At 40.9% G+C, this 72,089-nt stretch overlaps 1 long non-coding RNA gene across 2 annotated transcripts; it reads left to right on the top strand.

The window, feature by feature from the left end:
• The first annotated feature begins 6,165 nt into the window (after window positions 1–6,165).
• Window positions 6,166–57,953, top strand: LOC135987509 (uncharacterized). 2 transcript variants are annotated; one of them, XR_010606018.1, is made up of 7 exons: window positions 6,175–6,255; window positions 11,017–11,086; window positions 53,416–53,529; window positions 54,127–54,211; window positions 54,376–54,519; window positions 56,036–56,137; window positions 56,985–57,953. It is a non-coding gene; the product is annotated as an uncharacterized LOC135987509 (long non-coding RNA). The 2 variants fall into 2 exon arrangements; XR_010606019.1 differs by lacking the exon at window positions 11,017–11,086 and having other exon boundaries at window positions 6,166–6,255.
• The last annotated feature ends 14,136 nt before the right edge of the window (window positions 57,954–72,089 follow it).

Below are 72,089 nucleotides of genomic sequence, written 5' to 3' on the forward strand. Positions count from 1 at the left end.
TGCTGCAGCTTAGACGTGTCTATAGGCGCTGAGCCCAGCACCTGGGGAGCTCAGTGCTGGGGTGTGGGGACAGGGGCCTCGGAAAATCCAATTCTATTTTAGGATCCAGCTGTACCTTGCGTTTCGTTTCAGCCAGGGTTTTTTGATCCGTCCTTGGTGCTGCCCAGTTCGAACGGCAGTTCCTAAAAGCAGATCTACAGGCAGAGTCATCGGAGTTGTCTTTTACTAGTTCGATCAGTTTATAGACATCTACCTGCTCTACTGATATAAATTAACTGGTTTCTGGACACGCAGGGAAGTATCAATAGCTGATAAATGGGAGGAAAAACCAAGGAACCTCATGGGAAGCTTATTTAAGTATAGAAGATCAGCAGATGTGTGTGATGCATTTTTGTTTGCTTTCACCCCTTCCGCAGAGGGAGAATCTCACCAACAATAAAAGTGACCTTCAGTTGCAAGGGGGAGGAACATGACATTTTCTGTCAATTTCTTAGATGGCTGTTTCTCTTCTTTCTGAGCCATGGCAATCCTTAATTTTCTCTAATGAAAGCTTTTCTTCAAATATTTTCTCAGATATTCGTGTTAGTTTGAAATAATATTCATCACCAGGTCCAACTGAAAATTCCCCTTTCTCACTCGGCAGTGGTCTTTGTGGTACAGTGATCTCACCTAAAAATCTCTTTCCAAAACTAAGAAAGTAAAGATTCCCTATAAATAAATATTAACTTTTTTTTTTCCTTCCTGGCTAACAGCCAATACTTCTGCCTGTTTTCATATAATGCCTCCATACATGATAAGGAACAGAAAATGTTCTTCTCTAGGGCTGATCATATGCAAGTGATTTATTTAAGGCCACACAGTGGATTGCTTGCAAGAGTGGGATGATTCTTTCTACCAGCCACCTGGTTAAAGCTCAGCCTAAATACGCTTGGATATTTGCAGGTGGTTCAGAAGAACATCTGGAGGTGCCCCCTTTTCCTGAAATGTCTGTTTTGATTGATTAGGGAAAGGAAGAGGTCTTTTGTATTCAGCTGGTAGACATTTCTTGGCCTCAAAATTCAGGAATAATCCCTGTTTTCAGCTGTAGGTTCCCTACCTTCTCCCTCCTTCAATACAAACGCAAGCTTACATTCTTTTAAGTGTGGAAAGTGGACCCCAGTGACCCCGGCCCAGCATCGCTGACACAGTTTGACATCCTCACCTGAAGCCTGGATTTATTCTCTTAAAGATTCTCACTAGGTAAACCCCATGGCAAAACTAACCCTTGACAGCTCTTGCTGTTTTGAGCATCACCTTTTACAGCCAAGTGTGATGATGTGGAGATTAGGAGGGGCAGTCCTCTTGTTTGTCCTAGAGACAGCCCTGCTGTTTGTTTTTTTATTTTGTCCTGAAGTGATGCATTTTCAGAAGCTGTATCACACAACCAGGAAGCAAAAGTGACTCTGTGGTTATTCAGACAGATGCAGAAACACACTTTGTGCCGCAAAGCAAGCGGCGTAGGCTGATTTTTGCAGTAAGTGTTGCCAGAGATAGCACTGACAAGAATGAAAAATACTGCACCCTTTTTTGTGCTTGCTTGGAATAGTTGCAAGGGAACACAAGTATATCTCAGCCAACAGTGACAGCCCTGTAGTTTCCAGTGGTGAGCAGTCCTGGTGGAATTATGTACTGTGCTCTGCTGTTTAAAGTGTGAAGGCTCTTTCACAGGTATGTTCCCTGGGATTTAACCAAAATAGATCTTATTGAACCGAAATGATCCTATTTAACTGAAATAGATTCTTAACAAGGGATGAGGTTTTAGTGTGTCCCAGTACAGATTCAGTGGTCTATTGTTTGCCCGTATGTTTGAAAATTCTGCCCCTGACTTTTTTTATCTAAGTCAAGAAACCATACTTCCATTTGGCTGTGTGTTTTCTGTGCTCAAATAATGCTTGGCCTACCCGCATAGATTTAATTGACTGGGAATAAGGGTTGTACGTAGTTATCATACGCATTGACAGAAGTGATTGAAACCAGTTTTTATGCCAGTGTAAAGGGTAGAAACGCTACTTAAGAGGAAATACATTCCCACACTGTTAAGGATTCATTTGCATGCCTTTGAGATGCAGGAGGTACAGGAAGCAAGGGGCTTAGGCGAGGGTGAGCAAAATAATTCCTGGAGTATCACAATAGGGAAACAAAGAGAATGGTTAGATGCTGTTAGATTAGATTAGTGCAGATTTATTTGGCAAGTGGTGTTTACTTTGCTATTAATCATATAGAGGTATTTAAAGCATGCAGAAAAAGTCTAAAAGTTTTATTCCACAAATCAGGATGAAGAGTGGTTTAGAATGGTTAGTTTGGTTTGTGTGTAGTTGGTTTTTTGTTTGTTTGTTTTGTTGTTTTTTTGTTTGTTTTTTTGTTTTTAATAACCCATAGGAACATATTACAATTTTTTTCTTTTCAAAGATAAAAAGGCTAGACTAGAACTAGAAAATGAAAGATGGTAGTCAGGTATGCTAAATTGCTCTGCTGTCATGCTTGTCCCTAAGAAGGATTTTTATTCATCTTTTGTATTAGTGATATTTTTCTTTGTGCTTTTGTCCTTGTTGTTATAATTTTAAATGTGGTGAAATATGCTGACTTGTACCAAGTTTTATGTTTCAGCAAAGGAGAAACTACAAATAGAACGAACAAATGAATTCATAGTTGGACAGATCTAATTTTGTGTAGTTACTAGCTTACATCATGGATTTCTCTGCCAATTAGCTGTTTGAAAGCAAAATAGGAGGCACGGCATGGCCTGAAACTGAGGGAGAGGTTGGAGTTTCAGAGGGACAGCCTCTTTATGCCATTGCCAAATCACCTCTCATTTACTTTGCATTCGTAGGCATAAAATAGAGCACAAGTCTGATGGCTGTAAACAATCCTCTTCAGTATTTGCGGTGTACCTTCAAAGCTTTTACACATTGTAAATATTTTTGCCTTGAAATTTGCTGTGAGGAAGAAAGCCGGTGTAAGACATGGCCATTGAGCATCACAGAATTTGACAAAATGTCCTGTGCTGAGGCGTCGCCACCTTTCCAGTGCCCCCACAGCTGCTCGCAGTGCTCCCCGGAAGATCCTGGCTCAACGCAGCCACCCTGCATGTAGGTGGTGATGCCTGTAGCCAGTGAGAACCTTCTCAGTGGCATGTTCTTGGACTAAGCAACCCCTGCTCCACACCCCTCACCATCTTCCCCTATTCCCTTCTGGTACCACTCTTCTATTCTTTTTTTCTGGTTTAGCTACTTTCTCCTCTCTGAAGACTACAGAGATGCACAATTCCATCTTGCTTACAATCCCTCTTAATCCTGCTGTGAGGGAGGGCTTCTTCCCTTATCTTTGCTCCCTTGTAATGCAACTAAAGCCACCATCAGCATCATCTAAAGGGAGATGGTTTGTCATTAGAGCTTCTCCTGACCTCCAGCCCCCTCCTGCCCTTGTCCTCTGTCAGGTACCTCTCTTTAACCTGCAGCTTTAGTAGATAAGCAGTTAAGAGGCTCCTGCATTTTTCGGTGCAGGTCTTTCCTGCTGGTAAAGGGCCTATATGATCTTTGGCCAACACATGTGTTTACCACTACATAATTTTATTAAAATATTCTTTTCCAGAGTCCCAGATGATGTGGCCCATTTATCCACATTGGGTGACTGTTCTGTTTTCTCTCTATTGGTTTCTAAACCAGATTTGAGCTACCTATTAAGTACTACAAAAACTATGTGTGAACTAGTACTTTCTGGTTTAAGTAAAACTGCAGGATGGATTTGTATTTTTCAGCGTTTCCTTTGACCCACTTTGCTGAATTAGTTTCCAGTTTCCCTGAAAAAAATAATGTTTGGTCTCCTTTCTGGTTTTGCTGTTTCCTTTTGTTGGCTGAAATAAATAAATAAAAGGTTGCAGCAAGCAAAAGCCAAATACAAAAGTGTAAGTAGAGGAAATTTCATTGGCTGAACAATACAGGTCAAATTTCATGACCTTCATTTTTAAATGTATTCAAAGATCTTCCTCAATTCTTAATAAAATTGTTAAGATTTTTTTTCTATGTTTGATTGAACTACTCACACGAGGCAAGCTGAAGAGAAATCCTTTTCTTGTTCAGTTTTTACTTTCTTTATTCTTGTGTTGATTTCACTGTATTTTCTCTTTGGCCATCCACAGAGTGTTTCATAGTAGACACATTGCCTGGTAATAAACCAGTGGACATCTTCTCTCTGTTTGATTTTGATTTTTTGAGAGCAGAAATGGCATCCTTCATGTCTTCATTGTGCACCCTAAGTTATTTTAAAGAAGGAAGACGGGAAAACAGATTAATACTCTCCCTGCCCGTTCATACTCATATTTTAAACATGTGGTACCATGCTTGGAAACAGTGAGTAATCCTTTACCTTCGCAGCTCTGCCAGCCTGAGTGTTTGAGGTGAGAAACAAAGTGTTTGCTGACACAGGGCCCTGCTTACTCCAGTGGGTTTCTCTTTGTGCCTTTTGAGATGCCAGAAAATCTATTGCATAGGTCACGCCAAGGGAAATTAGTTTGGTGCCATCTCGTTTCTGTTCCCGCTTATCCTTATCGTGTGCCCGTGCCCTCCTGGGCGGGTTGGCAGAGGCTCTGCAGACTGACGGTGACAGGAATAGCAGGGATTGCTGCCTGGGGACAAGGGGGGTGGCTCCCCTGCCTTTGGGGAGCTGGCTGGCTCCATGCCTGCCCTTGCCACCTGTTCCTCAAACCAGCAACATCACACTCCCTCTCCTCCTCTCTCCTACTCAGAGGCTTTCTGGATCATTTAAATCAGATAGTCCTGAAAACAGCGTGGCAGTTGTAGAGGCTGACTTTGGGCAGGGTTTACCCGTTAGACACCAGATCCTGCTTGTCTCTGTACAGGTACACCTGCTCTGAACGTACCCGAGCTACAGGGAAGGTCTCAGAGTTACCAGCTTGGTGTGTTGTTTGGAAAGGTGGCATGAGAGGGATGCCTGGGTTGGTTCTGTCAGGGTTTGATTTCTTGGGGTTAGCTGGAGCCACATCAGTGCAAACCACACACAGGACGCTAGGACAAGTGCAGTGAAAGCCACATCTCGACACAATGCACCTATACCAGGACTTTGTGGTATTGCAGCTACGTAAGTGCGGTTCAAGCATTGTAAAACAACACCATTCCAGATATCACAAATTATTGTCCTTTTGAAGGTTCTTCACTGTTTCAGTCTCCCCCCACCTCCCAGCCTCAAACGCCTTAGCATCACACTGTAGATTAAGCATAATAAATTTTGCCCTCATTTTTTAACATTTAATTTCTCTTGTTGCACACAATCCCCGCACTATGGAGACCACGGCAATCTTTTTGTATTATTTTCCTTCTTTCAAGGTATGCCTACTGTTTAGCACTCTCCTCATTCACACTGTTATTCAAAACCAACATCTTTCTCTGTTTTGTGTGAATTTGACAATGTGAAATGTGCACACAAGAAGCTTAACTGTAAACACCTGCTGTTTTCTCTATAGGTACCAGTAAGCAAATCCACGATAAGTATTTGTATCTCCACTTTGGATGCCAAAGAGACATTGATAGCTTTTGAGCCAATCATCTGTTGGGCTGACCCAAAAAATAACCTGACTGGAGTAGGAACCTTATCCTTCCCTCATCTTCCTACTGTTTGATAATTCATATTGTAGGTATGATAGTTTGGATATTGCAACATTGTTGGAGCCCTATGGAGATAACCAAATTGGTCCTCATCCTAGGTTTGGAAATCGCTTAATTTCTTATAGTTAGCAGATACAGCTATTTTTGAACATACTTAAAGTCTACACATACCTGCATAAACTTTAGCAGACCTTTCTTAGCTCTTATTTTAGCAGTGTATTTCAATGGTTATGCTAGTGACCTTTTTCGTTACGAGTGTTCATGTTAATTCATGGCAAGCCAGAATGTTATTATAAACCTCTTGACTGTTCCGTTTTTCAGGGCTTTGAAATGTAATCAAAGGTAGATTTATCTGATACAAGAGATGAAACAGTTACCAGTCTTACGTTTCCTCCCTTTTATTTTTCTAGGAGGTTACTGCCAGAGTAAACTGAAATTGGAGGTGGTTTATGTTAATGCCGCAGCCTGTAGACTGCACTTGCTCAGGAGTTTATCCAGGAGGATCAGCTGATCCCGCTGCAGGATGGTGACCTCTGGCAGAGACACAGGACAGAGACAGCTGCTTCAGCTCTCCCAGATAAACCTGCTTAAGGCGGTGAGTGGGAGTTGTTAATACCATTATTTGTTTAATTGTAAGGCTAATAGACCTTTTTTTTTTTTTTTGTGCGTGTGTGCTTTATTGCAATAGAACACATGAAATAAAAGCAGAGGAAAAATTGAGTGTGGTACTTAGGACGTGTTTCCCAATTATTATTCCTTTTTATTAATGAGAGTCTAAAATGAAAAGTAACCAGAATACTTGGCCTTAAACTTTCCAGTTGTATAAAAGGGCAGGTCACCCGGAAATGTCTGGTGCCATGGGGGTGTGCGCTGCTTTTAGGAATACAGGGCAAGGGTGAATTTTTAATTAGCTTAGTCTTCTTATTTTCCTCCAAATATAGACAGGCACTTCTTAGCTTTCTCAACTTTAATACTTGAGAATAGGCAGCCAAGTGTGCTATGGGAACCATTTGCTAGGGAAATCTGTTAGAAAAATGAGAATCCAAAAGTTATTGCTATTTTAATAAAGAGAGGGTAAAGTTTTTAATGATGATAGCTTTATGGAAATGCAACCTTTTGCCTTCCCCTACCTCTCCGTCCATAATTCTCTTTATAAACAAAACAAAGATAAATGAAATACTTGCTTCACAGGCTACTGCAGGGATCACACTGGCATTGTGTGCTGGCTTGTGAAGTGGTGCATCCTTATTTCAGCATGCCCAAGCCCTGAAACTCCTAGGGACACACACGTGTGCTGTGGGAGCTACCTCCTATGCTCAGGCTCACTGCAAATCTGCAAGTAATGGTCCTTTCGGGAAAGAAGCTGAGGGCGCTTGACAGTGGAAAGTATCTTGCCCATACAGGAGATGGTGACAGAATTGGCAATGAGGAGGTGACTAGTCATTCTGCAAGGCCTGGTCTGGGGCCAGTTTTCATTTTTGTCTTGTTCTCTTTCTGTTTTTCTTTCTCTCTTGCTTTTGTTATTTATACCAATGAGCAAATGCTGCTTATTTTTAGCAGCCTTTCCATTTTGCTCAAGCGCTGATCCTAAGTAATGGAATGCCTGTGGCCCTCCCCAGGGCACTATCCCCACCTCTAATAAGAGCAGACAAATGCAAGCTTTGGTGTAGGGGTTATTGATTTGCTTCGAGGCAAGTAGGTGTGTGCGATATGTGTAAAAGGTGCCCATGCATACCATATATTAGCACTCCAACATCTTAGCAAATGACCTTTGCCTGATCTGCCTTGGGCTGTTGGTGAGAAATTATTCCTTCATGTTGTGTAGCTCCATAAAGCAAGCAGCCTTTCAGCTTGCTTATTTTAGAGTGTATAAAACCAACACTAAAAAAACAAACACACCCAAATACACATACCCCTTTCCACAAACAGAGCAAAAGCAAAGTCCTTTCTTGAATGCAGACAGTTTTAGTCCTGGGAGGAGCAAAGTAGATGGATCAATTCATGGAAGCAGATGTAAGAGTTACATAGACAGGAGTATGTGATGCGAGTGCCATGTTTTTCCTTTTCTCTTCTGGATCTTGTGTCGCTGGGTTATTGCAGAGTTGCTAACACAGGGGACAGTAGAATCCTGAGGGAGGAGGGAGAACTTCCACTGAGGTGTGGGTGTCCAGGGACCCCTGCCTCACAGATTAGCAGCTGACCAGCAGCATCTTCCACTGAGTACCCTAGCAGCTTTGTGTCTACCTTCCTACTTTGGGAGACAAATGTGTGACCTTAGGCACTGCCTCTCTTCTAAACCATTTTAGGCTGGAAATAAAATGTGAGAGTGTATCCAACCTGAGACAACATAGTTTATCCTTTCCTATCCTTACCCGAAGTTTATCCAAAAGAACTTCGGAACCAAGCAGAAGTAGCTACATACTTAAACTGCAGGGTAGGAGATGAAGACTTTTATGCCTCACTCATCCATGCCAGTCTTGCATCCCCCTGAGGTACAAGGGTTTTGCTGGGAGAACAAGTGACCTTGGTCACTACCACCTACTTTGCATCAACAGCCCTTCGCTCCTAGACACCAATATTTGTATTGCTGTTGGTGAGGTGCTTTCTGGCTTATGCCTCTTGCCTCAGCTGGAAGGAAAGTAAGTGAGAAGATGGTCCCACACCCTCAATGTCACTGGGATCCCACCCAGCCTGCAGGCATAGGTGCACAACTGCTTGGTTCTCTCAGTAGGGTCTGGCTTAGTTTAAGCACTTTTTGTAGGTTTTTGCCTTCCCCATTTTCAGGCTTGACTTATTTTGATAGGGTTAGGGACTTATTACACGCGTGCTTAGGCTGGCAGAGAAATTTGCTGCTGGTGGAGGAAGACAGGAGGTTAGAGGGATGTTACTCAGGTGCAGCCAGAGCAGCTGATGGTCCAGTGCTTAATCTGCTAATGCCATGTCTGCCCAAGTGTTCTCACTTCTGCCACTGCTAGGGAATTACCACTGATTGCAATTGAAACATATTGGAGACAGAGAAGGAGAAGAAACCTTGTCTAGGCAACAAAGTTATGCTGCCTTTGAGAGAGACCTAAATACCTTTTCTACCATAGATCTTTGTAATCCTTTCACCTTTTGCCTTGCTACAGTTGCTGCTGATTTTATCCTTACTCTGGCAGATCTCTGAGATGAAGCAAGTCTTCTCTGTGCCAAGTCCCTGTCTTGTTACTGTCATTCGAGATCCAACTCTTATTAACTATCTGAAACCCAGTGGAAGAGGAGAAGGTGTCTATTCTGAAGCTGCTCTTTGAAATTCAGCCCTATTTGTATTCTATGATCTGCATGCCTCTCTGCCCCCAAATGACTAAAATTGCAGCACAGTTGTCCAAGGCTTATTTTTTAGTAAATGACACTTATAACTGGCATTCAGATTAACTACCATCTTAGTCTGCAATGCGGCAAGACATTTAGCATGTGTGGGATATGATATTGATCTCAAATAAATACAACACTGCATCAGTAGATGAGTTCATATTTTCAGGTAAGCAGGCTGATGCTGGGGAAAAAGGTTAGTCTATTAACACCTCAGCTCAAAGCGAGCCAACTTCCTTTCTACACAGAATAATTATTTTTTCACATAAGCCCTGTAGTGCCTCTGCTATGTTTGCATTTCGAAGTCTCAAACATTGCAGCACAGATCGCCCTTTATGAGTGGAATCTGAGGTCATGTGTCTGCATTTAAAATTCACTGTGCACGGGCTATCATGCACTGGCTTGTGAATTCTGTGGGTGTAGGGGCTGCGGGCCCATATTTCAGGTGTGAAGAAAGCAGGGTCTTTTTTAGCACTTAAAGCACCCGTGTGTGCAACTCACAGCTATGAGTACCTTTGGCAAAGTTTTATAAATTATGTTGATTCATAGCTGGCATCCCACCATCTTTATGGGCAGGATTACATATAAATATATATGTCCTGTACACAACAGGACCATTTAGAGCATCCCTACAGCATAAAGGTAAAGTGAACTTGGGCACAATAGTCATTATACCTCTGCGGAAGACTTACTGGGGAGAATATTGAAAGGACTTTTGTCTGCCATAGCCCAAGGCTCACAAGTGATTTTAGGTGGCTGGCAATCTACACTTCTGTTTATACAGTTCCAGCAAGAATTAAGGTTCTTTAACCAAACATAACTCAGAAATAGGTGATGCTGGGAGAAGTGATAGTAACCAGCATGCCAAGGAAATATCAGAGGTAGGAAGGCTTCTATTCTGGATCATGAATCCTGGGGCTTTCGTGGATAAAAAGTTGCAGCTGGAGTTGGAGAGGGGATAATGACACAGAAATCTTCAGTTTAATCATCTTCTAAAGTCATGCCCAGTGTTGGTTTACAGAAGATGAGAAAAGCTAATGAACCCTGAGGAGGACCGTTCTGCAGCTGTCCTCAACAGCTTTCTTGAAGGAGCTCTTTCTCATTGTGTATATACCTGCTGCATGTTGCTGTTTCAAGCAGCTGTGTCTTGGCTACTTCAATATGCTCATTGCTGGAACTATCTCTTAAAACTCTGGCCAGCACCTGAAAAAATATTATTATTTAAGATGGCATTAACAACTGGGTTTCAGCCACAATTTTGTGCTGGGCACAAAATAGTTGAAATACGAGAACCTTTCCATGTCCTAGAAAGCTTATTTTCTATATGCAGACACTTAACTTGAAAGAGGAAATGAGTAAAGGTGATCGAGACTTTTTCATCCAAAATGAGCTGGCTACACCAGTCAGTGAAATTCTTAACAGATGTGAGATTGCAGTAAGATTGGTGCAATCTGGCAGAACTGCAGAAAATCTGATTTAAAAGGAAAAAAAAAAAAAAGTCAGTCCACACTCAGTAGCAGAGCTAGAAGAAGGACCTCAGGAATGAAGACTGAATTTTGGCTTTTCTTTCTGTCGTTGTTACCAAATTCATGTGTACCCACACATAACACCTTTCACTGCTGTGCTGGCTCCAGAATTTATACCTTGTGTTGCTGTATGCCAGAATCTGTTAATCTTTCAGGAAGAGCATTAATCAAGAAGTGCATGTGCAAGTGAAATAGCATGACTGTAACTATGCTGGTGCAAGAACTCCCCATGAAAGGTGAATTCTTAGTCTTGCAGAGTATGAACTTGCAGAAGCAGATTGGCGTGGAAACGTGAAGGGGAAAAAAGAACAAAGGAGAACATATTGATGCGATGTATCCAGTGGTACAGCACTGCAAAAAGCAAATGGCTGTGCTGCAAAGAGGAAGGCAATCTTCTAACTTCTGAAATGTAAAAAAAAAAAAAAAAGTCTGACAGGTGTCTGTCTTTGCTCAGCAGATTTTTTTTTCCTTCCCCTCAGCTCTTTAAAATCAGAAATATTTACTGTGTGGAAACTATTAATGAAGCCCAGAGGAATGGTGACGGGAGGGGTAAGTGCATTTAAATTCAGGAATTAAAGGGGTATATTCACAAGGAAAAAGGGTGCAGTGCCAACAGCTGTTAACTAAAATATGATAACTAGCTGGAGGTAAGAGTTTAAGGCTGTTGTCTGGGCTAACAGACCCATGTAGGAAAACTCAGAGAGCCCTGGAGTGAAAATTGCAAGATGTCCAAATGCAATGTTCAATATTGTGGCTAAGTTTTTAAATTGCTGCAAGTAAAGTGCTTTTTTGTCCTAGCAAGGATGAAGCATTAAATTAGATGTTTTGCAAAATTTAAATATATGCTTTTGTTTATATGTTATTGACTAGTTAATATTTTGAATAAAATTAATAATTGTGAAAGCTTTAAAAATTAACTCTTTGCAACTGATCATTTAATCACAATTAAAGGCAGTGAGGGAAAACTGAAACATTTGGCAGTTCTAGCAGTAAAACTGAGGAGGGTATCTGCTGAACTTCTCTAGCATTTCTGATGCAAGAACAGAGTTGGGGAATTTATTTTAAGGAATTGCTTTTGGAACAGTAACCCCTGCTAGTAATTTATTTTTTTTAATTCATGGAATATCAAAAAGAGGAGAAAACTTCGGGAAGAAAAGAGAGAAAAAAAAATTGCAACTCACTGCTAAAGGCGTTAATACGACGCTAACGAACCATCGCCTTTCTGCCGCATAGTTGGCAACATTACTACCCATCTGTGCCGAGTGGGATGCGCGAGCAGAAGCCAGGGCTGAAAACCCTCCACCTGTTTTCGGAAAGTAAGTGCATGCACACTGAAGTTACTCAGCGCATTCGTTCCGTCTTCGGCAGTCTGGGTGATGTTGTTACTACGACTTTTTCTGCTGTCTCATATCTCCCACCGCCATGTGCCAGCTGATAGGGGAGCTGTGACATACCACACCCCCGCGGCCGGGACGGGGGTCACATGGACTGGTCTCATCCAGAGCACTTTAAGGAAACTGATAAGCTCTATCTCGTTTAACTTGGCCTTTGGAAGACACTTGTGGAAATTTCTGCAAAGGAGGTGACATCAGTTGTTGTCACAGCTGCTGTGTAAGTCTGCAAGACTGCGTCTGTTCAGTATCTGGCTGGGGTGTGTATGTGTGTGCAAGCAGATACTGTTAATAGATCGCATTTAAATCAAAAACAGATCATGTGAAGCTGGTGAGGAGGTTTGATCATTTCGGATAGGTGCGTTGTCATCAAGACTTGAGGCAATGATGGAGTACGTAAACTTAATAAAGCAGAAGGATGACCAGCTTTGGAGGGCTGATGTTCCATTTGAAACAAACCTTTTCCCAGGGGAATTCCAAGTGTTAGCATGTGGGACATACTCCAGCTGCTAGCTGCTCAGACTTAAAATAAACCTGGCAAAATCCTATATTCAGGCTCTACCAACCAAGGCAAGCTGCTATTGCAAACCTTTCAATTCCGTTTTTCTTCCAGTTGGGTCAGAATAACAACAAATATTTTTGAAAGAGCATTTAAACTTTGGTATTTCACAGAGCTATCCTCACACTTCACTGAAGTGATATGTTTCTCAACATAGTTATAAATTTAGCAAAGAATCTAGTTCATACAGGTTGAAACAGTGTCCCAGGAAGGCTGGAATTAAAAAAGGGTTAGAAAGAATATTTCTACCTTGTGTGACAATGACATTGCTACCAATACTACTGCTTTCCTAATCTAGGTACTTTTAAAATCTCAGTGTGACTTCATTAACAGAGGACCATCCTCCTAAATACCTTGAACTGGGGAGACCTTTTTTCTTAAAGGGAAACACATGTGACTTTAAGGCGATGGTTGTATTTTATTTATTTATTAGTGCGTTTGTGGAAGACACCATAGCAGAATTTCAGAAAAATGACAGCTGGGAGTTGCACGGTTTTTTGACAACTAGAATATGTAGAACTTTGAGGAGGTCTGAAAATAGAGCACAATACTGTTTGCTTTGTCTTGTGGTTTGAGATTTACTCCTTTTTTTTTTTAAAAAAAAATATTTTAATAACCTCTGACTATAATTTATTTCGAAGGTACTGAGATGCTTGGGAGTGGTGGGAAACAAGCAACTTAATGCAATCTATGCAAATAATGTCTAATTTTCGATAAAACCTGTTAAGCAATATAGTACACAAGATCTGGGAATTTAATGCTTTTGTTACTGTAAAAGCACAGATATCAAGCTATACCAGTTCACTTGAAAAGTGTACAAGTGACTGACACAACCTACCTTCGTGCTGCTTCTCTTCTTCCTTTTAGATACAGACACACAAATTCTTGTTCAAACCAACAAGGTTATCCAGAATATATTTATAAGGGTGAACTCTGCCAGGTGATGGTTAATCATGTACAGTGCTAAAGATATCTTTTGAAGGTATTCTGAACACTGTGGCAGAAGTATTTGTCACTCAAACTATTTATAATTCTAGGAGTCTGGAGGGCTGACATGTTTATTTTCTGTATGAAATGGCAGCTCTTCCTTTGTAAAAAAGGAACGGGCTACGTCGGTATGGACACGTTGAGCAGACCTGGAGCGTGTTGCTTTTGGGAAATGCCATGTTTGCACTCCGGACTCACTGACATGCAGCCCATCAGCCTTTCTGTCTCACAGATGGCTTTGTAGCTCTGTGGCGCTCAGCCCGTCGTCTGCTGGACCTCTCGTTTCTGTGGACTGTTGGAAGAGGTCAGTGCAGGGTAACTCAACAAATGTGAACCTGTTGTCCATGTAGCACCTTCATTAGAAAATTTTTAAGGGCTTCAAAACGGAATAAAACTATAAGCCTCAGCTCTCTTTTTTTTTTTTTTTTTTTGATGGCATGCAAAACTATACTAAGAAGGCCAGTCAGCTTTTGAGAAATAAATAAGTCTGATAACCATCACAGTTTTTTTCCTTGTTTTTCTAACCACCTCAAACAATTAGTTTTGAGGACTTTTTAGCAAAGTTGACATGCAGGTCAGCGTTCTCTCCTGTTCCTTGTTACATATTAATATCTTGGATTATTCTTAACTCCGTGTTTCTGGGAGTCACGGGCAAGGTATAGACACAACGCCTTCAGCAGGCACTCGAGGAATGTTATGAGAGTAGCAAGCTTCTCATTTTCCTGGTCACTCAGAAGATTTATGTGCCAGTATAATGTGAATGATGTGAGTGATGAACTGTTGTTCATTGACAGAGACCTTATGGGTCTTTCTATGCACAAGAGGTTTTGGAAGCTGATAACCTTTGTACTTCAGGTTTTGTTTTGAATAGATAGAAGTGGAGAAAATAGTTATTGGTAGATGTAAAACTGGATGGACAAACTGAAGGGTATTAGCAAAGCTCTGGGAGTAAAGCTGAAAATCTGAGCTATTTATACAGTTGGAGACAGAGTTGGTTTTTTTTTTTTTTTCATTATTTTGGCACACAGCATTGACTTTTATAGAGTCAGGAGATGCTCCTGCCTAGAGTTTCAGTCTCTTCTATTTTTTAGTTCTCTGTGAGATGATGTGATGTATCACAGCTTTGGTCTGAGCACTGGCCAAGTATAAATGAAAAGGCAGATTTCTAACTCTGAAACGGAGAAGTTTCTAGGTCACTCTAAACTTGCCTGGAGACAAAGCATGATAAAGTATTTTTTTGCTGTTCAAGAGCAAGATAAATTGTCCATAGTCTGAACCACTATTACTACTACGTAAGTTATTCACTTCAACACCTTTCTCATATCATATCAACTGAATGACCATTTTGTGCATCTGGTATACATCCAGAACCCCTGTTGTGAAGTCAAGGTTGCATGAGATATCCCAGTTTGCATTAATAAATGCTATACCACACTGAATTATTCTGACAAGTATAATAAACCTACATAACCAGAAATCATAATTTTAAGATTTTTTTTTTCTAAACGATATGAAGATTAAATACTGAGCTTTGATTTTCAGATATATTACATCCCACACCCTATATCCTAAATAGTAAATCCTTGGAACCTAAAAGATAAGAGCCTGAAGGTTTTTTTTGTTTTATATACCTAAAATGTAGCCATCTTTAGTGGAAGCCTAAGTATTGTGTCCACTGGAATGACATTAATTCCAGAAGAAATCTCTCTCTTCTCTGGTATTTATAATTTCATAATATCAACTTTCTTAAAGTTTTGGTTGTCTCAAGTGTTCCAGCAGCTCCATGATTTAAAATTTCAGCATGCATTTTTGCACTGTGATAGAGAAGTCAAGCCAGGATTTAAGGGCTTAGGTGGTATTCAGAATTTCCCCATGTGCAAAAATGTTTTTCTGAAACATATGGGAAAGAACTGCGAGCTTTTACGCACACACCTGGAAGATAATCAGAAATCACTGTGCTCCATATTTAAAAACAAGAACCACAGAAAACCCCTCCTGGAATGGCAGAAAGCACATGTATTTTGTCTTTGAAAGGCATTCGTTTGGTGTTTTTATGTGTACCTGTGATGTGGTGATTGGAATGGCACTTGGAAGCACTCCTTAGCAATAGTCTCATCACAGTCCTCACATCAGCGCTGGCCGTAGTGGAGACAGACTGCATTGTTGTGTAGCAGCCTATGGAAGTCAGAGACATAACTGCACACGTGGCTCAGTGTTGGCAGCCAGGCCAGATCGTGGCGGCAGCGGGGAGAGTCTGATGTACGCTGTGCAAAGCTACAGATGGTGACGCTTGGTGAGCCAGGGGTCTGATGGAGACACGAGGCAGAAGGACTGGCCAGAACAGCCCCGTTCTCTTGTGCAGTGCAACCAGGGGAGAATATGAACCAGCAGTGTGTCCGGGTGGCCAAGATGGCCAATAGAGCATCCTGGCTTGTGTCAGAAATAGTGTGGCCAGCAGGACTAGAGAAGTGATCATGCCACTGTACTCAGTGCTGGTGAGGCTCCACCTTGAATCCCATGTTCGGTTTTGGGCCCCTCGCTATAGGAGGTGCTGGAGTGAGTTCAGAGGAGGGTGACAAGGCTGGTGAGGGGCCTGGAGCACAAGTCTGATGAGGAGTGGCTGAGGGAACTGGGGCTGTTCAGCTTAAAGAAAAGGAGGCTGAGGGGAGACCTGATCACTCTCTACAACTACCTGAAAGGAGGTTGTAGCATGGAGGGTGTTGGTCTCTTCTTCCAGGTAACAAGTGATAGGACAAGAGGAAATGGCCTCAAGTTGCACCAGGAGAGGTTTAGATCGGATATTAGTGAAAATTTCTTCATGGAAAGGGTTGTCAGGCATTGGAACAGGCTGCCCAGGGAAGTGGTGGAGTCACCATCCCTGGAGGCGTTTAGAAGACCATGTAGATGAGGTTCTCAGGGACATGGTTTAGAGGTGGACTTGGCAGTGTTAGGTTAATGGTTGGACTCAGTCCTAAAGGTCTTTTCCAAACAAAATGTTTCTACGACTCTTTAAAACTGCTCTCTCAGGAGCTCCATCTTTCCTAGGTGTGGCCCTGTGCCTAAATTATTTCATTCAGCCCTGAACTTGTAATGGAAAATCTTGCATGATAACAACTTAATATACCATAGTCTGTATTTATGAGTGAGTTGGCTTGAGTTAACAGTACCTTTAGAGATACACTGCTTGCAAAACATGCACCACTAGCCAAAGCATGCCTTTTATCAAGATGGGTTAGGAACATCCAGTGCTTCCATACAGGCATGTTGCTACCTGTAGCTGAATTTAATAATACTAGGTTATTGTAGTGTGGTTTACACAGGCTTTTTCCTTCATTCTTTTGAATCTGTTTGTTTACTTAATTTTCCTACCACCAAGAAAAGAAAAAAACCTATGAATACTTGCAAAAGCAGGGTGAGATGGTGAGACTGGGTTGAAAGAAGATATTTAGGTTCTTAGGATGACACTCAAAAGAGCCTGCGGCCTCAGCTATGCTACAGAGTGAAGTACCCTGTAGAGAACTGTGAGCAAATGCCACGATCGGAAGCTCTGTTAGTGTTGTTTTGTTCTCCCTGGGCTAATTAGCAGGAGTGCCTCTCAGCATAACTAATTAGCTCCATTCCTGCAGCATCCTTAGGGGCAGGGCTAATTAGCGTGGGTGCTTTGCTATACAGACACAGCTATAGTGCCTCTGGGATCTAAGCTAGCATCCGTGCATGGCATTGCAATGTACCAAGCAGACAAGCCAGTTTCCTCAAAGCTACCTCAGGATCTCGAACAACCTTTTGCTGTGTAGACTTGCCCGGTGTTGTTAATGAGACCCCAAAAGCAGGGAGAAGGATAGTAACTCAGGATGTGGGCCAGAGGGTAACATTTTCGAAGACAGATGTTTTAGGGTGAGTCCCAGATTCATTTGCATTTACTTTACCTCCGCATCGACTTGTTACCTTTGGATTAAAGACGGTATTGAAAGTACCAACTACAGTGAGGGGAAAAAAAAAATAGGACTGTATTGTGGTATATGAAGTCTGAACCTGTTATCTTGCAGCTTCCTGGTTTTCACTTTCAGATGCTCGGCTAAACTTATGGCTACTAAACGATAGTCACGAACTAGTGAACTGAAGCATTTTTAAAGCATGTTTCCCCATTGCTGTGGTCAAATAATAATGGTAACAAAGTATCCTTTATGGTTTTACAGACCCTGCATTCCCTGCTCTTCAAATGCTTTGCAAGCATGAGTAAGCATAGCTTCCCATGAGCCCTGTGATGAGGCAATACAATTCCCATAGTACGAGTAGTAAATCTGAGATGCAAAGACCAGCCAAAAGTAACTTGCTTTTATTAGAAAGAACATGACCTCTCTGGTTTAACTTATTTTTGCACAGTGCTCCTCAGAATTTTCTTGTACTGACATTATTCTTATCAGCACTATTTTAAGAAACTGATATCAGGTGATTGCAGATTCAGTTTAGTTGAGCCGACCTGAAAATGTTGTGCTGCACTATACAAGAGCTGCAGAAAGGTGGCTTACTGTTCACAAAGGCGCTGTGCGCTGCAGAGGGCTGATAAACAAAAGATCCACTGTTTCTGTCCTCTGCTTACACAGTATCAGTAGCAACAGGCTGCACTGATACCTTGCCTGTCAGCTCAGCCTTGCTCAGAAAAACAGTGCCATTTGTGGCTGCGAATTCCAGCCTCTGCATGGAGTCCTCAGGGGCTCGGCACCTCCCAGGAGCTCAGTGGGAAGCTCTTCCTGAGAAGTGGAAAAGATCTGTCAGAGACGGCCTAATATACCACTTAGTCTTGCTTCACTTTATTCTCATCATTCTAACAACTGCAAAGAAACATAGCATACAGCTATCCAATTTTCTCTCCTTCCCACAAGGAAAGCCTGTGGCTACACCTGCATTGTATCTGAACCGATCTTGGGAGTGGTCTGAAGCCTGCAGTGCTCATTGCGTCTTTGCTACACAGAGATCAGGTTGCCTACGTCTTCTGGCAAATGATGGTGATGCCCATTTATGAAAGACCCCTTTTATTTTTGTGCTGGGAGGACAGACTGGAGACATGGAAGTGACCCGGTCAGGCAAGGGGATGTGGCTGTTGGAGCCCCTCTGCAGCCATGTATGCCCTTCAGTGCCCTGGCATGCACGGATCAGCCCAGAATGCAAATGAGCAGCCAAAAAATCTGGACAATTCCTAACTACATCCTTAAGTTCAGCCTTGAGGATGAACATTACCTAACACAGAGAGCAGAGACAGCCTCTGCTCCTCTCACTTTGAGCAGGGAGAAGTACTGTGAGTGACATGGAGACTTTGCAGCATTTCTCTGGTGAGGCAGGCGGGAGAGAAGTCCCTTGCAGCCACATCACCCTGTGGCTGGTTCCACATCTACCTGCCCAAAGCAGCAATCTACAAACCTGCTGTGGTGTGAAAGGGGACCATCCTCCTGACCCCACTACTTTGATCAGTTGTAGTCAGGCACAGCAGGTGAGCTTTCAAACAAGACGTCAGCAAGACCTTCTAGTAAGAGCTCTTTACAACACCCTCTTCATAGAGATGATTTCTGGTTTTAACAGATGATCATGCGCAGTTGGAAAACAGCACTGTTTACATGTATAGATCCTCCTTCATTGAAATCCTGGCAACATTCTCGCTTGAACTATGTGCAGAAGAAATCTGGTATTAAAAACAGGCCTCATGAGCAAAGAGGAACAAGAGAAAATGAGAGATGTGTGTCTTTGCAAGACTTACACAGAGAAGCCTCAACATGTGTGCAAGGTGAAAAAGAATGACAGGATGACTTCAGCATTGGCTTGCGATGGGCAAGGGAGTGCCCTTTTCATCACAGTCTGGCAGAGAAATGTATAGCTTCAGAAGAGGGAGGAAGTGCAGATCCTTACTTCAGAAATACAAATCCTTTTTTAATAACTGACTGAAACTGTAGGAGTTCATAAAGAAAGTCAGCTTTCCTGAGCCTCATAGCTTTAACTCTTTCCCTGCCCGATGGAATGCTGCTGTTGCTTTCACTTTCTGGCTTTACTGAATCTCCTGTGCGTTTTGGGGAGGAAGTGAGCGAGCAGTGTTACCTTATGCAAAGAGGTCTCCAAAAGGTCAAAAATCAACACCAAGACCTGCACCAGAAATAGCTGGAAGCCAGGGAAGTTGCGGAGTTCCAGTGGCTGCGTGATCCCAGTCTGAGACAGCAGCAGCGTTGGGCTATTGCTTTTAAAAGAAAAGGCACCCACATTCTTACTGAATGTGTGATGGTGGTGATGTTTTTTCTCTCCTGAGGCTTAGGTTCCAGTTACAGATTCACCCTGCCTATCTTGAGCAATGCAGATAATCGCCTAAACCCTGTTTATAGTCAGTGGGGCTAAAGAAGTGTGTCCAGAGGGCAATTCATCCCACCTGTGTTAATCTGGGGAGGTAGGGCTGGTGATGGCGGAAATAAATGCCCCTGGGAAGGGCCTGCCTGCTCCAGCTGACCACACAGGGAGCCCAGGCAACATTCTGATGCTGTTTTTTGTCCATGGCACAAGTCTGAGTAATGCAGTGCTGCTTATGTTTTTGGTTTGGCTGAAGCAAGGCAGTACTGTAAAATACATGAAAGAAGCTGTTACCTTGCTGTTCTCAGGCTAAAGCCATGAACATTAATGAGGCATTGCAAAAGTGTAAGGGTCCACACCTTTGAATAAAGGATGTAGATAAGAAAAACGCTCATAATTTAAATATGCTTATACTTGAACAATTGCTAGTAGGATCTGAACAGGAGACATGAAGTCAGGATGTGCATGCTGGTTTTGACCTGTTACTGTTGAAGGTTGTGATCAGGTTTAGAAGCTATAATAATTTACAGAGAACATGATACCCTTGAAAATGATTTTGAGGCACAGATAAAATATAATGAATCACCTAGTGCCATAATGCAAAATTTTCCACTCCTCTTATGTTCTATTCTGATATCTGCAGTCCACCAGTTTAAACAAAACAAATGGTTTTGATTTACTTTGTGCAACGAAAGTCAAGGCTGATTTTCGTAGAAATATTTAATTTTGGTATTGAGATGAGTGACCAACCCAGATTCTGACAGACAATTTCATCAGTGCAGTCTAATGTATAACTCTTGTAACGACACTTGCCCTGAATAAAAAGCAGGTATGGTAGCAGAGATGGGAGATTTCCCAGCCTAATGTATCCCAGATGATTCCAGTCTGGGCATATTGCATATCTGTGCAATCTGCATGAGGCTGGCAACTGCATCTTGCTCTGCTGCTGGGTCTCTGCTGCTTTTGTTGGAGCCGGTGGCCAGCCGGGGTGTTCAGCAGCCAGCAGGGCTGAGTCCACTGGGCTCTGGGATGGTGCAGAATTCTGCTGAGAAGCGAAAGACTCATGAGAACAACTTGACTCAGTGCTTTTCCATCAGAGGATTGCTCTGCCAATTTTAGCAAAACTGTCCTTAACACTTGTGTGGGGAAGGGCAGACTGTTCCTCTTTAAACGACCTTACTTTGTGTCAAGCCAAATCCAGAGCAGTGATTTCTCTCTCCCTTCCCTCTTTTCAGATTTCTGGAGCCTCACTGAGGAAAAAAAAAAATACTTAAAGAAATCTGGAGTTTATGTGAAGGGGCAAATTTAAATTGGAAGCAAGTTAGCAGAAAGTTGAAACTTGAAACTGTACTGAAACATTAAGTCTCATGTCCCAGAGCTGTTTTCCTGCTGTTCTCTTTATGACCTGATTTATGAATATATGTGTGCCTAATAGGTATAACCCTGGCCTGGGATGTATATTTTGGTTCAGGCTGCAACTCCTTCCAGTGGCCTCTCCCTGCTTGTCCCACTGCCCATTGCAGCAGAAAAATTAGGACGTGTGTATAAAGGTGCTGTTTTCTTCCCTGGCCCATCGTGCTGGCTGGATGACTCATAAGCCAAACATTGATAATATCAGCTGGCAGTTATTTAAACCTGAGGTTTCAGGTTAAGGAGCAACAATGAATGCAAATCTAGCTGATGAGAGGCTGTTTGTAATACACGTGTGTCTGCTAGAGCTTAAAAATTTTTAAGGATTGTTACCATAAAGCCCTATGAAGCAAAATTATGAGAGTCTGTATAGGGAGTCCATTCTAGGGTGTCTGTCCATTTTGATGATGTGGAGGTGTACCTGCTTCTCAGGTACCCACCCACAACTCCCCCCTCCCCGCCCCGTAACTTGTCCCTGGGCTCCACAGAGAGGACAGCTGTCATTTTCTTTGCAAATACCACTTGTTAATAACAGAGGATTGCTGGTCGCTTTTGATTGCCTTGTGAAAGAGGAAGGTATAACAGAATCATAGAATGTCCTGAGTTGGAAGGGACCCACAGGCATCATCGAGTCCAAGTCCTGTCCCTGCATATGACAATGTCACAGTTCACACCATGTGCCTGAGGGTGTTGATCAGTCTCTTCTAGAGTATGGTAGTTTAAAAAGACATTAGTGTTGCATAAGTACCAGTAATTTGTTAAGCTGTGCTTGGGAATGTTACCATGCGCTGGGACGTGGTCATCTCTTCCTGCAACCCATCAGGGCATTCCCTGGAGATGGGGCATCCCAGAGACCATCCCAATAGGCACGTTGCATGCAGCCACCCACTTCCACAGACTAAGAGAGGCTGCTAACGGACGTGGGCCATTTGCAGGAATAGTTGGCCACAGTTCTCAGAAATGTCCACAGACAGACTTCCTGGTCTCATTCTTTCAATGCAGTAACGTCAACTGTGATGCTTTCAGAAATGTTTCAATTTGGAAAACAGCCTGCTTCTTCTGTTAGGGGAAAAAATGGCCACTTACCCCACACACAGATTTTTTGCTGTGGGTGGACAGGTGGCTTGACATTTTCTAGCACCTCACTCTTTTCCATAGCTTCTCTCCCGTAGGGCTGAAAGAACTGTCTTGCTTCTGTTGATTGATCTCTTTGTAGTGTTGCTGGTAATAACTGAGACAGGCTGGGAAAGTTCTCTCTGAGCCCTACGCTGAAGCAGTGAAGCACCAGTGAATATACAAAGTAAGCCAGCAGCAGACAGGAACCGTCTTAATTCTTGTCCTTTCCTATGGTGGCGACAGGAAATGGAAGAACCTCTGGGATACATCCTCACTCTTCCTCTTTGACCTTTAGGGAAAAGTCTGTTTCTATTTCCAACAGTTGTCCACCTCCCAGTAGGACTTTAGATATGTGTATTTTTTTTTCCAGGGAAACCCGAGAGAATATAGACTAGTTTGTATTAAATAGGTACCAAGACTGCTTACTTTTAAATATTGAAATACTTCTGACATTGACTTTCTGGTGTATGTAGCAAATGAAACTGTAATAATGTTAATAAAGCTACTGTGGACAGAAAAAGCAGAGGCTTCATATGAAGTGAGATTCTGCTTTGACAGTTTGGCAGATGTGTTAATGATAATGACTGCATTCATATCATCCTCTAGTTTTGACTAATTTCTGTTTGGTTTTGGGCAAAAGGGGGATCAGGGATTTTTTTTTTTTTTTTTTTTTTAATTCTAGTCAGAAGTGTGTGATGTTGAGAGAAATGGCTGGGTCTTCTACCTGTAGACCTTCTCCTGGGTTTGTGATTTGTTGGCCTATGTCATTTGACAGAACTTGTTTCATTGTGTTAGTGATATTGTATTGAGTTGTATATTCATTCAGGAAGAGAGACACTTTGATCACATCAACATATATTACCTTTAGGCTTAGTCTTTACTGGGGATATTAAACTACCTAAAATCCTAGAAACATTCGTGAACAAGGCATATAAACACATTCAAACATCCTAGAACAATTTACAAATAGTTTAATTAGTGTTTAGAGTAGCCTACCTTTAGCACATTTAACAGCCAATTCAGCATTTCAAACCTAGCTAGTAAAGTGCTAGACTGAACACAAAAATTAATTTCAATCACCTAATTTCCTGTTATGTGCTCACAGTTCATCAGAGGCCTCATGAAAGATTCATAATTCCCAGGAACAGGAAATTCTTGGAAGAAGCTGCAGATGAATATTAGAAATTGTAGGACAAAACTTAAACTTCAGCAGGTCTTGTTTATACAAGTCCAGTTCAGCTGATTAAATTACAAACCATTTGTTCCTGTTGTGTAAGCATGACCCAAATGAGATATGAAAGTGGGGATATTCTCCCGAAAATCTATGCCACTGTACCTCACAGCTGTGTCTTTTTATCTTCCAGTGTGGTTTTGTACAACCATAAATAGAAACTTTACAGACCTCTATCTCTAATTGCTAGTTGTAACCTAGAAACCATACAGACCTCCATCTCTAGTTACTAGTTGTAACTTAGCGAAGTCTGTAAAGTGGTGCAGAATCCTGTGTGCAGCTGAATTTCTAGAGTTCTTCTGTGTTGCCTACTTCATATTATATATTCACAGCATTTTCAGGAGTTTTTTTCAGAAACCAATCCTGCCAGTGTCACCTTGCAGAAAAAAAAGAAAAATCCACAACAAACCACAACACTTGAAAGTAGACTAAGTCTCTCAGGAAAGTTCACTGCACCTTCTTTGAAAATGAAATACTTCGGCTTTTTTTAAAACCTGCAAGGAAAAACCCTTTACAAGGACTTCATAAAACTTCGCAGTCCTTAGTCTGCATAATGACAGGTAGAAGGGAGAAATGCTTTAATGACCCTCAGGTCACTGAATTTGCTGATTCAAATAAAGATCAATTGGCTGAGGTCTGTCACGTGGAATAAGTGATAAGAATGTGTTAAACCCAGGTGCTTTGAACAAGTTAAGTTATGCCTTCTGCCCCCTGCAGCATCAAATATAATAGTTATGCCGTAACCGTCGCTTCCTCTTCCAAAGTGTTTTGTCCTGGTTTTGTGCAGTGTGCACTTGGTGGGGCATTACACATTTTTTGTGTAACCCAAGTTTACTTCATAGGAGTTAAGGTTGTGTACAAAGTTAGTGTCAGTCTATTCTGTGAGACAGTGGCAGCAACATAAAGTACCAGTAGTGTATTCATATTGGATTTTAATAGTGCTGTGTAAATGTGTCCAGATAAGAAAAGGATTACCCCAAACTGGGAGACACTTTTTCCCAAGATTTGCAAAAACTTAGTGGTAGCTTTCTATTAATGTACAGCTTAGCATTCAAGTACAGGAAAAGAGGAGGAGGAGTCAAGATACAGTGGGAGAGTTCAGTGGTTATGTCTGTCTTGGCAGATACTTCATGTTCTTATAGGCCTAACTTCTAAACCAAAGGAAACTTCAGACATTCAGTTAAACAACCGATGCTGTCTAAAATGTTATTAATTTTGTTCATTAATCTTGTTCATTAATCTCTGTTTCTGTGCCTCTGTTGCAACTACATTTGCGTGCTTTTCCAAAACATGCCTGTTGTCTCCTTTTCAAGTGCTCCTTGTAACAGAAATGCCCTTAAGAAATGAGTCAGTAAAATAGTTACCGAAACACCCCTAAATACCCACTATGTCATGGTGTGTAAATATTATTGCTCAATATCCATGCAATGTTACTGGTGATAACTTGCTTCATTTCATTATCTCAGACCTTTTTCTTGGCTTTTTATTGCAATTACTTGGGAACCAGATTATAAAACCTTCCTAGCAAGCTCCTCGTGTGAGTTCCCTGTGCAATCAGTAGTGAATGGTGATGATATGTGAAGCAAAGCTTTCAAATTCTTTAGGGTTTCGTAATCATGTTTAGTACTAAATTTTTCCTGCAAATTACTGTCATTTCTTGCATATACTACTAAATGTCAGGAATCACACATAGCTTGGATCTGTTTACCAGCACATAATATCGCTGCAAGGACTGTTCTTTTTCATTATTCCAGTTCTTAGATGGAAAGAGTCTTTCTGTGTGGCTTTGAGCCTCTTAAGTCACTTGTGTTTTCTTTATTGAAGGCCACTCCTGGAAAGCTTTCTGTTTGTTCTGCCCTGGCTAGCAGGGATGCTAAAACAAGGGTGCAGCTGTTCGTATGTTTAAATGGGAAAAAGACTTTAATTTTCAATAAAGCTAAATCCCCTCAAAGACTGCTACTTCTCTGCTGAGCCAATATGTTATGTGAGCAGTAGAATTTCCCCTGAAATGGTTAGGACGTCTGAGTTAAAGGCAGGGCTCTTGTGGTTCATAGCAGCCTCTGGACAGGCTCTCACTGGCCCCAGTGGGGCCAGCTCCGTTTTCTGCTCAGAGGCGTGTGTGAGGAGGAGAAGGAAAGGACATGGGATCAAGGAGAAAACAGGAGGAGTCAAGCAGCACATGACAGAACTGAGCTTGGCCCAGTGGCAGAAATGTGACCAGAAGACTCTCCTAAACACTCTGCTAATATTGTTTACAAGGGTGGGAGCTAAGCTGCGGGCTCAGTGTCCATTCTCTACAAGGGGCTAGCATACGCATAAGCTTGCCCACAATAATTAAAGTAGAAAGAAAAGTGTAGCTTGCTCAAGTAAGTGCTAAAAGAACCCTGCAATTGAGGAGTCAGGTGAGAAGGTACAAACTGGATGAAAACCAGGCTGATTATTTTTTGGGACACATGTATTGGGACACTGGTAAAGCAGAATGTTACATGGAACAGTGAATGCCACCAAAACCACAAAGAGTGCATTTTTAATAACAGAATACAACTGCATTGTGTTTAGCAGATGTCTGCTATAGTACTTAACCTACCACCTGCAAGATTTTCCACCAATGTAAAATCTGAGACAAGATGAAAGGATGGTGCCAGTAAATGCTCTCTTTAGGGAAGTAAGACTAATACTGATTTATTTATCTTTATTTAATGTAGTGTCCAAAATGTATTCTGTGTCTTGCAAGAAGATCTAAGACAGAAGAACAAATCCAGCATTTGAACTCAAGATATTAAAATCCTTTTGCTTCTGACATTTTCTCAATCCTCAGCATGCATGTTACACCACTGAACCAGGATTTGACCAGATCCTATTCATGTCAGAGGGATGACTTCTGTTGACCTGAGTAAGTTTTATACAGGAATGCACCTCATCATATTCTCTCATAACATCTTTTTGATGTTAACTTTTAAGGTTAGCTTCAGTAGCATTGCTTGGCAAAGGACAGGAATCAAGGCCTTATCCGCCAATTTTTAAATGTTTGGGTATCAACACTGAATCCTGACCATTGTTTCTATCCTTTAATATCACCTAGAGTAACACTGACTACTGTATATTCCATCTACAAGTGCTGTAGTTTGCTTCTAATGGTTCTTCTAGACTGTGAAATGATTAAGATATGATCCATATCAGAGAGATTACAGATAAGAAGTAGTCTGATTGAAATATTTGGCAGGCCATGTTTGCTTGAAGATATGTCAAGAGACTGAAAAAATTATCTAGAAAAAAATAAGTCACTGTAATAAGTAAAATATTTTTATTCTTAAGTGTCTCTCAGAACTTTTTCTGAGTTATCCATTTCATCTCTTCAAAGATTTAAGAAATTACATAAACTCCTGGATATTTTCCCTTACAGCAAATCCTGCAGTACTGCAAATGAATTCCAAATAAATCCTTCCTGATTTTTGATATTTTATTGTGTGTCAAGGTGATAGCTAGCATGTGATCATCTAGATCATGGCTTCAAACAGATAGTTTGCTCTCTGGCTGGCTTACCTCTAAGAGACATGCTGGCATGAAATGAAAACTGTAGCAAAACCATATAATGTAGATACAAAATATCGGTTTTGAAAAATTATGACAGTTGCTAATAAATTAGGCTATGTGATTTTTCAGGTCTCACAAACTCACCTAAATTTAGGTGGCATGAAGACCACCTCAATTTATAAAGAGCTCTGAGTTATCTCAAGATATTTACACAAGTGCAGCTAAACTTGCGTTGCCTAGATTCCATGCAACAAACCTTCGAGTGTGTGGTCACAATTTAAAAGACTTCTGCAGTTCATCAAGAAGCCAAGTCTTTGGCCATGTGTCCTCAGGTGACTGGTTAGGTAATATTTGTACACCTCTACACAAAAAGAATAGCTCTGTATAGAGAAGTATGTAAATATTAGGTATTATGGTTATCCATTATGTTTTCCCAACTGAAGTAATCTGTTATATTGTTAAGTTTTATTTTTCCATGGAGGTGTGCTGTGCCCTGGGCTGCCTGTCCTTGTGCGGGGCCTTGAGGGGCACCAGGTTTTCTAATGCTTGTATGGAAGCTTTGGCTTATCTGTCTTCTTTCCTAAGGTGTTCCATGGGGTGTACCCAGAATTAATCTGGGCATCCACAACACCTGGGGGGGAGTCTGCCATGTCATGCAAGGCTTATAAAATTGGGTGTCGTTCAGGCTTGTAGCAAGGTTGCGACAGTGCAGGGTTTGGGGGCTGCTTGCCCACATGGGCTGAGAGGGACAGGGGTGCCTGCTGGCTGGCATACCTCCTCCTTGGCTGCTGGTGGCTTTCCAGGGAGCGACACCGCTACCAGTGCCACTCTCGTGCCCTCACCTTACCCTGGACTGGCTTCCTCGGGAAGGCAGCACCGCGCTGTCTGCAGACATCATGCCTGCCTCCTGAAACCAGGCATTCCTCCTCCATCTCAACAGACACTGGTTTAGTTTGGGTGGTGAGTGTTTACAGATTGTACCCTCTACTTAATAATGCTTCTGTGGCAGCTGTTCTGTCCAGCTGTCATCACGAAGTAAATGTTTTCATCCAACGATCGTCTGATATGTACTAATATGCTACCCTTTCTCATGTTTTTGCTAATTGCTATTTATTTGCCTGAAAAACTTGCTGAATTCATAATTTATATTTTTCCTACTCTATTTCAAGGTAATGTTTAATCCACTACATGAAACAGCTTTTTCATTCTCTTCACTATAATAAATTACTAAACTGAAAGAAATTGAACTAAGCCACTTTAGCTTAAATTCACTGAGCTTTTGTTTTGAAGTTGAACAGTGAATCTTAGAAAGCTGGTTTTTCATTTGTCCTGAAACCTCGCCCCTCCTGCCTTGCCCTTTTCATGCCAATAAAAGGTAACCAGAGACAGCTGGGGCTCTCTGTCTACCTGCCTTGAATGGGAATGTCTTCTGAATGCCTCTTTCATGTACCTGCAAAGACCCTGCTCTGCTAACTGCTACGGTTGAGGTTCTCAAAGGCTGAATAGGTTTTCATTGCCTGCATTTCTGGTCTGAAGCAGACTGAGAGAAATGCGTGTTAAGTAAACGCGGTGGCAGCCTTGCCAGCGTCAGCATTCCAGCCTGCAGCGTCGCTCCGGACCGGGACATGGCCAGCACAGATTCTGCACATCCAGCTGTCAGGGGGTTGTTTTAGTCGTTAGCAGTTGAAAGGAAGAGGGATGTGAGGCTAAGAGTGGCGAGTCTAGTTTTTATGAGGCTGTTTATTCTTTCTATAACAAGTCTGTGGTGCCTTATTGATGTTGAATGGGAATTCAATACAGTGATAAAGTAAAACTGTAAACTTACCAAGTCTGTTTTCAGATGCCTTTGTTCTGTACCTCTAAGCATCTGCAGCAAACATGTTCAACAGCACTCAAATACTTCTGTGAAATAATGTTATCTTATTCAGCACCCTCCGCAGAGAACTGATCACCCTGCTGCAGCTGATTGAAGGCAATAAAAAATGAAGATGTCTGTCTGTCTTTCCATATTAGGCCTGCTCAGTTTGAAGTCAGCGCTCATGGGCTTTTTGGTGAAAACAGAGGTTTATTTCCAGTTTTCTATTATGAGCATTTTTAAAGTCTTCTGTTGCAGTTTAAAGATCAAGATTTAGAAAACTCTGATATTTGATAACAGAAGGGTTTGGATTTGGTGTTTTTATTAGTCAGGGGAAACTCCAAACACCCTAATGCCCAGCTTAGTGTGGAAGTTACAGGTGGAAGAGCTGTGCATTCATAACATGCTAATTACAGCATCAGAGCATTGTCTGTTGCAGTGGGTGAAAGAACCTGAACGAACCTGAAGTGTTTGAATTAGGGCTTTGTTTCCACAAACACATAAGCATTGTGTAGGCTGGAACATTTCCCCTTTCTACCAAAATAACCCTATTCCTTACCACACGTAGGCACTCTTATACCAGTTCAAGACCTTCCCAAGTGAAGACAGTTTTATCCAGGAATGAGAATGTGCACTCGAGAAGTTATCTTGTTGTAAATGTAACGTGGGTTATTCAGATCCTTCCACCTTGCTTTCTTCCAGTTGCTGCTGTGTGAGCTAGAGAGGTTACTCCTGTCCCAGCTGCTCATTCAAGATCTTATGCTGCATGATAGCTTTCCCTTTGCTGTGTCATATAGCTGACCTGGATGATGCTCCTCTGAGCTGGTGGTTGTAGGTGCATTGAAGGTGTCTTGAGACATACCAGAACTACCTAGTTAAGGTACCTAATATGGTTGTACTAACAATAGCCAGAGAAGTGCTGTGATATTGTTAGTGTTGACTTCTAAGCCTAATATGTGTGATGTTAGGAAGAAAATGACAAGTAAATAGCCTTGTGGCTGGATCCATCAGTGCAGATGTAACTGTAGAAATGCGAGCTGGGAAGAGTTACTAACATAATGCATATGTTGTTCTGCAGCGGTCCTGTACCACTCACGACCTATGGCAGACGCTGCAGAAAGGTCCTGCAGTGGAGATGGGCAGGAGGGTTGGCTGAGCAGAGAGCTGGCTGGTGGGCTGCAACAGCCTCTCCAAACTGGGACCAGTGCACCTCCATTGTGCCCTGCAGCACCACTGCTTCTGGGACCCAGAGTCCAGCTTCCTGCCAGTGGGTTTCTGGATGCTCTGAAATATGCACCAGACTAACTCGCCCTAATAATTTTCAACTATGACTTCCCACAGCATCTGAAGTCATGTTTGCCCAAACGTGTGCGTAGACCTGCTAGTCTTCAACTGTTGGTCCCAGAGGAAAATTCATATGTTGACTTAAGAATGGCTACTGATGAAGAAATCTGAAACTTCTTGGAAAATGTCTTCAGGAAGGTGGTTTTTCCTTTCGCTCAGAACCAGGCCCGGTGCACCTTAGATTTAGGGTAATGAGAGTCACAAGTTCTTGAAAATTAAGACCCTTCTCCCCTCTCTTTCCCCTTTTTTGTTGTTGCAAGTATGTGTTGCCATGTCATTAGGATTTTTTTTAACTCCTAGTTGATGGTATTGTGTTATTTGTATAATAATTATTTTCAGTTTTGTACATGGCTGCCTGTCAGTTTATTGAAATGAACTGCCACCCGTGCTCCCTGATCAAAGCAAAGAGCATGAAATCCCACAGTATTGCACTTTTCAGAGCATCAGCAATGAAGCTAACCTTTCACCCTGGACTTGCTTTTAACCCTAATTTTGAAAGACAGTAGTGAACAATCCAGCTAACTTCTTAAGTGAAAGAATATTCAAACTAGCTCGATTGTAATGCAGTGTCCTTTTCAAGTGAATGGAGGGTCTCAGAGTAATGCATACCAATACAGAGGCTGGCTAAGTTCATTACTTTGGAGCTTCTGGTGTGGCAATAGCAGTGAAATGGTTAAAAGGCTGGCTTTAAAGTGGTCACAATTAGGCTTCAAAGTTAACACCCCACCCCACTGAGATGAATGGGAGCAGTTGACATTTCTTAGTGCTATTGTTTCAGTCTGGCTTGCTATGGCTTCTAAAATAAGACAACAGTACATCTGTTTACATTCTGCTTCCGCAAACCCAGATGGGCTAGAAACTTCATTGTTTTTTAAGTGGAAGCTTAGATTCTGGAGAATACAGCAATGTCCATGGGGTATCTGTAGGAAGAAGAGCTGAAAGCCGCTTAATCACAGACATCGCCTTCCCTGTAAACTTCTATTGTCCCAGGATGAATCTGTAAACCACTGAGGGGAAAAATAAAGTCACGTATATTTGAAGTACTTTTTACTTACTGGATGACATGCACACAATTACTTCTCAACAAGTCCCTAGTATTCAAATTTTCATAAATGGGTGTGGGGTTTTGACTTTTTTCTTTTAGTAAATAGTGTGTGCTGTAAAAGAAGGTAAAAGTCTTGCTTTTACTGAATTTAGTAACATCTCTTAACTTCTCGTAACTGAAAAATTTTTTCTATCTCCAGAGAAGCCAGAGTTTCACCCAGGAACATTTGAGACCAGGTGTTACTTTCTGTGTTCACATAAGGAGAATCCTTAAATTTACCACTAAGAGTGATATAAGAAGAAATGAGGTTCTTCAAAGCTATGTCTTTCATTTTTCTGATACTTTAATAGGGCAGGTGTATTAACTGCAGTAAGATATTAAGAGCTGGAATGGATTAATAAAGGTGCAAGTAGGGGCAGAATTTGTAGCAGATGGTCTCCATTACCCCACGCCTCAGTTCGTGTAGGGAGCACATAGTGTCCTCTCTGACTTTGTTGAGGGGTCTGCACAGTGGCAAACTGCCCTCAGTAGCAGCCAGAACCCTATGAGGGCTTCTCTGATAAAGGCGGCCCATTAGATATGCTCAGGCTGTGGATTGAAACCAGCTGTGAATCTGTCGGAAAGATTTTCCTCATCATGCTTTCATCAGGGTGGAAAGTTTGTGGCTCCTTTTGCATATATATGTCTTTTTGGGCTTCATTGCTCTGACTTTGCAAGTCCCAGAGTCTGCCAGTGATAAGAGCTCTCATGCATACAGTCTCCCTTTGTACGCTGGCACCCAGAGGCCCTGCCGGCCTTTTGCCCATGGACAACGCAGCTTGTGCTTCTGAAGTGACATTGTGGGCTCTCCCAAATGGTGTCTTCCACATTTGAACCCCCGGTGAATTGTATCATGAAGGCAAGCATGCCATCTGTGGTTTGGGCTCATGAAGCTTGTTTCCTACCCAACTTCAAAACAGCATTTTCATCCAAGTATACAATAAAGAGGCTCTGAGCCTGGACAGGCCTCCAGGTTGCCCGAGAAAACCACAGATGTTTGGAGAGTGCAAGCTGTCTCCTCTCTTGTCCTTCTCTTCAGTTCCTGTGCTTAAGTGGAAGAGTGCAGAAATCTAGTCTGTATGAAGAAAATACGTGAGAAAACCCAACAGGAGTATTTGCTTTGAAAGCTTCTTTCATGAGTTTGTTTTATCTATTAAAAACAAACCAAAACAAACCCCCAAACTTGAAAAATAAAAAAATAGTAAATCATGCTGGAGAAACGTAATTCCAATGTGACAGAACTCGTGCAGCGAGAACCACTCAATACACCTACAGGACAGGAGTAAGGGCATGTTATTTAATCAAACAGAGAGAGAATAGCATCAAGCATGCACGTGTTATATTTGTTTCCACTTTCCATTGCCCTAGTCCATCTCTGACCATGGATCTCTGTAGTATTGCACAGGCATGAGTTATGTCTCGTGCATCTTATGGAAGAAAAGAGATATCCTATTAGACCTTTCAAATACAGCCAAAACGACTTGTGCGAGCCTGCAGTAGTTCAGCAGCAGAGCTGGGAAAAGAAGTTAGGAGCGGCGTTGGCCAGTTCGGTATATTTTAACTTGCAAACTGACCTGCTTCCCTGTGCTACAACAGCAGTGTGATACCTACATGTTCAGAAGCCTAAGCTTTGTATTGTCTCCTGACACGGTGAGTTTCCTGAATAGACCTGAAGAAAATATTACTATAACTTCTCTACCACTTGTGCTCTAACCTGCTTTTTGCCTCATTCGAAGGTGATATTCGTAACAGAATTATCTTTTAGACAATATGAAATACTGAGGTTTCAAAGGGACCAATCCAGATAGGGCAGGAATCTGCCATCATGCTGATGTTATAATGCAATTTCTGAAAAATTAAAATGTTACGAGAAAAAAAAATAGCTTTGTGCTGTGTTATTTCAGCAAAGAAAATGGAGCCTTCTATTTTGAGACTATTTAGTTTTTAGTAAATTCTGCATTTCTCTTTTGTGGTGTATTTCTTTAGTCGATTTATATGTTGCATGCCTGCTGCTCCCAGTCTCTCTGCTGGTCTGAGCTTGCTTGCCAACTGGTATTTGCCAGGAGGCAGCAGAATCCTAGTTCTCTTTGAGCATCATGGTACGTTATGGCAGTCATTATCCTGTCTAAGAGGATGAGGGATGCAGACTGTAGCTCCTGTAGCTGTCATGAGAAATCCAACACGAAAGGTATCCAGCAAACTGAAACAATTTTTTTCAATTCATGAATACTAAAAATTGGAACCTCTTCCCAAACTAACCCCAAAGTTTTCTTGTTGGAAATGATTTTTTTTTTAATTTGAAAAAAATGGATATTTACTTATGCATCCCAGTTTGGTAAAAAAATATTGAATACCAAAGTGTTTTGTAGGATTAAATTGCCATCTTTTTTTCAGTGCTAATTATGATATTTTTTCCTTCCTTTTTCCACCCTAGACAATGAAAATAACTTAATGTAACAGCTTTTACATTGTGGTCTGTGGACCAGAGCTGGCTTGTAAAACTTTTTCTTTCAGTGGTTTTATTGTTCAAGAACTGACGCTTCCTGTTAATTCTGGCCATGCGTTTTGATTTTGTGAACGAATATGCTTAGACAAAAGAAGTATACTAATCAAGTATATACCTTTGGTACAGCTTTACATTCTCATTAAATCCAAAATGACACCGGAACTGCAGAGGTAACAACTCCTCTGAAAGATAGAGTCAACTGAAAAAAGACAGAAATGGCAGCAGTCAATAAGAGAAATATGGGATTTCTTCACTTGGGCATTCAGTAAGGAAGAAGAAACAGCACAGGTAAAACATAACACAGAATATTGACTCTGACTGCACATACTTTAAACTTGATGACATAGGAACTGTGTTTTGCATTGCTTTTCAAGGAACACAAAGTCAATGGGGTTCTGGTTCGTGGCAGGGACCGACAAACCAAGCAGTGATCAATTACGATTTAAATAGGTGAGAGCTATCTGATCTTAGCTGCTACATCATGTGGAGTTTTTTGTTTGGTTGGTTGGTTGGGGTTTTTTTGGGTTTTTTTTGGTGGTTTTTTTTGGTTTTTTTTATATTGCTTGCTGTGGTTTTAATGTTCTAATGCTTAATTTTTGTGTAGTTTGAAGGCTGTTGTGTATGTGACTAGATTCACCTCCCTACTGGGATATAGGCCAAGATTTTCAAAGTGATTGTTTCTTTTGAATGCCTCCATTTTTAAGGGTCCCAAACAGAGAAATTTTAGAGAAGGGTGGTTTAAAGCAGTGCAGAGCATGCATCTTCTAAAACTTATTTGTCTGTGAGGTGTGTCAATATGGCACAAAGAATGAAAGAAGAAAAAAGGATGCAATAAAAATCCGTGTTCGGAATTTCAGTGTCTGATCTTTGGTTTGCTGAATTGAGGGGAGCAGATTTTGGGTACCGCTGTGCTGTGACCTGGAACATGTACCCTGCTGTGGTCCATGCTAAAGGAAGCGCAGCTGAGCAGTGTGGCAGCACCCTGGCTCTGCACTTCTCTAACCTGCTCTTTGCAGGAGCGTCAAACTCATTTTCACTGGGGCCACATCCACCTCACAGTCGCCTTCAAAGGGTCAAATGTAATTTTAGGACTGTGTAAATGTAAATATAAATGCAGAGTTTGACACCTCTGCTCCAGGGCTTTATCTAAGGTTTAGATGTGGTCTTCCGCTAAGATGCTGGCGAGATCAGTGCTGACTGTATTATATGGTGTATAGCTGTAATAGCTACAGAATATATATTATAGTGCATATATAACCTATGTATTCCATCATTCTGTCCATTGTGTGGGTGAATCCAGGCAATACAGGGCTAGCAAGATTACAGGCTTTTTAAAAAGGACAGTATGCGTGTGAGTATTGTCAGGATAGCTGGCTTAGAGTTAACTTTTTCCTCAAATTCTTTCTTGCTGATACAGAGCAGTACTGTTTGGGTTGCAGAAGAAACTTTGTTTAAAAGAAATGCTGGCATTGAATAGTAATCATAATAATTAAAAAAACCCAAACAGTCCTGGAAGCATTTCTATAGGTTTTAACTTTTTGAATGCCCGTCTTTAGGAGTAGAGGTCAGGTGACATAGCTCCTTTAAAAATGCGCTTTGGATTCAAGGAAAGAAAATAATGAATTGTAAGCTGTGAAGTCTTAATTGTTAAAAGTGCAACAATAGCTTAAAAACAGGCTGCAAAGCCTGCTCTCACAGCTGGAGGAAGGGATGCTTTATTAATAATTGCAAGGATAGGGCCCGAAAGAAGCAGCAGGGGATATAAAAAGCAGCCTTGCAACGTGAAACCATTGCCAAAACCCCTCACGGAGCAATTAATGAAAAAGCTGGCATCCCATAAGCATCAAGATAATACACGATGAACATGATATAACACCCTCTGACTGATGTGCCTCACTGCAAGTTAAGGTGTGCCAGAGCTGCGCTCCAGCTCTGCTGTGGCAGATCGTTTGGTGGGCTGGAGATGAGCACATGTGGCTCGCTAGCCAACAGCCTCTGTTTTCGTGGCTTTAAGTTTCTGGCTGGTAAACCACAGGTGATCGTTGTGGTGACTGGAGAGGGCCCTTACTGAATAATCTTCACGTTTCAGTATTTTATAATCTAATAAGTCCCCCAAATGTTCTTGCAACTGGTAGCCAAGCTGCTCTGCTAATGTGACCTGAGACAACTCTAAACACACATTTCCTGGGGGAGGTGGAAGGGAAGATCCCCCTCTACAGAGATTTCATGTAACTGAAATCCCCCCAGACTAAATCCTGAATGTAAGCACAACTGCATTATTTCTGTGGCCGTGAGCTGGCTGCATGTGAGATAAGGGAACAGCAAAATCCCCCGCTTTGCTCCAGCCACAGCTGCAGGGCCTCAGCTCCCGACCGCCTGGGTACCCTGCAGTGCAGTGTCCCACATTAGGCTGTGGCTGGTTGCTTACAACGGATCCAGACTACTGCGATTTTCCAGTTATTCCTTAAAATAAGTCCTTAGGTAACTGCAAGTAACCCCCAGAAGTTGGGAAACCTTGGGAGCAGAAGGGCTGCAGTGCTAGGGAAGTTTTGATTTCATTTGAAAGCATATATCCATAAAATTGCTTTAGTGCAGACTCCCCGTCTCATGCCGTGCTGACTCTGTGTGAGATCTGACATTGTTCTTTGCTCTTTAATCACGAGAGCTCTGGGGTCGGGGGGAGGGAGAGGAAATATAAGCAAAAATCTGAGCCTGATTTTTACCATCGTACAGATTTAATCCGAGTTGCCTGTGCCAATCATAATCCCTCCTTTCAGGTTTGTCCTTTTCATGTGGATGAATGGCAACTCAATGCCTGATGCATCAAATCCAGAAACTTGCTGAGACTGTCAGTATGCCTGGCAGCATCACATGGTGCAGATGACACTTATTTTGACTGTGGTACATGGCAAACGTTCTCTCGGGGCCAGTCTTTGCTGTGGGCAAAGTGGTGCTTCTCTGCTGCTCCCCTCTGTTGTAGGTGTGTTGCACTCATGGGAAGCATTCTTTGTCTTCACCTTAGTTTTAACCATGTTATTGGGTTTGGTTGGTTGGTTTTTTGCTTTTCATGAAAAGTTGTTTTCCTTTTTTACCCGTAATCTTAGCCAGCTCCACTGGAGTTGATGGGAATCTCTGTTCCTGCTACTCTGAAGCACATATCCTTTCTAAAATATTTCATTTCTTTCTGTATGCTGTACAAAGCAGGTATGCTGTTTCATAGCCACTGTTTGCAAGAGGGAGTTGACAAAGTAGGTATTTCCTTGCAGCTTTTCCTGCACAACATTTTTCCTCCGTCCTTATTGCCCTCTCTGGGTAGCACCAGTAATGGGAGCACCAGAGCTGCCAGATGAGCTGCCACATTGTTCAGATTTGCTTTGAGTGGTATAAGCAGTTAGTTAGAAGACCAGCCCTGTATTCATGTTGGTATTTCTGTGGTTATAAGTGAAGTAAAAATGTGAAGGTAAATGTCGCTTGTGGCACAGCTGAGGAGAATTGATGTCGCTAAGATGGGACAGGAATTGCATGTCCATGAGATGTTTGGGGTTTTGTCTGCTGGATTCTTTATTGTTCCTATAGCGGGCAAGAGAAATGTTTAAGGGGCTGCCCTTTTACATACTTCATAGGATCTTGTCCAACCTAGTAATGAAAAGAGGGTGATTGCAGCTGCATTCATTACTAACTTCCAGGTTGAGAATCCATTAGGTAGACTTTGTAGAATGTGATCAGAAGGAAAAGTAAAGAAAAATGTTCTTTGTTGCAACCACTAAAAAGATGTGTACCCATGGTTTTCTTATCAAAACTATGTTGACATGTGACAGAAGGAGGGAGAATACCACTCCTCATCCAGTCCAAAGGGGCTTCCATATTTATTGTTTGCTATTTCTATCAGCACAGCCTTAAGTCTGGTCAGATTGGCTCACTCTGCTCAAGTATGCTTTTTGTGAGAAAAAGGGCTCCCTTTCTTTCATACATCCTGTCTATGAATGCTAAATCATGGGTTTTTTCCATGTTTCAGCTGCTCCATACTTGAATATGCCCATCAGAAATTCCAATTTGGTCCTAAGGAGGCCTTCCTTACAGTTCTGTAAGTAATGAAAGTTTGATGTCAGGAATGCTACTGGCCAGGCACCTGATCCACAGAAAATATCACTTATGTTAAAGGAAATAATCCAACCTCCTTTGTTCTTTTTACTCAGTTTGAGTTTAAAGTGCCTTGAGCATCCTAGCTATACCAGAACATGGTAGTTGCTGCTACACATTATTACTGTTATGTTCCAGGAGAAACACATCCTTTAAGGACCCACTCCTTGTTTATTAAATTAGAAAAAAAAAAAATAAAAGATGTCACATGAGGCTGAAACTGTAGCCCATTTGTTGGGAGACTTCTTGATGCTGTGCTTCCTGAAACAGCAGGACAGTTACGTCCAGTGGCTGAGGCACGTTCCTGGTGTGCGGGGGCCCACAGCCTGATTTTTTTGATGCAGGCAACCCTGAAAGTAAGGTTATCTGCCTGCCTTTCCTTTACCTGGCCTTTGAACTACTTTTAGGCATCAGTTGCCTTCATGGGTCTTTTTTACAATTATAATTACTAAAAAATGTGAGTGCTTTGGGTTTGCCACCTAAATAGCTTGACTAAGAACCTATGATACTTGCAGTTCTCCTTCTTCTTCAAAGCTAGGCTACGATTAATGAAAACTTGCAAGTGGTTTGTTTAATACACTATTATTTTTTTTAGATTTTTCTCCCTTCTCCTCCCTTCTCCTCCCTTCTCCTCCCTTCTCCTCCCTTCTCCTCCCTTCTCCTCCCTTCTCCTCCCTTCTCCTCCCTTCTCCTCCCTTCTCCTCCCTTCTCCTCCCTTCTCCTCCCTTCTCCTCTAGCTTCCTTGTACTTTGTTTTTTTAAATGTTATTCAGAGTAAAAACTAATTTTGCTCCTAGCTTGGACTTTGAACCCTTTGAAATGAAATCAAGTGAGTTTGCCTGTACTCAGCTGGTTAAGATCTTAAGAGCTTCTACTGTTTTTCTATGTGGGAGATGCCATAGCTGATTAAAATAGATTTGATCTTTTGTCTAATCCTCTAGATCAGCAGATTAATTTGTGATTTTTGATCTACAGCAGTATCACAAAGTTGTAAGATATCACTGCAGTCTGACACTTCTATAGGAAAAAAAAGTAACTACACTGCATTTAGCCAGGGTTTGTAAATCATAGTGATGCATATAAAATATATCTGAAGTTAGTCTATGAGTGCAGCTAGGCTATTGACTCACCTCAATTCTACAGAAATGGAGAAGACAGAAAAATACGAAGTACTGATGATTGTATCACTGTCTCCAAAACCAGGACTAAACATGATGACACAAACACAAATATATATACATATTTGACTATATACACACATATACAAAATATATGTACGTGTATATGCAATTCTGTACATGTTCTCCATCAGCTCTGACCTCAGTTCATTAAGTTACTAATATGCGTGCCTTATAGTACATCGCTATACATGTACCAAACATATTAGAGAAATTAGACACAGGCAAAAATGCCTTGCAGAATTTGTGGTCTAAATGACAGGATTTATCCCATATGAATGCCTACAGTGTGGTAATTTGAGTTCATTCCTCTGCTATCCTAGCGAGTGGTACCTGGTCTAGAAAGCCCTCTAAGCTTTCCATAACCAGACGTGCCACTAGTAATCTATCTAAAATGTGATGTCAATGGAGCTGCAGCTGGTTAAAGGGCTACACAGGGCAAAAAGTGGTATTAGTGGCTAATAAAGGCTAATTCTTTTGCAAGCAAAATTAGCTCGCTTCACTAGCTTGTTATGACTTGAAGTGTCTGGCCATTGAACTACGCATCTGGCTCATTTGTTGCTCTCAAAGAGATCACACCCTCACTGACAGCTGTGCTGGACTGGAAAAAAGTAGCCCAAATGAGTAAGGGCAAGAGGACTTGAGTTTGTGCCACTTTAGGACAGTAGCAATCCGTGCAAACAGCCTTGATAAGCAAAAGAGATGAACCCAGTGAAGAATGTGTGTGATATAGGTCCTGGCTCAGGGCAATAATTTTCCTTAAGTAACAGGATCCTAATGCAGACCTTTGTAACCTACAGATGCTGCCTCCCGCTCACATTATATGTGACTACCTAAAAGACACTAAACAGTTGCAGCAACCCTAAATAATCACTAGAAGCCTAATTTTCAGCACATCCCAGATCTTGTGATGCTCTAAAGTGATTTAAGCTGCACCAGAACAGCCTGAGCTCTGTGGATGTGTATTTGTTTTTACTTACTGATGTTTTGGGGTAAATGCCACATCAGACTGCTTTTATTATCAAGTTCCTGTTCCTGCACAGTGCAGCTGTACCTATTCTAAACTCCATCAAAGCGGACCATTTCCTTTTTTTCTTAATCTCAAATCAGTTTAGCAAGAGCAGTTTTCCCTGACTTCCTTAAGCTTGCCCTGCGTAAAACCTTTTGAAAGTCTTCCCTACATCCTTTATTTCATTAACGCATACTTAGAAACATGTGTGTAGACACAGAAATGTGCACACACACACATGTGCCCATGCATATTTTAATCAGTTTCTGCTTCAGTCCTGCAGCCTTGTGCATGGTCGGACTAGCAAAGGACTCATGGAAAAGGTTACTGCCAGAGAGCAGCGGAGCACAGGCTTCCTCGTGTACTTTGGGTGCTTCCAAATGGTTTTAATGCCTTCTTTATTTATGAGATGGTTCAAATTTCTGAATGCTGTGATAATACTGTGCAGACAATTGTGCACTAAGGTCAGGACTGATTACTTTTTCACTGTGTTTTTGCAAGTGATTTGAGACTCAGTGTTAATACAGGTCATCAAGAGTGACAGACTGGTGATGTTGCCTTTTGTGCAATTAAACCCTTGGATGTTATTCCTGGATTGAGAGTTTATAGAAACCACATGGAAATATTGGTTTATGTTGTTAAGTAAATTCTGGGTCCCAAACTTTTTATCTTTATCAAACAGTATTTGAGTTACAAAGAGACCTTGGACTAATGAATGAGTACATTTGGCTTCTGTAGTGTGCATGTGACATTGCTTTCTTTGCACCACAGACCCCTGTGAAGTGCTGCCACCAGCATTTTGGTAGAGGATGGAAAAGGAAATCTCCCAAGAGAAGATTCATAGGTCCAACTCATCACCTCAGAAATGACAAAGAAGAGAGCTACTAACTTATATAGAAATCTGATGCTTGAAATTGGGCTTTTGCATCTGTATTGTTTTGTTCCTTGTGAACTTTTTTCAGATTAGCCATGGCTGGGTACAGCCTGGATGCTCAGCCCTGCGAGACGCTGAGTGATGGTCAGAGATAGTAGCGTAAATGCTCTTTGTTTTTTGAGGATCTCAGGAAGTCAGGCAAGATGAAACTCCCCGTATTCGGTTTTGACACCAAAAAGGATTTTTTCTCACACAGGAAAAAAAAAAAAAAAAAAAAGTTCTTTGATCCAGTGGTAGAAATTAATATACTTAAGCATTTTGCAGAGGAGAGTATAACTTATGGTGTTTAGTAAATGATAACTTTGCACATTGAAAAATTATTGAGAAATTACAGAAGTGAGATCTTGCAACAACTAGGATGGTAGAGAGGAGAACTGGAGCTAACACTGAACCCAGAACAAAAGCATTTGTGGAGATAAATTGCTTGCCAGGGTACCAGAGATACTGGTGCTGAAGAGCCCTTCTCTGCTTAGATGCCGCCACAATTAGAATGGCAGAAATACATCAACACTGCTGACCATGCTGGGGCTGCAGCTGACAGCCGCTTCACCTGTGAAGCTCATGTATAGATGTATTAATACCATTTATTCCGAGCAAAGACTGCTAGAAAACTTCTAAAGATATCTTGACCTGACTGAAATATCAGAGTAATCTGTTTCTTGCTGGATTAGACAGTTTCTGTATAAGGAAGAAAAGAAGTACTGAAATAATGTAGGATGTGACATTTTCCTGCTCCCATTAGCTTTTGTCATTGTCCTTCCTCTCAATTTGTGTCCCCTAGTACAATATAGGGAGTCGTAGGCTGGGATCCTTTTCATCTTTTTCTGATTATGGGCTACACTGTGACCAGTGTTGTTACCTTTCCCTCTCCTTTTGCCCACTGGAGAAATTCAGCTCTATATGAATATTTTCTTGATTGTCTTCTGTTGTTATTACTGTACCTCCAGGGTTTCAGTTCTTCTTGGTACCCTCTTATCAAAGGCAAAAGTGCTGCTCAAAAGATTTTTTTTTTTTTTTGCTTCTACAATCTCCCTGGTTTCTCCTGCTGTAACTCTGCATCTGAAGCCTTTTCCCCTGCTGTTCTGTCTTTAGTCTGTGAAGCCTGTTTTGTGCAAAAAAGCCAGCAGTGGTGCAGTTGCCCCAGTCCTAAGCTGATAATGCAGACAGTGCTGAAGCATTTCTACTTCTGTGCTTTGAACTCCTTCTCAGCACTGGTTTCTTGATTTGTCTCGTTAGCACTGATTTGCTTTGTACTTTGAAAGTTGTCGGTGCATTTCCTGTTGGTAAGAGTTACAGCAACTAGAGTTTTTCCCTGGCATAGGGAAAGCAGCAGTGACGACTTAGCTCTCCCTGTTTTTTCCTTGGCAAACTTCCCAGAAAGATGCTCTCTGTGGTCAACAGCGATATCCCAGCTTCTAGTATCTCAACAGCATCTCTATATTTAACTCTGTATGTGTCTAAGACCTCACCCGCTCTCATACAGAGTCACCCTGTATTACGATTACATTGAATATATGCAGCAGAAATGATCGTGTTTATTCTATATACAATTATTTCCCCTTTCATTTACTGCTTTATCTGCTTGTGACTTCAAAACAAACACCTTCCCCCCTCCCTTTTTCTTTTGGAAAAACAGTATGACTTTCTGGGGAAGCCTTCCTTTGTGCATCTAGGGTATCATACTAAAGCTGTTATTGAGTTTTAGGCAGAGAAGCAATTGTCTGCCAAAATGCTTTAAAAGAAACCATGAAACGAGCAGGCCATAAATCCAGCAGCAGCACAAGAGTGGGAATATGAGACCTGCAATATGTAATATGAGTCTTTTAGTCTAAGCTCCCCGATTTCCACTCTGGTGCTAAATATATTGCTGACGTCCTTGCAAGAAAGCAAATACAGTGAGCATGGACATCAGTGTTTTTGGAAGGGCAGTGGATACCGTTAGCTTATGCTTAGTTTCATTTCTATAGATTTCATAGATAATACATGAAAAAGAGAGGCCACATTCTTGTAATTGTATTTGTGACTCTGCTGGTGAAGTTTCAGAAACATCGGATCATCTTAATCAATTGTTTAATATTAAATCTAGCATTTCAATTAAAAACTATATCTTCTTTCTAAATAAAGCTGACAACTTTCAATCCAGATACCTATCATGCTCTTCAGAAACTCCTATTCTGGATTAAGAAAAGTAAAATTTGCATTTGAAGTGTATTAATAACAGTTGTAAGGTAAGAAGATTATTTCAAAATGTTTAACTCATCTGCAGCATCTGCATCAGATAATTCAGCAGTACTTTGCTACTTTGCTAGCCACAGTTGAATTTTATTTTATGCAGGAGGCAGATAACCATCCCTGTGTGTCCGGGAATGAGCTTTTACTTACTGTTCGTCAGGTGTTAGTGTTTTGGTGTTTTGGGTTTTTTTTTAACCTCTAACCTCAGAGAATGTGAGGAAAAGTGATATTGTTGAAAAAACCAAACAATCAGATTCAGGTTAACTTGAAAGTAAATTAAATTAAAAACTCAACTCATATGTGTATCTATATATATTTAAATTGTGTGTGTGTAAAAATAGTGTGTCAATTTTGAAACATAATTATCCAGCTTTTCCAGATTTCATGTCCTTCACCCATCACCATCTTTCCTGCCCAGTATTATAATCATGCTGGCCATTCCCAAACTGAATTTTTGGGAAAACATGTGATTTGCCACTTTGCATTCTTTGCACTGTTGGTGCAGAACAGAAATCCCATCCAGTGTTGTAAATGGCACCTCTTTAGGATTTTGCAGCTTCTTCTGAATTATTGTGCATTAATGACAGCAACTCTTGTTTTGAACTTTTATGCATAACTCTACTTTGTTTTACAATAGCTAATTAGCAAAGGTTTACAAGATCTCTTTCTCTTTCTCTCTCTCTTTCTCTTTCTCTTTCTTCTTCTGTCACCATGCAATGAACAGTTCAAGTCTCTTTTTATAGCTTTTATCTCAGAATTTTCTCGTTACTTCATTGTAAAATTAAGTGTTTAAGGGGTTTTAAAATATTAAATATTGGATACAAATTGTTTATCTAATCAAGTAGATTTTGTTAATGTGATTTATTTAAATGTGTTTTGTATAAACAGTAAGCTTCACTAAATAATTACAAGTGTCTCACAGATGAGTAATACTTTTAATATTATTTTTTAATAAAAGACTTAATGTGCCACCCCAACGCATGTGGATTCCTAAAATCTGAATCTGGTGCAGATCACAGGGGTAAGGACTGGCATGTGCCACATGTCAGACGTGGTGGGTCATGGCTTCTGTGGGGGAAGTTGTACCTCGCTGTGTCCCTTTCTGTCCAGGGACACTGTCTGAAGTGGTAGTGGAAGGACCAGGGCGTCACCTTGCCAGGGGAACATCCCTCTCCCTGGCCTCAGTGGGGGACAGTCGCCCCTTTTCAGGGGTCCCCATCCAAAGCTCCGGCCTCCAAGGGGATGACAGCGCTGGGCATCGGTTGTGTCTGGTGTGTTTGGATGCCAGCTCCAGAGTGAGGGAGCAACGCTGCCTTTTATTGATGTTTTTTCCATTCTAGGCCCTACAGCAAGTTTACCACTGGCTGACTCTAGAGTCACCTCGTTATCCTGAGTTGCAGTTTCTCCATCTGCAAAATCGGGGTGAGGATCAGAGTACCTTGAGACAGCAGGATGAAAAGAGCCATAGTTATTATGATTAGACTGCTTGCTGTGGGGAGATACTATGTTCTTACATTCAGAAAGAATCAAATGCCATGAAACTAGTGGAACAGTAACAATAGCATGAAGAATGCTGGTAAAATACCAGCATGACATGGCTTAAGTTAGAAATATTACATTTTTGCCACATGTTAGGAACCACTAACTCTGGTAACTACTGTAACTGATTAAGAATTGTATGGGAATCTGTTTTCAATATCTATGATTTAAAAATATCTTGGAATGTAACACTGGAAAAGAAAATATATTTCCTGAAATCTGCCTCAATGCCATTTTGTCACTGTCTAGTTTCTGGTGCTTTTTTTTTTCTACCCCTTTTTCTTTTACCCTTTTTCTGCCCGCTCCCCCCCCGCCCCCCCCCCCCCCGCCCCCTTTCCTTTTTAATTATTATTTTAAACACCATTTCTTCATTTTCCCAAAGAACTGGTTGCATGCTGAAAATCAGCTGTGTAGTTATACACGCTCTGTTTTTTTTTCAGGGAGAATGTAAGCATTTCAGGGAGAAGAATCTATTTGCCTTCCTGATTTCTATAAGATAAAATAGAAAGAAAATTTGAAATGTTTTCTGTGTGCTTCTGACAATGTCTATTGATTATTTTTTTCCCTTAAAAATTTAACTGTGATACTTGAAAGGATCCGAAAAAACCACGTATTTTTTTTAGCATTACTATGGTCCCTACTTAAAGTGCATTAAGCACTTAAACTCAGCCTGACTAAGCTAGAATGGATGCTTTAAAGTAAGAGTTTTCTTCCGTTTTGTAATAAGGAAATGAAAGCTGTAGAGCTACAAGTACCATCATGTCCACTTTTCTTCATAAACAATTCAAACAGCTTTAACTCACTGATAATATCATTTCTGCCTTGTGGACTTGAAAGCTCAGTGAGAAGACTTGCCCGTGCCACAGAGAAGAACAGGATATCAACAGTTCTGAGTCCAGTTTCTAGCACTGACACAGATTTCTTCTGTGGTTTAGAACAAATTATTTCTTCCTCATATGTTTTAGCTTGCTCATCACCTTTATAAAACCTCTGAGGTGTATGTGCTTGCAAAATGTTTTAAAGCAGTGAGGTGAAAGTTTAAAAATTTTTCAAAAAAGTTTTTGTGAGGCCTCAACCTGCTTCTGCAGTTGTCAGTGGAAGTTTTACCATAGACTTAAAAATGGTTAGTTAAATTTTGACTAAGTTCTGTTAAAATCCCAGGTATAAAGAGCTCTGTAAATTTTAAGTATTGTTGTCAGCAATTGCTTCTATTTAAATTAGTGACTATATGTACATATATTAACAGGGTTTCTAGTTACCCTAATGCTTTGTTCAGATCAGAACTTGATCCATCTGAGCTATACTAGGAAGTATTCAGGAGTTAATCTAGCTGGCCTGATTCCTCAGATTTCATCCACCTAAAAACAAACTTTCTATCACCCTCAAAACCACATCAAAAATGAACTCGTGCTTGAAATGTCACCATATTTGACTGGTTTGATCTGGAGGTGGCAAGGTCCAGTGTCCCTGAACCTCAAAAAGCCCTGACAGTATTCCTTTTGCTTAATAAGGGATTCTGGCTTTAAAGCCCTCACTTCCCTTAGATGTGATATGGAAGTAGGAGCAAGTGCTGTTCAGATACCAGACCATAGGCTATAAGTGACTGAATAGGACCAGAGGATTGACCACCCCAGCTCAAGAGGACTGGAAACCTCTGAGCAAGGTGTGCTGGTCAGTAAGCAAGGAAGACCATAGTGTATTAGCACCCCTATCTGCTGCTGAAATTCATACTGCCAGGTTGTCCTAGGACTTGACAGGTTCAGCATCTACATATCTGTCCATGGACCCGTGGTGAGCTGATTATCTCCTGCTAATTGATCCTGGGTCTGCCATACATCTGTTGATATCCTAAGGTGTGTAGCGGGTACCTTGCTGCTCAGGTGGGTAGCTTGTGTGGCCAGAAGGCTGGCCACAGCTATGCAGATAGTCCCCCGTTGTTTCTTCAAGGTCACTGTGCTCAACTTGTGTTTTCATTGATCATCAGTGAGCTTGCTCTGGCCCATGCTTCAGTGCTTTGGTACTGGCTGAAGCAGATAAGACCTGAAAGAAAACACACGTTAGCAGCAGCCCAAGAGCATGAGGTCTTCTGCTGCCTTGCTAGCCGTCCTAATGGCCATGCAAACATTTTAGTCAGGAATGATTTTGAAATGGCATTCCTCTAGACTGCACATCAGTGGGAAGAGTTCCACCAGAGAACAGGCCTGTCTATCTACTTCTGTCAAAGACTGTAGTTTCAGGCTTCAGATTGTGAACTAGATATGTGGCATCCTACAGCAAGCCAGTGAAAGATGCAAATGTAAATGCAAAAATAGCAATTCCAGCAAGGCAGAACGTTTCTCAATGTCAGACTGAATGCAGTGCCTCTTCAACCTGGTAGCAATGCTGGTTAACAGTTTGTACACAGTAGTAATGCTTAGCAGCAAATTAGTGAGCAGGCAGATGGAGGCACAAGAAATTCTTAGAGTCTAAAGAAAACTTTCAATTATAGTGTTTTGATTTGTGGAATTTTGTCCTCAGTGCCAGGAAGACAATTCCCCTGTATGGACTTGGTTGTTTAAAAGCTCTGTGATTTCAATAAGGTTATTTTGGACATCAGAACTTAAAAAGCTGAAATGATGTAAGGTGTTGGAATAAATGTGTAGGCAGAGTTTGGTCTTTGTGGCTTTACAGAATTAGTCAGACTTCCTTTATTTAAAAAAAGAACCACATTTCCCACGTCCTAAAAGCGACAGTCCTATAGTGAAAAGAAGACTTTGGTAACCTTCAGCTTGATGATAGGAGTCAGTGAGATGCAGAAATAAGTGTTCCTTGAACACATTGATCCAGATGCATGTGCAGGGGTTAAAGGGTTCATGGCACAGAGGAAATGGTGTGGTGGCTAAAAGCTACCTGGCAAAACAAGGTCAGCTCTGAGGCTATTGTGAGTTTTCTATTCAGTGGCTATAACACTCCTACCCTAAACCAGCTTATTTAATTGTCATTGCAGGTGGTGAATGCCCATATGAAGCAGTTCTTTTATATTCGGAATTGGCTGAGTTAATTTTCATGGTCGGAACTGAACTAGAGAAATTGTCAAAAACATTTGAATGGTCTTGGCACCTTTGGTACTGTGGAAATACTGACAAAATGCAAAGATTACATTGTGGCTGGAAAGATTGCATTGTAGCTAGAAAGGTTAATAGTGTGAGAATGCCTTGGCAAATTAGATTAATGACTGCATGGGAGACACTCTGGTACAGCTCCCGTTAGTCGTATGAGCATGTTTGATGAGAATGAGATGTGTCTGGAAGCTTGAGCAAACACAGTCTGAACCAAGTGCTCATCCCTTTAATAGAAAAGACTCCCAGGGTCATACCATCATGATCCATCTTTCTGCGCGTGTTCACACATCCCGTTGTCTGATTCATGAAGCTATAATGACCAATTGCAGCACTTGCGGTCAATTTAAAGATGCTTAGGGCAAGTAGGTGTTTAGTGGGATGGCCAGAAGCTACCAGGTACTTACTACCTTTGATTTAGTTATGATTTTGTGAAAATCCAACCCAGGGTTAGGACCACCAAAGAACTTCTGTTACCTCATGCACCTAATGGAATATATCCAGAAAAGATGTCCTGTACTGCACCGAGGAACACACCTGGGCACCGTGGGGGGCAACGCACAAAACTCTGCACATACTGAGGAAGAAACTGCTAGCAGGTAGGAATTGTATGGAAGGAAGATAGGACTTAGCTTACTTCACCTTTCTCTGCAGTCAGGATGCCGTTTGGCCTCCTTCCTCCCAGGGTTCTCGGCCATGAGCTGTTGTTGAGTGACACAGCTCAGCACTGCATGGCTAATGTCATCTTCTGTAGCTTCCCAATGTACAAACAGCTCCCCAAAACTCTTTAGCCACTTTTAGGCCCTTCTTCAGCTTCTAAAACTTTCTCCTTTTCACCAGCTTTTCAAAGTGCTAATTTGCAGTCCACTGCTCCTTTTGTCACCTGGTCTTTACTCTCTTTAAAATGAATGTCTCCTTCCCTGATCCTACTTAACTGTTTTGTAGTGATTCCAGAGACATCAGCCTCCCAATTCAGTGGGATCATTGCTTTGCTGATTAGAATTAGTCTCTCCAAATATTGTCTCAATGATCAGCATCTTCCTTTTTGTAGCACTGGCATTTTTCAGCTCTACAAACTCAGACATTTTCTAGCTTGATGAAAGGTCCACAGAATCAGCTAACTTTTTATACAGCATGATCCATGGAAATATACATAATAAGAAAGGAAAACTTTAGTCTTGTTTATGGTCGTATGCTAAAATACTGTGACTGGTTTTAGATATTTTGTTTAAAAAAAAGTTGGCTTAATCTTGAGCTACGTAAGAAAAGTGATGGCAGGCTCGCAAAATAAGACCCATAGTATGAGGTTAAATTGAGAGAATTAATCACATTAATTCCAGGAAGTTTGAAGTGACCTCTTTTTGTCCATAATAAAAAGGAAACAAAAAAAGAGATGATATTTGATTATTCTCATTAGTTAACAACAAAGAAAGAAAGAAAGAAAAAAGTAATAATAAAAAAAGTGGTCCTAAGCATTGTGAGGGGGAAATTTGGATTATATATCAGGGAAAAATTTATAAACATAGGGATCCATAGCCAAGGAAACTAGCTGCCAACTGAAACTTTGGAATCAGCACCGCTGAAGATATTCAAGGCTCAGCCAGTTGTCCATCTATCAAAAAAGGATAAAGAAATCAGTGCAGCCACAATGTGGGCATAATCCAACAGAGTTTCCTGCCAAATTTCCACTCCAAACAGTGTATGATTTAGTTGGAATTGAAAAGGAAAGCGCTTTGGCTTGCTAGATCTTCCATTGGTATAATCTAAAAAACACAAATTCTAATGTCTTTAGAAAAAACCTGCTACTTTTTTTTTTTTTTTTTAATTTTTTGTAACTGAAGTGTGTCATTTCAGACACATTGATCCTAGCTTGGAATGTTGTTACATTTTCATAAAATTAAAAAACCCCAACCTATTTAGAATAAAGAAATGCTCCTAGCATGAAAAATTGTTTCACAATCTCTTTTCATAACAACTTTCTGGATGTTGTCAGATCACTCATACCCAGCCTGAGGAAAGACTGTCAGAAAGATTTTTTTTTTTTGGTGCTTATTTAGAGGTCTGAAGGATGGTAAGACTGTAGGGCTAGGATGGTTGCAATAGTATGGTTAGCTTTTTACCTATATGTCATAACTTCAAATAGAGGCCAAGAGGGATATTTCTCATTTATTACTTCTGAGGCACTGTTCAGATGGGTGGCAATGACCTAGTTCTAACGGGTAGGTAGGTAGCACTCATACAGTACAGTGTTTGAGACTGAATTTAGCTGGCAAGGCTAAGACTACTGGTCAGCAAGAACTGGGGTTCAGATTTCTAAGGGTATCTAGGAATTTAACATTCAAGTAGTTGACTACTGCAATTTTGAGGAGTTTGAAAGCACTTGCCTTGAGCTGAACGAAGTGGAGTTAAAGTGCCTAGGCCCTTTTCAGAAAGCTAAGAATACATTTATCTGGAACATTCAACACTTTTAAAATTACAGCCTAGTGCCCTCAGCAAATTTTCAATGAAACTCTGATTCACTACTTTTCAATGCAGCCTGAATAAGCATCTGATTTTCCCATTGTTTGTACCAGCACATACTGTAAAAGAGAAGATGGATGACAGTTCATCAGCTTGCAAGTACTCTGCTGCAAGCATAGTCTCCTTTCACGGCAATGTCTTCCAAAGCATCAGTCATATCGGAGATAGCAGGCTAGCGCAGAGATGAAGCAGATAACACAGTTTTAAAGAGGCTGTTTCAGAAATGGAATTAACTTTAAATGACAAGGGGATCATCAGACTAATTGAGTGAGTACTGATCTTCTGCAGAAATGTAACACACAGGATTTAATGTTTGCAAGCACAGTACCATCAATACCTTGTATTCCCTAATTTATTCTGTAAAAATCCATGCAAATTTTTGAGAAATGCTGTAGAGTAGGTCAAGGCTAATTCTTTTAATAAGTAAGTCTGCCACATTGTCACTCTGCATCATGAAAATGTGTCACATGAGGGAAGGGAAGTATGAATATGTGCTATCTGATGTATACAATTTAAAAGGGAAAACACAGAGTGAAATCATCAAGCCACATTAGCCAAAGTGAACAGAGAAGAAAGAGTATAACACTGGAATTGTAAACAGTCAAGCAGAGATTACATCTCTATGTGAAACTGTGCATGATTTTTAGATATGTAATCTAAAATCTTGATAGTAGAAAAAAAAATCTAGCACTGTTTATCACAGAAAATGTTCAAAATGCGGTATGGATGGGGCAATAATTGTTATGTGTATTAAAAAAAAAAGCTATTTTGTGTGCCACTCGAAACTGGTCTGCAAACGACTCAACTTACAAGCAAGGAAATGAGCTGCTACTGGACTCCAGTTGGGCTCGTGTGTGTGTGCATCCTGTGCCCTCACACCCAGCTCCTTGCCACAGCTCTGGTGGTGTCACCATCTGTGTGCCACAGCTCTCGCTGCTGCCCCACCAGCCTGGCCTGGCGTCCCTCACGCTCTTCTCAGCTGCCACAGGAAACACGTCGTGCATGTGCTGCTCATCGCCTCTATCTTCCCTTCTGAATGTTTCTGTGAAACCACATGTGCTCAGGTTTGTAAATATGGACATCAGATAAAATGGAAGAGAGTCTCACCATTGGAAGATCTTGCCTTTGAATGCGGCTGAGTCTCTGTTTCCCTCATTCTGTCCCCCTCCACCATCGAGAGGGAAACCACGACGGCAGGAAGAGTGCACCGTTTCCTGTCAAAGAGACTCATTACTGCTGTCAGTCTGTCACATTTACCCAAATTTTGCTCTTTTCAGTGCTGACACACTTTCAGCTACACAAAATATGAGGCTTACCTGTACATTCTATATTGCTTAAATAGGACATTTTGGTAGAGGAAACAGTCAAATCAAGTTAACACGTAACAGAAGCTTTTATAGTTGACCATTCAGGCAGTGCTGCTGACTGCTGAGCTCGCTCTTAGTAAGAATGTGCGAGTTGTGCTATTTTTACTTGCTACTTGTCTAGCACTGGACTTGTTTGGAATAATTAATTTATTCTTGTGTATAGAGGCATATATCTGGCAACAGGAATTTAGAGGAATTTTCTGATACTAATAGAATTCTCACAAGACTTTCATTGAGGAAGAAGAGAGTAGACTTTGCTGAACGAAGCTTTGAATGAACTTTAGAAAAAAGATCCAAATACATTTGACATTCCTTTCAAAATACCCACGTTTTTTCCTGTGGTGAGCACACTTCATTACCCTTGTTGTGCCACTTCATAACTTCTTGTTAACTTTTTACATTTCACCCACTTGTCTAGTTTGGTGGGTTTTATTCCCTAGTTTTCAGCCACTACCCTTTCCCAGTTTTTACTCTTTCCAGCTTGCACACAGACACCATCTGGCTTTACCCCCAGGGTTTCCTAGATGAGGGCAATCTAGTTAGCCTTGTGAAATCCAAACCCCAGGCAAAGCAAAAACTGTTCCAGAGCTCCACAAGACAGGCTTTCTCACTTCTGTGCGAGGGGCATCTACGTTACCCATAGCAACTGTCAGAACAGAAATCACATCATGACCAGTAAGTTATCTTCTCAACCAACCTACTCTTTCCCCCAAACTTTTCCTTTCAATTTACTGCAGTCACTACAAGTCTGTTCTGGTCAAGAGAAAGTTTGACTGGTGGGTGTGTGTAATTACAGAGCTTCAGAGTAGAACGGCTTGTAAGAAACTGCCTATAAAAATGCTTCGAATAAAGTAGACTGAGAACAGATTTATTAAATAAATTAGGAAGTCATTCCAGTGTTTTTTTCTGCTCTAAATAACATAGTGCAAATAAATCTCCAAGGCAAGATTCTGGACAATGACATTCCTTTGAAAAGAGACCACAAGATTCCTGGTCTTCTTAATGGAGAAAACAGAAAGAATTGGTCTCGTTCTGGGACTGTCAAAATGCTGATCCTTTTGAACAATGTGCTCATCCTTGAGTAGGAATAAACCAAATTTCTGTGTGCTCTAGATGTTTCATAGGAGCTGAAAAAAAACCCAAACAAACCCAAAGCAACAGAACAACACCAAAAAGAACTGTCCCTTTTAAAATATTTGCTAGTTTCCGAAGTTTCTAAAGGAATTTATTTCAGCAAGGCATTTTGAGCTGTATATCTAATTTTCCCTGAGAAGTTATGATCTGGTTGCACAGTTCAGTGATTTGGAGCCAGATATTATTTTATTTCAGGCTTTGGGAATCTAAAGTTGGTAGGGAGCTGCATGTCTACATGGGTGCAATTCCCTAGTGCTGGCCACGGAGCGGGGACTGAGATGAGTTCTTCACAACAACACAACCATTCCAACTTCTAAACTATGAAGACTTCATTTTTGCTTTTCATAATTTTTCATCGTTTTGTTGTCTCTCCTGATTTGACAGTTACACCTGTGTGTCTTCACACGGAGAATGCATATCACTGTCCTGCTCTGACGGTATAGGCTCAGTGAAATGAAGAAGACAAGCAAGTTTTCTGCTGTTGTACACCATGGAAAGGTAAAAATAGAATCAGCCACTTTCTCTGCTTAGCAGCCACAAGAGTGGACAGACAGGTGTATGTAATGATAGTTGGGGACCAGTGATATAGATAACTTTCAATCTTGTTAAATGCCCTGTGAGAAGCAGCATATATTGCTGTCTGCTCTCAATATAACTGAGGTTGTGTGACATTTAGATGACCAAAGACGGTCATGTAAGAAGTGGGTGACACATCAGATGTGCTGTCTTTGCTTTACAGTGTCCCCCAATGGAAACCACAGTTTCGCTTTGGTTTAGTAAGCATGCCCTGAGGACAGTGCTAGACTTACATTTTGACATGATCAGAAGAGTAGAAGTAGACTGGCTAATGTTAGCAGGGAGCAGTGTTTGATATTAATTACGTAGTTGGAATTTTGAAGTCTAGAACTGTCTTCTGTTGCTCTTTAAGATTTCTTCTAAAATGGTGGCCTTTTCAGCCAACACCGTACAGAGAAAAGTCTTGCTGGTGGAAATTCTTGTGTTAGCTAACAAACTCAGTTATTTAGCAACAGTATTAGAAGGGGGACTTTTAAAAGATGTGAGATGTAAATCAGCAATCTCTGTTTTTCATCTCAGTGGATGCACAGGTTCCTTCTGAGCCCTAATGAAGAAGTCTGGAGCTGGAGACACAGCATTTTGATGTTCATTTTGCACATTTAAGGTATCTAAGATGTGGCTAATAATAATAGCAGGTGTCTGTTTCTTTCAGCATGTGGCATGAAAGCACTGTGGCCACAGAGCTATGCATTATTTACATGGTGTCAACGTATCAGCAAGTGGGATGGCAGAAAGCCAGACTAAATCACTTCTGATTTTTAAATACAGGACACTGAATAATAATGTTGTGTCACACTTGAGGACACTGGAATCTGGCAAATCAGCAGTAGCTCAATGTATGAGGCTTATTTGAATGGCTTACCCACTCACCCCTGAATGACGAAGGAATCAAAATCTGGAGTCAAGGAAACGGTAAAGCCTTTTTTTTTTTCCTTTCCCCTCTCCAGAAGCAGAAAAATATATCCAGTAAATAGACACTCTTTGATTGCTTAATATAAAGATGCATGGGTCTCTGCCCTCATGCAAGAGTGTCTACTACTGAGAGTGCGTGCAATCACCCTATGGTGTATCTGTTTGCCCTTCACCTTTGTTGTGTCTCTAAGTAGTAAATCTGTTTGGTATGATTACTGTCGTTAGTTTTTTTGCAGAAGCTAGCACAACAGGTCCACAATTTCAAATGGAAATGGTAAGTGTATTTGTAAGAGGCAATCACATTACTTAGAATGGGTGCTTTGAGAGTTGGAGGTCTCCCAAGAATATCTAGGAGTGCTGTTTTCAGCTATTGCTTCTTCTGCACCAGCTCTGATTTCTATATCATCCCTGGAGCTGTTTTACTTTGCCAGCTAGTAGAAAACTAGCTCAGCAAAATAAAAACATGAGTAATTTTCTGTTGGTTTAGTAATCCAATTGGGTTCACCAAGGAGCCACGTGAAAATCAAATTGGAAGGGAAGGAATGGGCCTGCATGCCAGGGAAAGACGGATGCAGGGAGAAGTGGAGGGAGCAGGACTGTTGGATGAATTCGGAAATACTGTGAAACATCACCCTAGAATGGTTAATGCAGAGGGAGGAAGCTGTTGGAAGGTTGAATGAAAAATCAAAAACACTGGGATTCACTTTACCTTGTCACCATAATACCCTTTTTATGAAACTAGAGCTCTGTATGCTCATAAAAGCCTTTTGCTTTTTTTATTTTAAAGGATAATGCAACCATTGGAGTCTTTGCACGATTCTTTCAAGTTAAATGCTTAGTTCAACATTCCACTTCCATTTCCTGGTAGAAAATGTTTTATATGAAAGCAGCTTTAACCTTTCTGAAGGGTTCATTTACTGTTACGTTTGGTATCAGCTTTCCAAAAAATGCAGTCTGCATTTGGTGTATTATAGGTTCTGGTTTTAATATTAGTTTAGAAAAAAAAGTTATAGGCCAGAGTCAGAATAAAATATTGTGCCAGTATTCTCTATCTATACATGAATCCACCCCATGAGCGAGTGTTTTAAAGTAAGTTTGATCACTTAAAGCCAAGACTTGGGCTCAATCTATCCGTGAACCAGCTGGTAACAAATAACACATTCAACTCTCAGTCACAGGAAACTGTTAGGTTGCTGTTTTATAGACAACTAGAGCCCTACAGCTCCTGAAGCACAAGAGAATATCATACAGACTTCGAAAGTGTTGAACACCTACCATATGCACATAAAGAAAGGTAATAAAGATGAAAGGCCTGAACTAAGCTTTAATTCCTATTTTTCTGGTTTTGATTTATCAGCTGCTTCTGGATTGATGCAATTTTGTTTGGCCTAAAATTAGATAGAAGATGCTCGAATTGCTTAGTTTGATCGAATAAGTCAAACTTTAGCTTCCCTCTCTGTCAGCGTGACAGATGATAAACGTAGAACTTAAAAGTGCTTTCTTGCTTTCTTTTCAGCATTGTTGTGTGTCCATTTCCGAAGTTCTGACTACTATAACAGTCCACTGCAGCGGGTGGTACCTGGCCATGTGTCACTGTTATGGAGGTGCTGCAGTCGCGGTAAGATGGGCACTGAACTGGTAGAGCTGTATCAAAGCATGTCTGAACTAGAGCAAGGGCTAACGTAGTTGGGTGCAGGGCTGTGAAAGCATGGCTGAGCTGCTTTTGAGACCTTAACAGCCTCTCTGCATAGTGCTGCCATGTGCTGTAGGGCTATCTCAGTCATCAGGTTTGCTCAGGAGTCTCCGCACTGTGGTCCATTGCCATGTATGGATGTGTTCTGGGAATTATCCTCCGCAGGACTTCTGCCATCAATAAGCACCTCTTACAGAAAAAAAGGGCCTTCAGACAGGCCTGGCCATGAGTGAGACAATAAAGGCTAATCCCCTGTGCTGCTGAGCCTCAGCTTCTAATAAAGGACTCAGAACTTGTAAGGGTAAAGCTTCAAAGCAAGTACAGATTTACAGAGGGAGGGCAGATGGAAGGCTTGTAGCCCACCCATTAAGACCACCTGGTCTTAATATATGGTAGCAGTCAGCCTTTGTACGACGCACTCTTTCTATATCCTAACCCTGTTCCACAGAGTGAGATTTCCAAGAATTCTACTGGCGATGTACTTGTCAAAGTTGTGTACACTACAGAGGCTAAGACTGTCAGTCATACGTAACAGTTTTATCACCTCTTGAACTGTGGCAGCTAAATCTGACAGTGATGATGAAGCAGAACGTTAGTAAAATAACATTTATGATGTTTAATATCACTAATCTTTTCTGATGATGAATGTATGTCCAATGCTTTGAAGATGGAAAGGTCTGCAAAAATTCAAACTATTATTTTATCTGGAAATGTGTTTTGTGGCATCCCAAAGACTATTCACATTTCTTATTCCTTTTTTGTGTATGTGCAGGAGTTCTCATGAACTTCCAGCAAAGACTCCATATGGGAATAATTTCATTGTGAGAAGAAGGCTTCCATTCTATCATGAAAAAAGGCTGCATGGAAATCATGGAAAGCTACAGAAGAAAGTATCAGTCATTGTTTGAAAGCATTGTGGCCTATGGAGATGGAAACCAGAACATGGATTTGCCTCCAAATTTTACAAGCTTCTAGAAACCCAAATGATGAGAAACAAATGCAAAAAGTTCACAAAAGTAGTGGCTGCTTAAAAAAATATAAATTCTTAAAGCCTTTTTGCTTTCATGATTAACAGACCTGGTGAAAAGGACATTAATAATCTTGAATACCATTATTTAAACAGGTAGATCTATTCCCAGTAGTTTTTGGTTGCCACCTAGATTAGTGTTACACTCCTCAGTTGCTACCAATGAAGTTATCAGGCACTGGAACAAATTATTACGAAGAAAAGCAAGCTTACCACTTCCTGAAGTCTGCAAACTGAGAGTGGATGTTATGCTTTAGCAAACAATGGAGACACAGCTGGGTGAAATGATATGGTTGTACTGAAGAGAAGAGAACACGAGATATTCTATGTGGTCCTTTCTAGCCTTAAGAGGTCTGCAAGTTCACAAATACCATTACAAAGAACTCCTTAGAAGTAGTGATGACCATAGCACCAATCTGAATCCATCTCCTGATTTGGGGTAGATTATTCCAAAGTATTTTAAAAAATGACAGACTGTAGTACTGTTTCTACATGTTTCTGTCACCACAAGTCATATTACTACTATATTACTAGCATAATTTTACAATATTGGAAATCCCTTTTTGAGGACTAGAGAGACTCTTCCTCTCCCTTAAAGAGCTCCATGTACTTCAGTTCATGAAAGAGCATATAAACAAGTAAGCATCCATACTGCTGCTTTCCTATGTGATGTATTTCAGTCTTTTAAATCTGAAATAAGTAAGCTAGATTCATTCAGTGAAATAAAAGACAAACCATGAAGGAAATTCTGAGATATTTTTCATTATTTTAGACTGTTTGTAAGCTAAACTTGAATTTTCTCCTCCTCGTAGGGTGATCTGGCACACTGCTTAAAGGAAGATTTTTTTTTTCCCCATAGCTGTCTTCCAGTTGAGAACAGCTAAACCATTTTTTTTACCAGATTTCCAGTGGGTTTGGGGCATTGGGTACTGCAGAAACTTAAATCTAGCATGCCAGTTGGAAGTGTGGGAAAGTGGTACGTGACTGAACAGCTAGACATGAAAAGAAATAGTTCTTCAATGTTGAAACGTATTATTCTTGCTATAGAGAAAGAAGGAATTGACTACATGCTTGGAAGAAAGGCCTTGCCATTTCATGATGGTTCTCAAAGGCCTTGCCATTTAATGATGGTTCTCAAACATCTTCTTTATAACTCCATTGGACTGTTTCTCTGATAAAGAACTTGTAGCCTGCACTACAAAGGCCTTTGAGTGTATGTATAACATATACTGTTATCAGCCATCACCACAATGGCCACAAAAGGTTTTCCTTCCGTATTGTTAAACCATCTCATTAATCATAAGACAAAATTACTCCTATGCTGGTATGTCTTCCACCCACAGAGGTGGGTTTGGTAGCATAGCTAGGACAGCATAGTTGGGATGTCCTAACTAACTCTAGAAGATCTGGTAAAACATCGTGGTATAGCTTTTCAACTGTTTCAGGGAAAGATGATGATTTTGTGTCTAGAATAAATATGCATAATTGCAGAGGCATGTTTTTAGTTTTCAGATTATAGTCAATGGCTAGTTACCCTTGTTTCTGTGATTGTCTAAAACTCTCTTAGTGGCTCATTTCTTCTATATACTTACATTGTGCCTATATAAATATCTTAGCTGTCCCACAGCTGGAGGGCTGTCTGCAACACATGCTTTAGCCAAACACTGTCACTCAGATGCAATGGGGGGAGCACAATCAAAGAGAGCCCAGAGGAAATTTGATAGCTTGTCATATCCAGGCATTCAGATTGTTTTATCGAGCAGCCTTTTCTGGTCTTAAGTTCTGTAAATTTGTAACTTGTGCTGATTCAAATACGTTCAGCTTTCTCTTGCTACTTTGTTTTGTGCTCTTGAGAAAATATGATTGGAAAAGTGGGATGCTGAAAAAGAGGAGTGGCCTCTGACTGCTCTTAAGATTTTCAAATACACTATCCTTTAAAAACAAACCAAACCAAACAAAAACCCCCACAAACAAGCAAACCAAAACCAACCAAACAAAATTTAGTTTGCCATAACAGTTTCAGCATCAACAATGTCTCATCTATTCACCATGCAGAAGTCATAGTAAAATATAGGTGTGTATGTTTAAATCTTTGATTTCATTTATCTACAAGAACAATTTTTTGGTTGATTCGGGTGAAGGAACTCATTGGTTTTAGTCCCTTAGAGACTATCTGTGTAGCCATCTTCTAGAAAGTATAATAATAATTTTTTTTTAAAAGGGGTGAAGGGAATAAGGAAACTGAGAAGAGCTTTAACTGCTAATGTTCCCTTTGTTGTGTGGATATACAGAAAACAGTTTTCTTGTCCCACAAGGATTCTGTTGATTTTGAAATTTTAGGCCTAGTGTGGGGCTCAGTGAATAGATGACTGACTTAAGAACAAAACGTATTTCATTTTAATGCTGATATTTTTTTTCGTTTTCTTTTTTAACCTTTTAATATAAACTACATTAAATTTCAACAGGAAAAGATGCTTTTAACCACAAAACCAATACTTTTTGTTTTAAATGTTGAAATGTCACATTTGTAGGGTTTCAAAACCTGTTTTTCCAGTTTTTGTGAGGATAGGAAGCTCTTCTGGGAATCATTTCAGTGTTGATGAAGTGTCAGTTGTGACCCTCTCTATTCTTTTCTATGAAAGTTCTGTTCTCACTCGCAACTCTAAACCCAGGCTGCCAATACTCTACAGAAGTCTAAGGTATGATTGCCTTAGTTACCTTACTGATGCATTAGAGTGAGACATAAATTTTAGGCAACTATCTTTATCCACTGGTGCAATAAGACAATAGCGAGAGTGTTGTGGTGGTCTTAATTGGGATTCTTCTTCTTCTTCTACAAGTACTTGAGACTCTAATAGTTCTGTGTTTTGTGTTTCTGCATTTCGCATACATACTCTTTAATTTCAATTTTTGATTCACAATTTGTTACTGAGTAGATATGAGTTACATGTATGCTAGAAATTAATTTCATTAGAACACTGAGTGCTTTTTTACATTACATCTGTCAAGAAGGATAATTTTCCTGTAAATAACGACCACAGTTGTATTGATGGGACAAAATCTAATGCCGACAGTGAAGGATTACTAATGAACCCTGCTTTAAGAAGTCTGGATGACTCCTATACCTGGAAATAAGCACTAGATTTTTTTTTTTTTCAATTTTGATGGTAATATTTGCATTGCCCTAGAAATACATTTCCTTCATGATTTGACTGAATGGACCATATATCCTGCTAGGAAGAAGCTAAGGTTGCAATTGCCCTGCAGCCAGAGGAGCTGCTCTGCAGGCTGGAGATGGAGGAGGTCCCAGTGCTGGAACGGAAGCACCAAGTGTGGGGTAAGGCCTGCACAGATACTGCCAAATTATTCCAGCGAAAGTCCTTGTGTTTCTTTCCTCTGTGAGAAGGTAAATCCAAGTTGAGGTGTTCAGAGCTCTGAAAACATGGGTTGGTTCATATGTATCGAATAAACAAGTTATTAAATGAGCAAGAAGGGGTTTCTTCCTGCCTGAAACCAAAAAGCCCTCGCACTCAACAGGCTCTTCCCTTCCCTCCTCCAACTGAGCACTACTGTATAACATCTACCATTAGTAAATATTTTACCTTATATGTGAACAAAGTAACGACATTTTTAATTGCTTTAATAGCTCGTTATCCTGCTGTTCGTTAATATTTTAAATGTGTTTTCTTCATAAAATGGCATAAGTTACTCAGCTGTATGTCCACAGGCATCATTAACGTGCACAGCTTTAGGGTGTCAGGGTCCAGGGGGCACCAACAGGCCCCAGTGTCCCCGCCTGGCCCTGGGGGTTCCCTCACCCTGCCCGCGGCCCAGGACCCCATGTCAGCCCGCAGGGCCGTCAGCCCCTGCCCCAGCCACACCACAGCAGGGCTGGTCTCCAGATCCGCAGAGCCCTGCCTGGTCATGGCACACTGCGAGCCCACTGTCCACCCTGGCCTTGGCAGGTGCTGGTCCCCTGGGAGTTGCCCAATTCCGGGGGCTGGGGCTGCCCCAGTGTCCCCCTTCTGCCCACTCCTGGGTGGGGCGGTGGGACAGACCCTGTCCTGATGGACCTCTAGAGATTCCACCACTGCTACCAGTGCCCCGGCTCCAGGGAACTGCTGTCCCACATGGCGCTCTGACTAGGAGTTTGTGGCGAGCCCTTGCTACCCACAGTGCATAGAAATACTGTAATTGTGTCCAGATACAGCAGGTACAGCCTTTTCTAACAATATATTCTTGTGAGGCACAGAGTAATTTCCAACAATATATTCTTGTTGGCCTCCAGAAGGAAAGGGCTCCTTATGGCAGAGGTGCTGTCCTTCATTCTCAGGAATCAACCATGTTTCTGATGGACGCAGGTATTGGAAACTGTCTTTTACCTTTGTTGTAGTGTTTTCCCTTGCACTACGTGACTCTGGAGTGCTGTGTGACAATAATGCAGCTGGACCAGAAGTGAATTTTTAAATCAGGTTTCTGAAATTAAGTACAGGTTTATAGCTTTTCAGACTTGAAAATAGCTCTACTCTCTTGTTTCAGGCTTAGCTTAGAAAGAGCTGAGATTTTCTAATGTGGATATTATCTTTACGTAACAGCTTATATCACAAGTTCTCCATCAAAAGTGGGGAAGGCCTTGTGTGGGACTTCCTGGCTTCAATGGGGCTTCCAGCATTTTATTCAGTCACAGTAAGTTGCAGCACGACCCATTCTGAAGCTCAAATGGCATTAAGGACACACTTTAAGATATATTAATATATGCATTCTCAGGTCTCTTTTTCTCCTTTTTTTCTTTCGTTCTTTTTTTTTCATTAAAGCAAAGTTTTGAAATTGTCCATCTGGAGACTGATTAACACTGTCTCTGAGATCAAGATGTCTTCATTGTTAGACAGCTGAAGGGAAATACATTTTCTCCATTGAGTTGTGTCTGTATATGCTGCATATTATCAGGAGTGCTGTCCTGAGCTGCAGAAATTAGCGGTGGCCTCTGCAAAGCATCAGCACCTCTTCATAGTCCCAGAGGGGAATGGTGCTTCATGATGCATCTTTTTTCCAAGGAACAGTTTTGTAAGATGCATCCCATTACTTGTCCAGCCTAGGAAACCGGAGTTCTTTATTTTCTGGGCCAAGACCCATATTGCAAACTGGCAACACACAAAGAACAGCTAGTGGAATATCCCGCTAGCCAAATATATTACCAAAATTAAGTGCCCTATTTGTGTGTTAGCTTTCACGTAGCAGAGCACTCTGAGTTTCATCCCTTACTGTCAGTGCTAAGCAGTAGCACTCTTTTGCTACCCAGTTCATTTTGTATTGTTTCAAATCCTAAATTTGAAGCATAACAGCAGTGTTATTTTTGGACTGACAGAGCGCCAATGCATTGTAGAAGATCAATGGGGAGATTTTGGCAGCGGAGTAGGGAGCAACGGGGGCTTGTGGTGCTGCCTTTTGTGCTTGGAGTCGAGGTGGGAGTGGAGGCTGGTGCATGCTGCTTTCTGTCGGACACAAGCAGTTTGCAGTTGGAGGCAAAGGAGATTTGGTTTTTGCGCACTACTTGAGCACCGTGAAAGTGTGTAACTGCTTTTTCATTTTGAAACTGAAAAGGAAGCACATCAGCTCATGGTTCTGCTGCTGAAATCATTTGTTTCAATGGCAATTCTTGTTTCTGAATCCTGATGATCATTTGATTTTGCTAATTGTGAATTTGCAACATCTGTAGACTCAGGAAAATTTTGGCAGCTTTTATACGACATCAGTTTTAAGTATCTTTCTTCATGACTGTGGGATAAGTATTTCTATATTTAAAAAAAAATAATAATAACGGTTCTTGTATACAGTTATATGGCAATTAAAAAAAGGCAATTATTTGGAGGTTAAAGGTGATGTCATTTAACTACATTATCTACTTTGCCTGCTTACAGCTGACTCATGGCAGCGTCCTAAGCCTACAACTGCATCAAATGAGTGGTAGACATTATAGTACATAGAAACCTTGTTGAAAAGAATATTGCCTCTGAAAATAAAAACATCTCATCTTTTTACTCTGATTATATTTATATATAGAATTCTCACTGTCTGTTGGTTCGGAAGTATATTAAATATATAAATACTTATGCATGGATGTTGTCAATAGATAATATGCATCCTCAAAATTGAGAAAATAATTAAATGACTCTATAAATCAGGAAGGCATATAACATTTTGTAATGTTGGTTTTAGTATAATACCAGCCCGAAGAAGTGGCTGTGCTGATAAATAGTGTGAATAATTAGGTTTAATTATTTGTTAGGATAAAACAGAAGCACTCGATTCTTTATGAATGTATATTGGCTGCATTCACTAAGAAATGATGCTCTTGACTATTTCAGGCATTTGAGCAAGTTTGCATATATACTACAAACTGAATACAATCCCTTTCTGTTGTTAGGAAATTGTATACTTAATATATGAAGAAAGACCCAGTCTTCACTTTGGGACATTTTTTTCTTTTCCACCTTTGTCAGGTGCATCTCCTGTATTTCCACACTTGGCTTAGAATAATATTTGCAATTGTTGTTATCCAGACAAAGGTACCTACTGTCATAGAGTGGACCTGGCCTGACCTGACCTGACTTTATCACACCTCAGCTCCTGCCTTCAGCTTGAATTCTTGCAGGGGTAGCTTAGGAGTTTGACTGAAGGAACCTGTTTGCAATGCAGCCATGAAGGGCAGCGTTTCATAGTGACTCGCAAGAAGAGACAATTTATTCTGGACTTACGAGATGTTGCTTTTATGCATATTTTGGAAAATCAAAGGGAAATTAGTAGCCTTCTACCCTCTTCCCCCTGAAAGCAAAGAAATTTGACAGCTGCAAATGGAACAGGCTGAAGCTATTTTGGAGATGGATGTTTAAATTGTACAACATTGATGGGATTCTTTAATAAGTATTCTCTCTTTTTCTTTCGTTACATGAGGTTTCGTTTTTCTTGGATCACACGAATTCTTATAAAAATGTAACAAGCTACTATTCTGAATATGCCAAATAAGAAACAGATGGATCTCTTTAAAGAATAGTCTATCAGTAATACTAATGGGATCTCATGTTCAGGGACCAGGCACCTCCCTTTCCTCATGCCAGCCTTCTTTGCCTGAACAAAGAGGCTCTTCTAGCAGTGATTTGCACATGGCAAAGGAGAAAAAGGAGGTTTTGGTAGCTACAAAATAAAGCATGTCATTTTTTCTCTTTTCACAATATATTTTTAATGTGCTATTCCCTTGGCTATTATGGATAAGGTTTTCTGTGGTGGACTGATTTAAACACAAGGCTTGACCCTGTTGTCAATGTCTCTTTCACACAATAATTTAGCTGCTGTAAGTCCATTGCCTCAGTGGAGTTCCTCGGACTTAAGTGTGATCCTCTCCGCTTAATACCATGTAGAGCTCTATTCATGTGACTAAGCAAGAGCCTTCTGAATTAAGAAAATTCCAGTTGGTATAGGGTACAATAAGATGTACATAATACTCCTTAGACACCAATTTGTACGCTTTGGATTAGAGCTTTACTTCAGGTTTTGCATTATATTTTTGCTTTAGCTGAAGTGGCCCTGTACTTTCCCGTTCTCTTGCCTTGTGGCACCTTTTTCAATAAAGCAAGCTTAGTGGTATGAATGACTAAGGATGGTGTGGATGGCCATCCTCTACTTCTTCATGAACAACAGCTTCATATCACGCATAACATATATTTCTGTGCTATATACTATCAAAACCTTACTTACCTGCTTTGCTGAAAGTAAGCCAGAATAGCAACTTCAGAAATGGCTGGAGTGTGTCCTTTGGAGCTCATTAGACTTCATGAGTATGCTTGGTGTGTCAAGCCTTGGATTGTCTGTGAGGCAGCCAACTGGGTGAAGGCAAATGTGAGACAGATTCTGTGATTCTTGCAGCCACCCTGGCTACTCTCAAGGGTGTTTTGGGCAAAGCATGTGAGTTGCATAAAATATGCGCTTCAGAAAAATCAAATAATAAAGCTGAGATGTTCCTGTATTGCCGTTATTTTCTTTTACTTGAGATATTTCCTAAGCTGAGTGGGTGGGATGTACAGTACTTGTTTGTTGATGAAATGATAACTTAACCTAGAAAAGTCACGTACATACTGTTATTTTATTAAAAGAAACAAGGCATACATTTAAAAGGGAAATATAATACACTAAACATCCTTTTATACTGGTCTACTTATTTTTCTAAACTTGTGTGAGGCTGAGGTATTTGCCTTCCAAAACAGAATTTTTGCAAGTGTCTGCAAGTTCTGTAATACCTTTTCCAGTATCTGCTGAGTGAGCCAAAGGTCTGTGGTCAAGTGGGCATCTCAGTTACAATTCTTTATTGAGCATCTAATATATTAGGCTTTAAGTCCCACAGATCTTTTTCTTCCTGAGCAAAGCTGTTGAGCACTTGGTTTTCAACTTCATCCTAGTTCCAAGGAAAATAACAGAAAATTAAGCCAGTCTTCCACTGGTGATATCCATGAGTCTTGGATGTCCATGATGTTTTCGTTTAAACTATTGAAAGTGATCAGGAAAACTTCTTTTTTTTTTTTAATTGATTTTAAACCCACCTGAAAACAAAGGGAAATAGCTTACATTTTCAAATGTTAACCCTATTTTGCACAGAATGCTGATTTTTTTCAGTAGTAATTTAAGTCTTACTAGGATGTCCTCTTCAGATTTTCTCACCTTTTTGTGCATCTCACTTCTAATGCATTTTAGAATGATTTTCAAGTAGTTTTTTGATATGTCCAGTCTTGCTCTGTAGATGTTATTGCCACTCCCCTCAAAGTGTAGTAAGATTGCTTGTTGTAAACAAGGTAGAGATCAGAATGGAGGTAGATGTGACTGTCGCTACCTACAGTACTGAGAGTAATTATGCCAAGTTACTGGCCTGGGATGCTCCCGCTCAGTGACAGCTCTTAATCAGTGCATCCGGTTTATTGTAGAGTTTCAATGTTAAAATTAATATGTTCCCTTCCTACTTGGTGACCTGAGAACTCCAGATGGAAACACCCTTCTTAGAGAGGAGAGAATAGATTGGAGAGTGAGAAATGGTGTGAAAATAATTCATACTTCTTTCATGAGTAGGTCTGTGTTCAGGATCAGTCCAATGTGAGGCTACAGGAACTAGATGCCACCATCTGTGCTTAGACCTGCTACAATAGCAATTGTTACAACCTACTCCAGGCCTTCTGCACTTCCATCTCCAGCATCCCAGGATTCTCCCAGGTGGCTTAGAGGATGTTCATTAGGGACATCAATATGGGCTCCCAGTAGGAAAAATAATGTTTCCTTCCTTTATAGCTGGAGCAAATAAAGGAAGCTCAGCAACTGCTTCGATGCTCAGCTCTGATAATGGTGGGCTGAATATGCCCCAGAATTAAGGTATGGAGTCAGAATGGTGGAAAGAGCAGAAGCATTTGCCATATCTTGAAGGGAAGAAAAGGGTGTACATGGAAAATTGCTTGAGTGTTTTTGTATTTCGTATTCTCTTCCCATAACATCACATGTTCTGGTAGCACAAGCTATAACTTGTATTTAGCAATCTTCCTAGAAACATTCAAAATAGTTTGTCTTAACAGTAGATGAAGATTGCTTAAAAAACTGAGCTCCTGACTGGTGGGGTGTTTGAGAGTTCAGAACGCATGTAGTTTATTTTTGTCTTGAATTAGAACACAGAGTCAAAAGTGTTTGCAGAAAAAAAATTAAAATGTTTCTCTTTGATTCTATCAGATCAAATCTAAGAAAACAAAAATCATCTCCTTTCAGAGAAGAAATGCTGGATATTTGATGATGACAACATTAATGACCTTTGAAAATGCATTATAAATCCAGGGCAATGTCAACACTGGTATTAGTGGTGGATAAGTTTGTTTAAATAGCATTTAAAGCAGCTTATTCATGAAACACAATCTTTTGGATGTTTAGAAATGTCTTATTATATTATTATGCTTAGAGCTTATAGTTATTATACTTAGAGCTGACCTGTTGCTCATTTAGCTGGAACCGAAGAGTAGTTCTTGCAGCCTACCGTATTTGCTTGGAAGGAAGGCTGGCAAAAGCAGCATTGCTGATGACTTTGTTTCCAGTGAGGAGGCACTAGTAATGTTCAGGTAAACATCCAGAGTGTTAGACCTTCTCCATCAGAATGTTATGTACCAGCAATGTTCCACTGTCAATTGCAGACAAAAGAATCCTAGTTTAGTGTCTCCAAACAATGCTGGTACTTTTTTTTTGTTTTGCGAAGAACAATGCTGGCCACACTTATTCAAGGGATAGTCATTAGCAGTTTGATTAGCATTGTTCTGAAATACAGTTTTCCAGCCAAAACCTAACAACCTTCTCCTCAATCCCCCTCTGTGAAAACTATGCTAAAACTCTGTAAGGAACAATGAAGTTTTACAATCATTTAGTGAGCACGCTTCTGTTCTTCAGCTGTGTCTGTACAATAAGGGGAAATCTGCAAAGTGGTGGACATCTTCATCCCCCACTAAGTTCAAGAAGCACCAGAATTTAATTAGACTTTAGTATCTCTTTCTAAGAACTTTCCATTCAGAATTATCAATACGACCTTATCAAAATGCTCTCTTTCAGCCATGAGGGAGTGTGTTATATTTTAAACAAAAGACACTATGGGATGCTGATTAGCAAAAGCCCAGGTGATTCCATGGCTCCAAGAAATCTGCTGTGTGTAAGGACCTGTGTACAGTTGGATGGGTATTTTTGGTATTAAAAGCAAGACATAGGTCCAGCTCCTGAACTGAAGAGGCTTAGTGATGCAGCAAAAGCTTCATACCAAGACATGTCTGAATCTGAGCTTCAGTAGTGCCTGGTGAAAGAACTGTTCCTTTGCTTTATGAGTTTGGGGTTGATTAGTGTGAGTGGTGGCCCCTGCAGCCTGATCTTTCTTTTTCCAAGGTCAGCACATGAGGAAAACCAGGAAGAGACAAGACTAACGCCTTCTGCAGATTATGCAGTACATTAGGATTGAGACTTCCCTGCTCTGAGTCTGCGTTACAGGGATACTTAACTTGCATAGAGGAGACACCCATTCTAGCTGGCCTTGTGGAGAGCACAGAAATGAGTAGACTACGTCTTTCTCCTTGATGACTGTGCCTACTCCTTTTTTCCATATCCCTGGTGCAGCTACAACCTGTAGGGCCATGGAGGAGTGTGCATTTTGCTGGCAAAAAATCAAGATGTCAACTGATAGTTGTGGCACTTGCTATAGCACTGTATTTCATTCCCCAGGATTTTTGTCATATGTTGCCACCTATCTGGTATTCGCTGAAGACTGAGAATGGTAGATGTCAAAGATCACCTCTGTGATTCCACAAACCCTGCCATTTCTGTGTTGTCTGGCACAGCCTTGGGACAACTTCTGTCAGCATCCCTGGCATCACTTCTTGACTTTAAACCTGTAGTCTGGCTAATGGCTGTGCCATAGTGGATGCCTTAGAATGACATGTTTCAGCAGACGACGAATGCAATTGTTGTAGCATACCTCAGAGGCTAAAGTCCCAATCCTTTCCTGACATGTAGTCCTCACAAGTATTTTTAAGGCTTGGGAAGACCTACAGGTAAGAAAAATGCTTTTTTCCTCTTAATTTGGAAAGCTTCAGCATAAGGATCGGGGCTTGGACTATCATCCTGGACTCACAGCAATGCCACACATCTAAAACTGAGAGCTGCAAGGAGGTGCTAGGATTTTGGTATAATCTGAATGACGATGTTGGACATGACCTTCTTAGAAACAGTTTCAAAGGTAACCAAGAAGAAGCAGAAAGTGTAGCTATGATTAGCTAAAGTTGTCAATAACAAGAGGATGGAAAATGGAGAAGTGAAAGAGAGAGGTAGTGGGCACTTATATCTACATTTTTTTAATATAATCAAGCAGCACTGCTATAATGATATACATGAAATCTTGTGTAAGGCTGAAAAGCTCTCACTTCATCAGGAAGTTGAAGAGGCTTGTTTCTGCTGAAATCCTGCAGAGATGGAAAATGATGGCTGCCTTCCCTGCTGCTGAGAAATGGCTGCAAACCCTGATAACTCACCTTGAAGTATGCACTTCAGTGCCAGTATCTTACTCATGTGTCCTGTGTTGGCAGTCACAGATAATTATTTGAGCTGGAAAGCCAGGGCAGCATGCGTGAGGTGTCTGTTTTTGTGGTTAGAACCTGGGTTTTGGCTTGTTGCAACGTTAAATTATGAGTATTAGTAATCTTTTGAATCTATTAAACTGAAAACGTAACTAGCTAGGATTTGGGAGCGAAACATCATGCGCTGTCAAGGTTTCACTGTGGTGCAGCATGGAGAAAGTGAAACAGAGAGTTTGCAAAGTGGTGTTAGACTGCTTGCAGTGTGGCAGGGAAGTCACAGCTGCTTATGGAGCACCACTAGGCTTGAGGAGCTTCCATGACTAAAAGACAACATTAATTAAGAGTGATAGACACACAAGCCTGTAAATATGTCCCCTTTCCTGTTTCTGCCTGGGCAGATTGCTCTGACTCATCTAGATTGTAATGAATGCTCTTGTCTGCCTTTGTATCTGAGTTACACTTGATCTCTCTAGCGATATTTATGTTCTAGATATCAGGACTTTGTGCCCTGTGCATCTACCCTATTCCTGTCTGAAAACTCTATCTGTCCCTGGGTATCTGCCATGCCAGCCTGCTTCCTACAGGTGCCCATAAATTGAGAGATCTACATGACTATGTTCCTGGATTACACATGACTAAGCTCCAAATTCTTTAAGGCATGGCATTGTTTTGGCTTGCTGTTTAGCATGTAACCTTCAGTGGCTGTCGTTTGGTCTGATAATGGCCTCGGATCCTGATGGTCCACACAGCATATGTTGCACATAAATCGTCCATACAGCCAGGCCGCTCTGATCCAAATCCTTGATCCAAAGGAAAAGGACCACTCTCTGGGACCACTCTCACAGTGAGACACATCAGATTTTGTACACTACAGCTGTGGCCTTATAGTGGTCACAGAGATGAAGGCATAAATGTGGCCATAAATATGTTAAAGGTTGGAAGAGTATTGTAGAAGTAGTCTTCTGCAGGAGGTTTGCGCTTTGTAGGTAGCTGAAGGTGGTAGCAGCAGCATCCAGTGAAAACCAGCATGGAATAGTAGGAAAGGGGTCTTGAACTTACTTACAAAGGAAGCGAGACATCCAAAACCAACATTTCCAAATCTTTCATGACTGGAGAAGGGGGAGGAAGGCCTCCAGCTGGGTGCAAAGGCAATTCAGGGCACAATGAAGTACACAGATGATCACAAGTTTTTCCAGAAGAAATGGGTGTTCTGACTTCATCTGAGATTTAGACTGAGTTAAGCCTGAGCTGCCAGAGCCAATCTTTGGTCTGTGTTATGAATCAGTGACTGCTTTTTGGTGATTTTACTCTATAATTTTATGAATTGGACAGTATGATGTTATCCACGTATGAACTTTTCCCTCACACAAATCTTTTCAGCAGCCCATGATCTTGTCAATCTGGGCAGAGGTAACTGTTGTGATGTCAAAAAGGCACAGCTTTATTGGGCTCTGTTAAAATGGGAAGGGATTTTTTTTTTTTCCAGCCAATTAGTACTGAAGAGAAAAAGCAAAACCCATGTCTTCCTCAAACACAGCACACCATGTACTTCTTATTAAGGACAATGTGTGTGCTGAGTGTCACATTTCAAACTTCAGCTGTTTTTGCTGTTGCTCTATTCAAAAACAAGTATGGTTAGAATTTCATTACAATGGGAAAAGTGTGTGTGCATGTGCGTTTCCCACTGTTCCATAGCAGAAAAGCTGTTGGGAATTTGCTCCCATTTTAGCAAGATGTATTGGTGTTGTGTTTTGTTTTTACCCTAAGACATAAAAAAAATCAGCTTCGAAAGTGGATAAATGTGTGAAATCAAGAGGCTAAGGAAAAAATTATTTTCCAGCTTTAACTAGTAATGGTGCTATTACTTTGATAGTTGGCTGAATTGTTCAGTTAAGGATCTCAAAGTACATAAAATTAAAGATATAATTAGTGTATGTATTTCTGGAGGTTCACCTGAGATCAGGCTGTTACATGATGTAGTATGTTACTTCTGAAAGTAGCTTCATGACTTTTGTTTTTCACTGCAGCAATCTTTAAGTGACTGGTTATGAGGCTTTTAGGGCTCTCTTACATTATTCCAACCACATTATGTAGGGTGAAAGGGTTAGTGTATATGTCTAATTTGACAAGATAGATGAAGTGAAGGGACTAGTCTTTATTGTTGAGATAGGGAAATGAGGTAAATGAGACATATGCCAAAAATCAGATAGATTAAGGCTAAGAACTGAGGCCATGTCTTACGATTCCCTTAATGATAAGAAAAAGTATTTCTCTTTGGTTATGGCAAACTAACACAGGTAGTGTCCTGTATTGAAGTGATGTCTATTAAGATCTTTTGGAATTCCCCTCTCTCCTCCCCTGCCCATGCAGAGCAAAATGTATTTTCACTAACAATGATTCTGCAGTGCAGCGCTTTTGTACTATATGTACAGGAAGCTGAATGAGTGTCTGGGGACCTTTTAGCTGGATCTATAAAAAGTCTGTGTCAATAAAATCCTGTCAGATCTATCCTTCAGTACGGTGATTACAGGAGAGGAAAAAGAATGGCATTGCTCAATGTGACTGCAATATTCCAACGTGTAATCTTCTCCCATGTGGTCATGTTTCCTCAGATAAGAAGAATTGCTGTGCCGGTGTCAGTGGGGATGGGGTCATTGAATGGGAACAGGAGCGTTTTCATTTTTTTCACAATGGACAGTTGTTTTGTGTGTTTTCCTGACTGGAT

The sequence above is a fragment of the Caloenas nicobarica genome, chromosome 3 (assembly GCF_036013445.1).
Source record: "Caloenas nicobarica isolate bCalNic1 chromosome 3, bCalNic1.hap1, whole genome shotgun sequence".
NCBI lineage: Eukaryota > Metazoa > Chordata > Aves > Columbiformes > Columbidae > Caloenas > Caloenas nicobarica.